General features: G+C 43.6%; 2 protein-coding genes across 4 annotated transcripts; one reads left to right on the top strand and one right to left on the bottom strand.

The window, feature by feature from the left end:
* Window positions 1–1,422: 1,422 nt before the first annotated feature.
* Window positions 1,423–4,746, top strand: LOC116321686 (cytochrome c oxidase subunit 5B, mitochondrial-like). The gene is made up of 4 exons (XM_031741599.2): window positions 1,423–1,576; window positions 4,051–4,121; window positions 4,268–4,367; window positions 4,497–4,746. Exons 1-4 carry the CDS (start codon window positions 1,480–1,482, stop codon window positions 4,607–4,609), a joined length of 381 nt encoding a protein of 126 aa, XP_031597459.1. The 5' UTR covers window positions 1,423–1,479; the 3' UTR covers window positions 4,610–4,746.
* Window positions 4,747–11,924: 7,178 nt separating this feature from the next.
* Window positions 11,925–35,748, bottom strand: npy8ar (neuropeptide Y receptor Y8a). Of its 3 annotated transcripts, none has more exons than XM_031741095.2 (5): window positions 35,549–35,748; window positions 19,793–20,327; window positions 18,112–18,353; window positions 15,436–15,582; window positions 11,925–15,218 (listed from the first exon to the last, which is right to left on the bottom strand). In XM_031741095.2, the coding sequence occupies exons 2-5, from the start codon at window positions 20,099–20,101 to the stop codon at window positions 14,768–14,770; spliced, it is 1,149 nt and encodes a 382-aa protein (XP_031596955.1). In that variant the 5' UTR covers window positions 20,102–20,327; window positions 35,549–35,748; the 3' UTR covers window positions 11,925–14,767. The 3 variants fall into 3 exon arrangements, with proteins under 3 accessions (XP_031596955.1, XP_039470436.1, XP_039470437.1); XM_039614502.1 differs by lacking the exon at window positions 35,549–35,748 and adding an exon at window positions 22,232–22,319; XM_039614503.1 differs by lacking the exon at window positions 35,549–35,748 and adding an exon at window positions 21,693–21,768.
* Between the last annotated feature and the right edge of the window lie 36,341 nt (window positions 35,749–72,089).

Genomic DNA, 72,089 nt, shown 5'->3' with positions numbered 1-72,089 from the left:
AAAAGGATACTACACCCTCCTCATAATCCACAAACACCCCCACCATCTCAGGGCCAGGCTGAAGATAGAGGGGGACTGAAGGGTCAGTAAGAGCTTTGTATTCATTTCCATTCCTCAATGCTACAGTCCAGAAACCATTATGAGGAGTCGCTGTGATTTTTCCCTTCCTGTTGATCGACTCTCTGGCCACTCCTAAAGTCCACTCAGTCTTTCCTTTAAGCTGAACCTTAAAGTAAAATCTGCCTGAAAAGAAACTCTGCTTTCCTAGAAGACCAGCACACTGAGAAAATCTCACTGGGTTGTCTGGAAGTTTCTTCTTCACATCACTACTGTGCACTTGTTTTCCATCATCACACCGGATGAGATTAGGATGTGCTCTATCAGGATCCAGAGTCACTGTCCGTTACCTATTGCACCTCCTCTCTGTATGCTGCCTCGTCATTCTTGTTGATGAGACCCACCACAGTCGTGTCATTGGCGAACTTGATGATGTGGTTCAAACTGTGTATTGCTGCACAGTCGTGAGTCAGCAGAGTGAACAGCAGTGGGCTGAGCACACAGCCCTGAGGGACTCCAGTGCTCAGTGTGTCTCTGAATGTAGGCAAAACAAAAGAGATGACTGTTGACTTAACGAGAGCACGGAGAGATCACTGTCCACTTAATATCAATAGATTGATGGATCCTCTGTGATGGTCATCATGAGCACCAAATTCCTTGGTGTCCACCAGGTGGAGAACCTCTCCTGGTCCCTCAACACAAGCTCCATAACTAAAATGGTCCAACAGCATCTCTACTTCCTGCAGAAGCTGAGAAAAGCCTAATCCCCACCATCCACTCTCACAATCTTGCACATTGCACTTTATGTAGTCCTGTGTTGATTGTCTGTTATATGTCACATGTAGCACCATGTACTGCAGTGGTACAGCACTGTGTACATGGTTGAAATGACAATAAAGCCATTTGACTTGTCTTGTCAAGCTGAACTATTGTCTGGTCTGACTGATGATGTGATTAGTTGTGTGTCTTATTTTGAAAGAAATATTCACACGTTACCATAGCGACCAGAGAGGAGGATGTTACTCTCAATGGTGTTGGCGCATTTCAGGAGGAAGCTGCTAATAAAGTTACACAATTACATACTGAATTCGCGTTTATTATTATATTTACAAAATACCACAGTTTTTGTCTTGGTCGTATCATTTTATTTTGTTGTATTTATTCGTGACACCTTTTACCCTTAAGGCTTTGTCGGGCTTTCTTTGTAGTGCAACCGGAGGCATGCACCTGAGGACAGGTGGGCTGTAACACACACGTCATATTATGAACCGTGATGCTGATGTAACTTCTCCTGAATCTGGAGATCCACAGGTGGCGCTAGTGCACCTCCAAGCTGCCAATAAAGAAAGAAGAAGAAGAAGAACTGTTCAGCAAATATGACGTCATCACAGATCGACCTAAGTGATCACCGAAGAAGGAGAAATGGCTGCAAGGTTACTGCTCCGCTCCGCCGTCAGAGCCGCGGCGGCCTGCCGCTCCGCCCGGACCCCCGCTCTGAGCCGCAGCATGGCAGCAGGAGGTGAGCTCGAGCCGGCACTGAATACCTTGAACCCGGCGGAAACAGGCGGTTTAGAGAGGGTCTAATCCGCGGGGAGGACGGAGAAAGCCGAGTGCTTCCTCTCCCGGTGACAGCGCCGCTCAGAAAAGACTTCATTCACAAAAGATATAAATGACGGATCGGCTCATTCTAAAACTTTTAAACGTTTAAACGGTCCAATCAGTAGATTTTAATAAACCCGAGTTCAGATCGGCACGCTTTAAAGGACGGAACACCGGAAATAGCCGCGGATAATTAGCTGTTAGCTGTTAATAGCTTAGCAGCGTTAGCAGTTTGTTAGCTTCGGGAGGTCAGAGTTCAATTTAACAGTTGACAGACCACGTGACTTTCGCGCATTGCTTTGTGGGTACCCGTGGCAACAAAATCAAAACACTGCATGAAGCGCTAATATTTCCAGCACCGGTAAACATTAATTCTGCGGTCTTAATCCCTACTTACATTTTATTTGCCCCAAAAACAGTAATGTACAAAACGACGGAGAACACGGCAGGCAAAAAAAAAAGGACGAGGGAAAAATTTTGTTGTGAAAGTTGTGAAAGGGCTAGACCCATACGAGCATACAGAGTGGAGTAAGGACGTTAGCGTGCTGCCCAACTTTCATCACGCACATATTTATTATTATATGGTCCTAAGTGTGACTGCATACACTCACAAGATGTTTATTAACTTCAGATCCCTGCAACAAGCCGAGGTCCAGTTTACTTTGGTGATTTGGACTATTCCATTTCACAGCTGTTGTTAAATTCTTTTCCTTTCTCCTGTACAGGCCAACGCAATCTATTTGTCGTTTCAGGTTGTAGTATTACACAACATTTTCAGATCTAATAGAAATAAAATGAGTGTTTCGTAATTCATTCAATTTATTGACTGTATTTATAACTGGCATTATTGTTTCATTGTATTATAGAATCTTACAAGAAAGAGGCAAAATTGTATTCCATTATGCTTTATTAGCTGCTTCGGTGAAAAGCAAATCAATAATGCAAAAAACCCCCCAAAAAACCCCAACATTGCAAAACAACATACTGGAAAACAGTTATTCATGACTTGATTGCTTCAATACAACCCTTGGGCACATATATGCGGGACGTTTCGTGGCTGTTTTGATATCGCTCTCTGTCTTAACCGATCAAATCTGGCTGTGGTAGCAGCTTTAAACTCGGTATGACCCAGGTTGATAGAGGGTGCCCAGTCTGGATCGCATTCCAGCATTTTGTAGGCTGGTTTTCCTACAAAACACAACAAACATTACCCCGCAAAGCCACAGTGAACAAAGCAGCATAGCGCAACGAATTCAATTCAAATCAATGTAAGACTTATTTGTAACCTACATCAACAATTATGTTATGATAAATTACGTAATAACTACAACAGAAGACTTACCTTTGTGGAAATGCTTGGAGCAGACTAACATGTGAGCTGGAGTGTTCTGAGACGTTATATTTGGTCTTCGAATGGCTGCAATCCAGGCCATCCGTCGGCTCTTTCTTTCTTCGGAAACATGGCTTGAACAATTTCTCTTCCACGACGTAATCCGATAAAAACAATCTCTTTACCCGTCGGCTTCCCGTGGCTGTCTTGCGACCGGCTATTGCAGTTAATAATACAACAGCTTCTTGCCATTTTTTGTGTTTCTTTTTATCGCTGTGTGACTGTTTTCATGTGAAAGCCTGCGTGCGCTAGTACCGCTTGCCACACGTTCCCAGAATCCTTTGCGGTTTTACCCCAGAATGACGTCACATTTTCAATCTCTATTATTAGTCAATTATTCAATTATACAAAACACTCGGTTAATCGATTACATTACTGGTTTCAGTTAGTAATAAATGTCTTCTCTGGTTATAATTATTTAATCTAATAGATTATTGATTGATCGTTTATTTGGGAAAAATCTGCTCTGTGATGATTTTTCCCAAATAAACGATCACTTTCACCTGAAGACAGAATCTCACATAAATGTGTCTAAATAAGAAATGTAAAGAAGACATGAACAGGACTGGCTTAAATTAAATGTTTAAAGAAGTCCCCAAAGTTTGATTCTGTTCATCTGGATGTTTCGTCACTCATCCAAGTGACTCCTTCAGTCTCAGCTGACTGCAGGTTTCCCCAGTCTTCTAAACAGTACATTTGCATAATGACTGAAACCACTGAAGGAACAGTCATTGACTGAGAACCTTCACAGACATTTAAACTTTGAGTTTTTCCTCATAAGTAAAGTATAATCTGAATTTTCTCCCTCAGCCTTGAATGGTTTTCTTGGCACGCTGTGAGGAACGTTTGATGCTTTATTTCTCATTTTTGTCAGTATCTTGTGAAACGATGACATAAACTTAAACACTTAAAAAAAAAAAAAAAAAAATCTGTATTATATTTTTTTAAACAAAGTATTGTTTTATGTGTATGGATGAAGATGAAGTCTGGTTTTGTGTTCACAGGGATTCCCACTGATGAAGAGCAGGCCACGGGGCTGGAGAAGGTCATCATGAAGGCCATGAAGCAGGGCGAGGTAAGATCGCTGAGGTCATTCAGCTCCGTTTGACCTGACAGGGTCTTTGGGGTATGCACATGAAAACGTATAAAGATAAACTCTGAGATGAAACTGATGTTGAATACCGTCATGCCCAACTCACCTGACTCCTCCCTTTCCTGTAGGACCCCTACAACATGATGAAGCCAAAGCACTACGCAGGTTCCAAAGCCGACCCCCACCTGGTTCCCTCCATCACCAACAAGAGGATTGTGGGATGCGTGTGTGAGTTGTTTTTTCCTGTGTTAAATTTGCCTCTGGGCTGAAAGGGGGCGGGGCTTATTCCTCATCGGGGAAACCAGAGCATGCATGTGACCTGCAGGTTAGGGTTCTCACCCAGTTTCCTGTGTGCAGGTGAGGAGGACAACACAGCCGTGGTCTGGTTCTGGCTCCATGAGGGCGAGGCCCAGCGCTGCCCATCCTGCGGCGCCCACTACAAGCTGGTTCCCCATGAGCTCCCCCACTGACCCATCTCCTCTTCCTCCTGTGGAGCAAGCGGCGCTGTCCGCTTCCCACCTTCTTCTACTTGACATACCTGCTGACCTCATCAGTTGTTGCTTACACGTTACATGTACTCGGGATCAGGCACGTTCGGGGAACAAAGAGTTTCTTCAGACATTTCCATTCAGTCAGTTTACACACATACTTGTACTGCACACGTTACACTCCTCCCACCTCCCGGGAGCAGCCAATAAACTTAACTTCCTGTCAGCCCGCTGTCTGTGTCATCTGTTCCACCTGAACGTGGAAGTGTAGCTGTGAATTTCTCACCCAGCATCAGAATAGCAAACTGAGGATGAAAGAATGAAGTGTATCTGTATTCACTGTCAGCTCTGAGTTTATTTATACAATTTTAAATATTAACAGACCTCTGTAGTTGTTTCTGTCTTGTCACATTAATGAATGTGCCAGATTACACATTACACAGATTATAGTGTGTGTTAGTGCTTTATTTTTGGACCACAGCTGCTGAATATATCAAGAAATGAAGAAAAAGGAAAAAAATGAAGATCAGAAAGTTATTGGTGCTAAATATGATGTACATAAAACCATAATACATCAGTGTTTTAACTTAGTTTATTCCAGTTCAGCTGGGTTTAGTGATTCAGTCTATTTTTTTTTTTTTTTTTTTTTCCCGCCTGTCCCGTTTGGTTCTTTTGCCATCAGAATTATTGTCTAAAGGCAAAGAAAGATGCCCAACGAATTTACTTTACCAAATGGACCATCCCGGCCTTGCCGTATTGGTCTATTTGATTCACCTTTGCTTTTATTGTTGATTTGATTTTATCTTCACTTGCTACACACGGGACAGACATGACGGGGAAAGAAAAGGGAGAAAGAAAGAGAGCGGGGAAGAGGAACGGTGATAAAGGGCAAAAAACAAAAACAGACACAAAATACATATATCAATCACCTGTTGAGAAAGAAAAAAGAGAAAACAAGCAAAAAAAGAGTAATATAATAAACAACATCGCGATAATTATGTGTATATAACAGTAAATACTAAATATTGAATATTATTGTGCAGCACGTAGGATCGACAGCGCACAGTGTTCTTTGAGGTAGGAGCCAAAAAGGGTGTAGTTTGTGTGTGTGAGCACCCATGTGTACACCTGTGAGCATGAACGCGCTTGTATTTAAAAGGTTCCTTCATGTAACAATCTGCTAGAGGGTGTGGGGAGCCACAGCCCCGTCCTCCAGGGCATGAAGCAGGTATGGAGGAGATCCAGGCTCCAGACATCCAGAGGCCCTCAGAGCACAAGAGACCAAGGAAGACCAACAGAGGGGCAGCCGTGCCACTATCCCAATAAGAGCTGAGGAGAGCCCCAGATGAGGGGCCACTCAGCAGCCCTGGAGCAGAAGCCAGGGGGGGTTGCAGTGACGTGCCCATGAGCTCCGCCGGCAGCCAGCTGTGCCAGAGTGACCGAGCCCCAAGCTGAGAGGCCGAGGGCACCCCACCCCCGAAGGGGCCCGAGCAAGCCGCAGGCTCCAGGCCCCGACAAGCAGCCACCAGGAATGAGCCGGTGCGTACCTGGACACCCATCCCCGGACACAAAGAACCACCAATGCACCGATGTCTGAGGGCGTCTGCCATTGGCAGGGGGAGTGGTGGGGGGAGATAGGTCTTCATACCTTGGAGGGCCTGAGATGTCCCTAGAGAGGTGACATCTGATACCCAACCTGACATATAGACACAGACAAACAGGCACACACAGATACAAACATCCATTCCCACCCTCATGCTCTCATATGCAATTGCTCAGCACTCACCAAACATGGAGACAGACATAAATAGACACTGTACACACAATCACACTTCCCAAGCGTACTCTAAGCCCCAGGTGTATAGAGTGTAATGTGACAAAATGTGGAAAAATTCAAGGGGGTGGAATACTTTTGCAAGCCACTGTACATCACATGAACTGGAGACCTCAGACAATGGAAGCCAGATCACAAACACTTTTACCAGAATCATTCAAAACTGCTCAGTCGATGGGATTAATGAAATTAATGAAATTTAACTGTAGATGAATAAGGTACAGATTATAGATGGATTATAGATTAAATATAGATTATAGATTGATTAAATATATTTGAAATGTAATCTCCAGATGCTGTAGTCACTGCTGAGCCTCTGGCAGCAGGGGGCACTTCTTGCTAACAGAATCTAAAGTGTTTCGTACATGATGCGATGAAGACACTGAGTCCTGTTCACAGCAGTGATGAAGTGGATTAAAGAGCCTGCTGGCGTGAGGCGAGGTCCGAGACGTCAGTGCAGACACGGGTGAGTCTTTTCACAGGACAGAAACCCATCAGATCTGCAATGATCGCTGTGGCAACAATATGATGAGAGTCTCCAGCTTCACCCTGATGCTGATGGAAAAAGTGCCAGGAGAGGAAAAGCAGGAAGATTCATCCTATCATATCATTCTGAACGATGTCCACCCAAACCAAATGATACAGGAACATAATTAATCTGCTTGCTTCAGACTGACTCTACGTGCATGCAATCACATTCATACAGCAGCGTGTATAATAGTGATGTGTCGGTCGCGAACGAAATGGCTCTTAGAGCCGGATCTTTGACGTGAACGACGCCAGCGGCTCCTTATCGCGAGCCGTGGGTTTTTTTCTTTCTCTCACCCTCTCTCGCTCTTTTTTTCCGCTTCACTCCGCATTTCGAGCCTTGTGCTTTGCGCTGGGCAGAGGGGGGAGGGGCGGTAGTTACACTCGCAGTAGCACAGGAACAGAGCCAGAGGGAGAGACAGAGAAAGACAGCCAGGGACAACAACGTCACATTAGAAAGGTATAGTAATCATCCACAACTATTTTCAGTTGCAGATGATAAAGGATTCAGAAAGTTTATTCATGCAGGTCTATTTGACAGAAAATGTGCATATTCTTTTCGTTTTCATATTTTAATTTATATTTAATTGTGTTGTGGTTTGCAGTGTTTTGTGTTGTTTCATTTTAAATTTGTTTAAAAGGAAAAAGCTGAAAATTTAAATAGTTAAAAGTTGAACTGTGACTAGTTGGTTTTTGTATTATATGATTTATTTATTACATTTTATGTGAAGTGAATAAACAAAAGTATATTTACGGTGGCCAAACTCCAAACTCCAAACTACAAAACACGTAAAAACTCCAAAACACGTACAAAAGACAACAGAAGTGCTCCAAGATGCTAGGCGCAGTGTTGAGCTTTTGTTACCTAGTGGCTACACAAGCCAGCAAGTACCAAAGACCTTATTTGGTGTGTGGTAGTAACAGGTAAATGAACATTTTTTTTTAAATTATTTGAATATATATGAGTGCTTGTGTATAAATACACAAACAATACACATATGCTTTCAATTGTGTAATTTAAGTGATCTAGGTAGCTCTGTTTTGGAAGTTCAGTTAACTCTAGGAATGCGTTTTGGAGTTTGTACATGCTTTGTCACTAGGGGCCACCACATATATTTATATATAAACATATATAAATAAAACCACTTTTTTTTTTTACATTAGTAATTCCTTTTGTGCATAATTTTATATTATTGTTAATAATAAATTAATTAAAGCAACAAAACAACTTGAAGAGCCGGTTCTTTTTAGTGAGCCGAGCCAAAAGAGCCGGTTCTCTAAAAAGAGCCGGAAATCCCATCACTAGTGTATAAACACGCTGTCTGAGGTCATATCAGTCCTCTAAAACTGCTGAATTATGTAAAACTTTCTATAGCAGAACTTTGTTAATGATGATCTCCATTTCCCTAAGAGCGACGCTGCTGTGTTGGTGTGTGTCAGCTCTTCCTCTTTTATTTTGGTGACAGGTTTTCCTTTTACTTCCTGTGTTTCTTTCCTGGATTCATGTCAACTGTCCTCCTGGTCCTCTTACTCGGTGCATGTATATCTGCTGTGAGTGTCCCTCTCCCTCGATGCTGTGCTCCCTCGCTCAGTGATTCTGGGTATTTTACTTGTCAATGAATTTTCATTTCATTTCCTAATGGATTAATGGATCAGAGGCGTGTCAGTCTCCTGATTGGAGTCTGAGAGGATGATACAAGTGAGATGAGGTCAAGAAGAGCACACAGATAACACCTGGAGCTGCCGGATGAACGTGGAGGAACACGTTAAATACCTGACGTGGTAGAGCCGACATGAATGTTGGTATTACAGCAGTTCCGCAGCGAGGAGCTCAGTTCAGGTGATCTCGTCCTCCATGTTGGCTCCTGAGACCTCAGGCAGATTTCAGGTGAAGCTTTAAATTTCACAGGAAACAGCAAAGGTCACAAAACTGAGGTCTGAGGAAGCAGCCAGACCTGTTTGAGTCAGAATGTCCAGTCTCACCTGCACTGAACGGACCAGCATCACAGAGGAGAAGGTCACAGGCGAAAGCAGGACGTCTGATGGTGCCAGCGATGCAGCGCTGGGGAGCCTCAAATGAGCTGAGCTCACACTGAGAGTTTGTGAAAGTTGCTGGTGGTGACACTCACTTGTGCTTCTTTTTCTAGTATGAACATTTTACAGAGGTTAAATTTAAGAGGTTAGGGTTCTTCACACTGACAGAAAGGAGACTGGTATGATCCAGTTCAGGTCTGAGTGAGCTGTATGTGGCGCATCATGTAGAGTAAGTTTGACATCCTCGTCTTGGATGGTCTGTTAGTACAGTGACCTCACAGCAGCCTTATTATTGGTCACATGATGTCATTAGAAATGCTCCAAATGGCTCCAACAGTGCAAACACGATCCAGAGGTCCAGTTCAGGTGAAGCTAGTAGACAGTTAGCAACTACGGCCACCTGTGTCACCATCAACCTGTCTGTGAAAGAAGCCACGCCCCTAATAATGCAAAACAAGTGAGTTATAAAAGCATTCTATCCCATACAGGTGTAAACATGTTTGTTTCTGCTGTAAAGTTTTAACATGGGAGTCTATGCGGACGGACTCACTGCTGCCTCTGCTGGATGTCAGAGGAACTGCAGTTTTGGAGCTTCATCCTGCAGGTCTGGTGTGCGTCTGAGGCGGTCACGGCACATTTATCTCAGGCACAAAGCTAAAGTCTTTACACACACACACACACACACACACACACACACACACACACACACACACACACACACACACACACAAGCCCGTTCAGCTATCTTAGTGAGGACCTTCATTGACATAATGGTTTCCCTAGCCCCTTACCCTAACCCTAACCATTAAAAATGAATGCCTAACCCTTACCCTAAACCTAACCATAACCTAATTGTATCCCTGAAACTAAAACCACATTTTGAGCCTCAAAAATGTCTTAAAATTTGTAAGGACTGGTGTGTGTGTGTCCTCACAAGTGACTGTTGGGTCTCACAAGTATAGTAGTATGCAGATTTCGGTCCTCACAAAGATAGCTAGACAGGAACACACACACACGTGTGGATTACAGTCAAAGGTGTTTGTGTGTGTGTGTGGGGGGGGGGTCTTGTCATGACCCAGCTTGTCCTTCTTGACCTCTGTTACACTCCTGGGAGCTGCACACGATGGAGATCTGCTTAGTTTCCAACTGTGTGTGCAACATTAGACACATAGAGCTGCTTCTCTCCTCCTGCCCGTGCAACCAAACAGCACCGTCTCCAATCATCTGCTGTTTCCTTGGTTACCTGTAATGGCGCACATGCACACACACACTCTCCTCGCTCTGGCGCTGCTGTAATACCAACATTCATGTGTGTGTGTGTCTGTCTCTGTGTGTATGTGTTTGTGAGTGTGTGTGAAAGTGTTTGTGTGTGTGCGTGCTCTTTCTTGTGGTGTTTGGAATCTTCCTGCTGTCTGTGCTGTTCACTTAAAAAAGGTTTAAGATCCAGGTGTTAAAGAGTTCTGCACAGCTCCCAGGACACAACTGTTGTTACTGACACCGGTGGCCATTATCTGAACTTCAGGTGAGCTCACCTGTGCGGGTTTCCTTCAGTGTCTGATGGCAGCAGCCTGACTGCACAGCAGTGAGCTGTGTGGGGATAAACGAGAGAGCTCTCTAGCCTCCAATGCCACCTCCTCAGCCTCCTGAAGGGGCCCGCTCAGCAGAGCCCTGGTTCATTTCTTCTCTCTGAGATCCACCGAGCCACCGAGCAGAGGTTTGAGCAGTCTGAAGGAGCTGTGCGCTTTGATTTCACTGCAGGTTTCAAGTTCAACTTAGATCAAAACATAAGAATGGTCACCAGTGTGGCCACAGTCTGGAACTTTACAGCTAATGACTTCATTATTTATCAGTCTTCAGATTACGCAGATATTTTTCTAACACTGTCTCTGAGAAAATCATTTATTAAAGTCAAGTTTTGAATTTATTTTTCTTGTGCACAGACTGCAGCTCAGCTTAAAAAAATAAGACATGAACATAAATATTACCTATAATTAGAATCATTCACACAACAGGCAATGCCCCTAACAATAAACACATTAAACAGGTGAGTTATAAAAAGCTTCCAACCATACAGCTGTTATGAAGGAGGAAATGATCTATATAGTTTGTGTATCAGACTGTAAACACTGCTGCCTCTGCTGGACATCAGAGGAACTGCATTGTTGTTCAGCCATAGAGACTGATGCCTGAGCAGTTAAAAGAGCAAATACTAAGAACTCTAACCTGTGAAAAGCCTCTTCAAACCACCGTTACCCCATCCAGTTCTGCCAGCCATCCACTCTCATTCCCTCTGGACCAATCATCTCTCAGCTGGAGAAACTCATATCCCACATGCAGCCAGCATTAAAGCCCCTGTCTCCTGGTGTCCTGATGGAGGTTCATATCAACCTTCACACACAGATGTTCTGGGTGCAGATCTTGTTGTTACTGTTAGGTTAGTGTTGCTATCGAGCAGCTCGCTTCCTCTTCCAAAATCCAGTCTGTGAAAATCTGAAAACTTCCATCTGGATTGTTATGTTGAGGAAAACCGCAGTTTTGAGAAATTCAGCATTTGCTTGAACTAATCCTGGAACAGGAAGAAGGTATATGAGCTGGGATCAAACCTTTCCTGTTTTTAAATTGGGCAGTCTGCCCTTCAAGACTCTTCTCATGCTCTTCTTGTAGTAATAATGGGATTTCCATGAAGCCCTTTAAGAAAAAGAACCACACTGAAAGCCATCCAAAGGTGCAGAAGAAAACGGTCTTGAAGGGAGATTGGCAAAAAGTTTTCTATGTTTTCTATGGGCAGGATCCCAAAAGAGTTTCTCGTCTGAGAAGGAAAGAACAACAAAGACACGTTTCAACTTTAAACTTAGTGTTTTTAATGAAAACATTCTGGACTACATTACCCAACAGCCCCACACAGACTACACCTTTCTCACTTTAATGGCATGAAGACGCTGACAGAGGGAACTCATCCCCAGTTCTACAAGAAAGAAGAGTTTGGTCCCATGTTTGGTCATTTTAACCAAAAACTAAATCATGAGTTTGAAACTGAAATGACTCCACAGAGAGAACAAACATCCGCAGCCAGATAGGTTTTATTTTTGAAAAAGGAGATTAGAAACTTGGTCTTTTAACATTTGTTATCATTCAGATGTGTGGAAAATTTATAGCTTATAAAATTGCTCAAATGTTGATCAAATTGAAAACCTGTACTGGAGAGAATCCCAAAACCAGGGCATTATTTTCCATCTGCAAAAGACAGGAGGAGATTTTAGAGATATAAGAAATAAAATTTATGCTTTAACAAAAAGGAAGAAAGACAGGGTTGGATAACTGTAAGTGTAATAGTCACTGTAACTATAACAGTATGTCTGACATGAACAGTAGAATAGTGTAAGAGTGTGTGAAGCTGCTACAAACTGAGTGTGAAACATTCCTACAGTTTCTTTTCATTCAGCACAAAATAAGGCTAAACGGCATCTTTCAAAACTTTATTTGAGATGCAGTCACTGAAATTAGGACAAAATCGGCTCAAGTATGTAAACGCTAACATTAGCACAGAGTCACTCACTCAGTGGATTTTATTAACAACTTCTGCAATAGTTAACCATATGACCATATAAACCTGCAACCATATTGTTTTCCACTGCATATAAGTCACTAATCTTCTCCTGTGAGCTGGAAAGCTGCAGCGTGAGTATTGTTATGAACAGTAATCGCAATAAAGAAAAGTGTACGCTGACAAGTGTTGAGATGTGGTCGGGTCTGTTGCGCATCGTTTACACTAACCTAACCTAACCCAACTCAACCAAACTCACTTCAACCCAACCCAACTCATCAATTCAACCTAACCCAACCCTACCCCACCTCACCGAACTCATCAACCCAACTCAACTGAACCTAACCTAACTTAACTCAACTAAACCCCAAACCGATAATACAAGGCATGTCTATACTACGAGATTAAATTGATTTCTGTGTTGAAAGGGTCCTCTTATGCTAATTATGAGTTCTGTATTATTAATCTTGAGCCGGTGTAGCTCAAACGAACCACTATTAATTAAACATTAGGCCTCGACGCTGCCCTTCACTTCATCCCCTGTAATGTAAACCAACTTTCATTTAATTTCTGCCCCCCTTTAGCAGAAGTGGGTGAAATGAGATGACCATTGAAGGACATCATCTCTGTCTGTGGCATCAAATACAGTTCCAAGAATAGAAAAAAAAAGATTAAACTGAACATTTAGAGCTGTGCACAGCCTGAGGTTTGGACTCTCAGTGATTATCTCTACATACTCTGAGCACAATATTTGAAATTTTGGTGATGTTTAAAATGAAAAAGATAATAAGAGAGAACAGGACAGATCTAATTTAATTGCTTTAAAACTGCCTGCAACAATGCTATGCTTGGCTGCTACACTGTGACAGAGCTCTGGTTTTATTTCTATGCTGTTCAAGATGCTGACACTTTACCTACTAGTTTTAAGTTTGATTCTTTAAGACAATACCAACTTTTACAGCTTTTACTCAGCTACTTAAAACTGACTCAAATGTTAACCCGATTACTAGGCGATTTTATACAACTGTCAGTAACAGTCGTCATTTCATTTCATCAAATCAACACCTGTGTGCAACACTAAACAATTTGCTTGTGTCTGAAAGTAAACTGAAGAACTGCAAAAGAATTTCGGCAGTAAATGTTGGCAGAGACAGCCAGAGATCTCACATTGGCTTCGGTAATAGAACCAATTTTTAAACTTGATTTTGTTAGCTTCCTTCAGTTTTTAGTACATTTTTCAGCAGCAGTAACAGTTTGTGTTAGCATACAGAAAGTTACAGCTGAAAACTCCTGCTGAGCTCTTTGCACAAAGAATCTTCAAAGCAGTGTAACCTGGTTCCACCAACATCCCCTGCTTCATTGCAGAGTGGGAGGGGCCACTGGTTCTGTCTGTAGAAGAATGTCAAGAACATATGGCGCTGCAGCTGCTGATGCTCTGTTAGGTGAGCTGAATTCAGTTCTCTCAACACCAAAGTCTTTGGTTGGACGATCTTTTGGTCAGCTAGTCAGTCTGTTGGTTGGACGGTCTTTTGAACAGCTGGTCGGTCTATTGGTCAGTCCATCTGTTGGTTGGACCATCTGTGGGTCAGCTTTTCGGTCTGTTGGGTGGACGGTCTGTGGGTCAGCTGCTCCGTCCATCGGTTGCTCTGTTGGTTGTATGGTCTTTTGGTTAGCTGTTTGTTCTGTCGGTCAGTCTGTTTGTGGACAGACCGTCCAACCAACAGAGTGACCGACAGAACCCACCACTGTGTCTATGACACTAGAATGTCGTTAGAATGTTGCCATTTTGGAATGCTGTAGAATGGCTGGTTGCAGCATTCAAACAACATTCGAGAAAAGCTAAAACTAATAGCCCTAGTTATAGTAACTAAGGGGCGTGTCTTACTGAAAAGTCTCTGCTACCAGCTCTCCTGCCTCCTCTCTCTTCTGTCACTCGGCAGAGTTACTTTAAACAAGGATTCCTGCTCGTGTTCGGGACTCAAAGCAGCATCGTTCAGCCTCTTCATTCATTCCTGTCACCAAACATTTGGTGACAGGTCAAATCAGCTGTTTATCTCTGGCAGTGAAGTGATGGAACCCAAGCCAAGTTGAAGCAGTATTTGACTTACGCAGTCATCCCAGACAGCTGTTAGCACACTGCCTCCAGCTGTGAACCGCTGATGAACCACCTGTCAGAAGACAGTGCTCATAGTCCTTGATTTTAGGTGGCAGCTGGTAATGTCTTGGCGAGTATTGCCGAACCGATCTCAGGTCTAGGTGAGGGGACGCACATCGAGCCCATCCTGTTGAGTGACGTTGCTTTGGTCATGCCCTCGCTGCCCACGGTGGATAGAGGGAAGCTCTCGTAGCTTTCTGTAGCCCGGTTGCCGCACTGGCAGCGCTGCAGCGTCAACTTCAGCTCCCTCTGGAAGTTGCTGTTGAGGAAGCCATAAACGATGGGGTTAATGCAGGTAGAGGCCATCGCTGTCAGGTGGCAGGCAGAGAACACTGTGTCGTGCTGACAGTCTGGGAGGGCCTGGTGGTGCCAATCAAACAGAGTGTTGAAGACATTCAGTGGCAGCCAGCACAGAGCAAAGGCTATGACGATGGCCAGCAGCATTACGTTTATCCTCTGGGCTCCTCGAGTCCTCCTGCTGCGCTCCAGCATGTCCCTGCACAACACAGCATGACATCCATCATCAGACAATCCACCAGGAAATGTCATAGCAAACCTCAGGCAGCATTAACTCACAGCGTAACCACACACAGTGTCCACACAGAGCTCTAATCTGACACGATAACACAAACATGCTGTCACACAGTGGACGGTTAAAGATGATGTGGATGAACCAAGTTATCACAGCGTGAGTGAACGCAAAGCTGTTTGACCTGCGACGTCTCAGGCGTAGAAAGATCCGGAGGTAGCAGAGGAGCACCAGCAGAAGGGGCAGGCAGTACTGGAAGATAAGCAGCGAGGTCGTGTAGGCGAGGCGATGCTTGTCTGACGGCCACAGCTCCATACAGATCAAATGATCCCTTAAACAAGACAGACATGGATAATGAAAACAGAAACACTTATTTAACTTTTAGAAGCACTGATTTAGGAAGTTGAAGATCTCATGTAACTCATGCACTAAGCAATATCCCAAAACATCTGTGCCTCAAAGTAATATCCCACTGAGCACAACTTTACTGAGGCTGGTGTCCAACCTCTGGTGACAGTTCTGAACATTATTTCACTCCTGACCCGTTAGATGGCATTTTCACCTGCTTGGCATTCCCAAGTGGAAGCTTGAAAACAGAAGAACTGTAAATGATCCTCATCTTACCTGTAAGTACTTTTCCAACAAACTGGTGGGTGTTAATCAGAACAGAGCTGTAGAAATGCTGAACTTATAAAAAACCTGTGGATTAAGTGGAGGAGATCCAGCGCTAATCTCAGAGGTATAAATATGTAACAGAATTTTCACTTAGAGATCTGAAACTAACAGGTGAAACTGCCCAGAGGTTCATGAGAGGAAGGCCCTGAAAAAGAGGCTTTCTTCTTTTTGTTGACTGAACCTCATATGAACCGCTTGCTTCTCTGGAACATACATGTTTGGGAATGTACTGAGGATGTACAGGGGTTTACTGGTACTACATTAGTAGCTTTTTTTGAATTTTTACCTGCTTGCACACCAGAATCAATAAAACCAGTTCCCTGCATATCTAAATTATACTCCACACTCTCACCTTAGAGCAAAGCTGTCTTTGTCTCAGTCTTGTTATCAGAGTCTGAATTCGGCAGGTCCACTCACCTTCTTGCATTAATGTTTTCAGGTTTTAGACGTGTTGATAAGCAGATACAGTGCTGTTCCCTGACTGTCTGAGCCAACAGAAATGCATCTTCCGTTTTCTTGTTAAATGAAGTAAATACAAACTCTTCAGCATCCAGATATGAACCCTGAAGTCTCAGACAGCGTCAGGCTCTGTGGATGAAACACTATCTGCGTCTCTATCACCAGGCACCAGAGCAGCATTTAAAGAAACTCCAACAAATGCTGGCATTCTTCCTCCACACAATCAGAACTGTAAATAAACACCTCCTTCAGCGACTCTGATGGCCCTGAACCGGTTCTAAAGACCTCGGTTGGTACAGGAACCTCAGAGGATAAAAGGTGTTTCTTAAAGTGTTCATTAAGTATTTCTGACAGGCTAATGTCCAAATGGTTGGATTGAGACACGTTCAGGTTCATTTCTTGTGCTGCAGCAGACTTTATTCCCCTGATGAGTTCTGCTGCTGAACTTCTTAGGGCTACGCTGCTTTTAGCTAAATGCAAAACAAGTGTTAAAAACCAGAAGATGATCTGTTTGACGTCAACTTATTTTTACTGACATGATGTCCATTTGGGTACAACACATATTCATATATCCCTCTCTAAATACCTCTCTTTGCAGCAGTCCCTCTGACTGACCACATCAGTACCTGTGAACCATAAATACCCCGTCCAGCTATAGGAGACCTCTCCTCGATATTTCAAAAGTCTTTTGCTCAGAAACTCTAATTCTTCACATTTTTTTCCATGCAATCTCACTGTTGTCACATATTTGAAGTAGACGATCCCACATCCTTTACACATCAGCTCATCCAGTATCGAGACACCTTTTCCTTCTCTTCTGAGTCTTTGTCTTCTTTTCCACTCTGCCACTCTTACACTCTTAATTGCCCCATGGTGCTAAACAAAAGTTATCTGAAACGTTAAAAGTTTTTCACACACAATGAGGCGAGAGCACTTTAATAAACAGACCATCTGAGTGGTTCTGGGTTTTTTATGTGGGTCCCCTTTAATGTGTGAGCGGTTTATTTTCTACATGGTTTTAGAACTAAAACTAGGAGTTGGAAGGAAATGTTTTAGGTTTGGTCTTTCATTATTTGGTCATTTTTCCGCACAATAAGCCTGAGGAACTACATGTTTGTTGAGGTCCACATGACACTGTCCCTGCCTTAATAAAAACCACAACAACCCCCAGAAACAGATAAAGATGAGGGCCTTGGTCACACAGATCTACAGACTTGTGAGCATCTCCATGGCAACCTCTGGTTGTGGGTGAAGAACTCCCCAACTGCTTGGCGAGCTGGCTGAGATGGGTCACATAGCTGTGAGTCTTCGGCAGATTTGTCTGCAAATGCTCCAAGCTGCAGTGAAACGTGCGTGAAGGTCAAAGGTCCTCATTTTCTTTTCAGTTTCACTGCGGCTCGGCATTTTCCATCTGCAGTGCAACAGCTTCCACCTGTGTACATCCAACCACACAACTGCAACAGCAAGCACCCTCCTGAAACCACTCACCAACCAGTCACAGAGTTCACATTGTCCTAGCAACCAGTGGTTGCTATGGCGTCACTGATGGGTGTTTTGGGCTGTGTGACTGAGGCTTAAACAAATACCGAACATTTATAAAAACAAACTCTGGGCTTTGAGAAAACCAGTTATGTGTCCTCATAGCTCAGCTCAGGTCGCTCCACAGTTCAAAATGAAACAGCATCTCTGGACTGAAGCTAAGACACACCTGTATACCAGATCTCACCTGAAGGGGTTGGCGGGGAGGCTGATGTTCTGGAATGGGTCATTGGTGAGGATGTTGAAGGAGAGGAAAGGCAGTGAAATGAAGCAGGCAACCAGCCATGTCAGCCCCACAGCCAGATAGGAGTGTCCAGCGGCAGGGGACCAGCCGGTGGGATGGAGGATCAGCTGATGACGCTCCAAAGCGATCAACACCAGGGAGAAGACCGACACTGTCACGGACATACACTGAACAAAGGGCGTCACCTGGACGGGCACGAAACACAGCAGAGGTCAAACTGAAGGTGTGGTTATCGAGCTGGCGGTACATTCTGAGAGCGCGGCCCCATGGTCATCACCAGCTCCACCTTCACGCTGTGACATCACACTTTTATCCATTCATCCAAATGTATTCAGTTTCCTCTGTTACATCAGCTGACAGCTTTATGATGACCTCACAGTGAGCAAATGAAGTCAAGTTTTTTTTTTCTCTTTTAAAATGTGAATGAACACACCTACAGGTGAGCAGGGCAGGCGGTACCTGGTCTGCAGGTAAAGTGCTGCTCAGCCTGCTGGGCACATGAAAGGCTGCCATGTATGGCTCTCACTTCAGTGTCAGCGTTGTTCTTCATCTCTGCTCCATCAGATCTGGTGCTGCTGAACTTTTAGATCTGTAACGTCAGCGGCTCTGAGTCGCTGCTGTTTGCTGTCTAATTTCAGATTTTTATTAAATGAGGCGACACAGACTTGTAATTAAAACCGATCTGTTATCTGTGAAGCCAGAGGCTGCTCAGGCTTTCAGGTGGTCGGTCACTCAGACTGAGAAGCATCACGTTCCTGTGTGGAGCAGACAACCACTAATCCCTCTGCTTCCACAGACATGCTTCCAGAGGAAGAACAAACACAGGCTTGTATCATCCTCTGGTCTCACCTGCGTACCTGACTCACCTGCATCACTAAGCAGAGGCAAGCTAGTGGTCTTCATTTACCAACACAACATGGGAGGATAAAAGGAGTATGCAATCCATGTTCAGGGTGGGCAGAGTCAGCACCCCCCCCCCCGGCTCCTTTTGACTTTTACATCTGTCTGACAATGCTGGATGACTCTTATTTTGAAAGTCAATGGAAAGTGCTGGCCAGTGAGCCTGGACCGTTCCTGTCTCAGGTGCCTCAGTGGTAGCTTATCAGGCCAGTGGCCCAGAGTGAGGTTCTGCCAATGTGAAGGTTATGATTTTTTATTTAACCAGGAAAAAACACACTTGAGATTTAAAATCACTTTTACAAGCATGTCCAGTGTTCTGAACACTCCTAATTCACTGTTCAGTGCAGTGCAGTCATAAGCTAGCAGCACTTACAGTAGTTAAAATAAAAGAAACAACCATAACTTAAAAACTCCATGTCAACAAAGAATGATTATCTTAGTAAAAGTAAGCATCTAGTGCCAGAAATGAAGCTGATAATATTCAGGCATTCAAGTCCTTTAAAGCTGCCTGAAGTGGAGCAGCTCCTTCAGATGCTCCTGCAGCTGACTCCAGGAGGAAGGAGCTGCAGACTCGGTGTGAAGCTGTGTTCAGGCTGACAACACAGCCCTGCAGACAGCTTCTCACTGGCGTCTCTTTATTGTCTTTGAAGGAAAAAGTGATGATTGAACACTGGTGAGTGCTGTTGTCCCATGAAGCAGCGGTGAGCGTGCGCGGTGCACTGACCTTGCACAGGGCCTCCCCCAGCACCCAGCGATCCATCAGCGTGTAGATGACGGTGACGGGCAGGCACACGATGCACATAAGGATGTCGGAGCACGACAGGTTGGCGATCAGGATGTTGGTGACGTTGCGCAACTCCTGTTGCCGGGCGATGATGAACACCAGACCTGCGTTGCCTAGCAACCCGATGGCAATGACAGCGCTGTACGCCACGATGAGGAATGTTGCCCCGCCTACCGAGGGCGGGCACTGAGAGGTGTCTGCCCAATTGGAGGCCTCCCAGACGTGGAGGAGGCCGCTGTCGTTGGACATGGCAGGGAGGGAGAGGAGAAGGAAGTAGGGAGCGGGCAACCCAGCGGCGGCGACTCAACTCCCACAATAAAGAGGATCAGAACACAATGAGGGGCGAGGAGGAAGAGGAGGAGGAGGAGGAGGAGGATAACGGCACCCAGCTACGTGCTGTGAGGAGTTGGATGATGGAGTCAAATATGGCGTCCTGTGTTTCTTTCCCCGGGGATCAGCTCTGCAGCAGCACTTTCTGCAAAGAACACAAAACAGCAGCGAGTAATAAGATGGAGGTGAGGAGCTCTCAGCGGACAGGCAGAGGAGGAGAAAGGTGAAGAGGAGGAGTGAATGAATACATCAGCACATGCTGCTATCTCATGCTGAGCTGCACTCCATCATCCAGAAACACTCGTTAGCGTACACTGCCAGTGTGGGTGTAATGGTACATTATGCAGCCCAGCCCACTGGGACACACTCGGCAGAAAAACCACTCTCTAACTATCTGACTGTCGGCGTTTGCTAAAACGTCGCAGCGTGAGGGCTGCACTTCAAACAGGAAGCCTAAAAACACTCCTCACAGCCCGACAGTCGCTCCGTATGCACAACTAGCAGAAACAAACCAAATCCCAGCTCAGCTCTCCAACAGTCAGACCTTCCAAATCATCAGACTGTAGTTTGCTCTCCCCATAACTCATGCAACCATTTAATTTAATTCAGTTTTATTTGTATTGCATCAAATCACAAGAAGAACCCTCCGGCAGAACGAGTCTCAGGGACGGGCAGCCATGTGCACTGACTGGCCAATAACAGCATAACTAAGGAAAGGATTCAGGGTCACCTGATCCAGCCCTAACTAAATGCTTTAGCAAAAAAGAAACTTAGCCTAATTTTAAAAATAGAGATAGTGTCTGTCTCCTGAATCCAAACTAGAAGCTGGTTCCACAGTAGAGGGGCAGGAAAGCTGAAGGCTCTGCCTCCCATTCTACTTTTAAATACTCTAGAAACAAAACTAACAGACTGAGAGTGAAGTGCTCTAATGGGGTGATACAGTACTATAAGGTCTTTAAGATAAGATGGGGCCTGATTATTTAAGACCTTGTATGTGAGGAGCAGGATTTTTAATTCAATTCCGGATTTAACAGGGAGCCAATGAAGGGAAGCCAATACAGGAGAAATATGCTCTCTCTTTCTAATCCCTGTCAGTACTCTTGCTACTGGATTAACTGAGGGATTTTCAGGGAGTTGTTTGGACATCCTGATATTAACGAATTACAGTAGTCCAGCCTAGAAGTAATAAATGCATGAACTAGTTTTTCAGTGTCAATCTGAGACAGGATATTTCTAATTTTAGAGATACTGATCAGATGACAGAAAACATTGATGAACCGCTCTGTTCTGCAGCTCCACAAAGCCCTCCTCATTCTGGAGCCGCTCAAGTGCACCCCCTGTGGAGCAGGGAGTCTAGAAAGGTGTCTGATGCTAACAATGATAAGATGAGATCGGCTGCTAGTGTGTTATACTCTGATATTTAAAGAATATCTCAGTTTGAACTGTCATGTATGATATATGTAATGTTCTTACACATGTGCACACAAACTATACACACACCCACACTCACCATCGTTTTAACGTCCTGTGTTCTCACTTATCTGCGACGTGCTGACTTAACGGTTTAATTAAGATACAGCTTTTAGAGCATCAGCTGCTGCAGGCGGCGCGCGTCCTCTGATCACATGCACATGGACACCATCAGCTGTCTGCCTCACCCACTCTTTCATTTCGCTCTCCACTGACAGCCTTCATCAGCCTGGAGGGACGGAGCTGCCACCAAATGAGACACACTCGCAGGTGTTTGTGCACAGCCACACACTGACTCACTCGCAGCATCCACCCGCTCGTCATAGCAGCCATCACACAGCTCCATATCTGCTGCTCCCTTGCTCCTGCACAAGAGCACTCAGAAATCCACACTGTTTTTAAAATATGCACACGTAAAGCTCCAACACAGGACAGCAGCTTGACAGATGTTGACAAGACAACAACACCAGTAACATCTGGAAACAATGCTTTTCCTCTGCTGTGCAGAAAACATCACAAAACATGACATGTTTATTACATCATCACCTGAGAACAAATTTTCTGTCGGTCATTATTCACCTGTCTCCAGGCAGGTGTTCCTTCATTCTGTCTAATGGCCAGCAGAAGGCGACTCGTCCAGCTCCAAAATGTAGTTGGTCATATAGAAAAGCCCAAAATAGCCCCAAGAGCTGAAAACATCCAACAAGTGGAACCCAGATCAATCAGTTCCTCTGACATCTGCAGGATGTCAGTTCAGCAGAGACAGTGCCCACAGGTCTCTGCAGATTCAATCTTTCATGCAGGAGATGATCAGAAAACCTGACAGGGTTGCTATTAATGTTCCAACAATGAATTTTGCAATGTCTTGACTTGACTCCGCCCACTGTCTGCTCAGCTGGTATGCTACTACATTCACTGTGTCCAAAACCAGCTACAGCTGTGGTTTGCCAGAAATAGAGAAAATCTTCATTTTATATCATTTTTTTGACTTTTACTGAAGAAAATTGTGTTGTTTCATCTCCGTGTGATGCATCTGGGTGAACATTACAGCCATGTGCTGAGCCAATTATGGTAAGATTAGCTAGTGAATGAGCTATGAAATGAGTCTCATTTCATTTTGATGGTACAAATATAATATGATTTACATTACTGATATTTTCATTTTTTGAAAAATAAATCCTCAGTGGTGAAATTTAACTCAGTTGTCTCAAATATTATATTTTAGTTAAAATTCAAGGTATACATTTCTATTTCATATCATTTATAACTTGTGACTGTCTAACAGACAAATATTAATATACAGTGACCACTGGCTGAAATCTTTAGTTATATTTAAGGGCAATATCCCAAAAGTAAACTAAAAAGATTTGATCCTTGTACTTTTCACATAAAATGGGAGTCAAACTGATGCAGTAAATATTCTTTTATTGATGAGAAAACTGGGCAATATAATGTATTTAAGATGTTGAAGATATCAGAGCATTAAACAGGCTGATGTTTGGGTAAAAGGGTCTAACACAAGAGACATGATACAGAAACATAACATCGTTGTACAATATTGTATTTTACATACACACTTTATGAATGTACAGCTTTTCACAGCTCTTTGAACCTTTTACTTGCATACTTTTCCCACTGAAACCAGCACAATCCCACTGGGATGAAAACAATATTTTAACTAAATATATGCTGGATAAATCAAAGCATTATCAAAGTTGTCTATGGTTCCCTTATTTTCCCTTCTTTCCCCGTCAGATCCTGTCCTGCAGGATAAACATCAGTCAGTGGTTCCCTGTATGCAGCTGTTATAGTTTGTGTTGGAGATACTTCTGCAAATACACGAAGCAAATATCTGGAAACTGTTTTAAATGTTTTCACCCGTCTCTCATGTACAGAGAACAGCTGTCTGTTCTCCCCCTGTTCTCCTCTCCATCTCTCAACTGCTGCTGGCTCCTTTTTCTCCTCCTCTTCCTCACACACTGCTGAATCTGTGCTGGTGTTTCATCAGGGGTGAAGAGCCTCTGTCCTGTCTCCTCTCACCTTCTGTCTCTCCTTACTCTGGACGTTTGCAGAAGAAAATCAGCCATGGCAGTTAATAACAAAAGCAGCAGTTTATCAAATATCTGTTAAGTTTTCTAATAGAGTCACATGGACATATTGTATGTATTTAAATCACACAATCATTCAAAGAGGGGGGAAAAAGAGAAAGGAGAAACAGGACATACAATCCTGCAGAAATGTTGGGCTTTATAACAGAAGTGACAGGCTCAAATTGTATGATATAAGCATGACAAACAGCACAGACACAGGAGGAGGACTTCTCCATTTGCTGCCTGTCTTATTATTAGTAGTTTATACAGGATGAGAGCTCATATAACCATAAACTTCAGCACAGCATGGTTGAGTCTGTTTCTACACCACAGCTCACGGGCCAGACGTTTGGTGAACCATCTGCTTGGTTTATCCTAAAACAATTTAGCCGAAGGTTAGCTAAATTGAACTTTTTAAGACTTTTCATTATGCTAAATTTGTTCTGCTGGACATTTTTAATGAGATAAAAAACCATTACTTACTTTTAAAAGTTTATTTCTGGACCGCTTCACTTCGGTCATCCGCCATTTTTCTCAAAAATTTTTCTTCAACCTTGATTCGCAATGAATCCTGGGATATGGTGGACCACGAAAGATACACCCGACCCATGCTTCAAATCTGGGGAAAAGGAGGACGCATTTCTGGGCCACATTTGGAGCAGCCTTCGAATTTGGACAGCCTGCTGTGACGTCACCTGCTGTGACGTAATCGGACTACAAATGTGACCTCCGAAGGATGCGGTCCTGAATTTGGATACAGCCTAAGGCTTCAGGTCACAGAGTCCAAAATCCGGTGACATTGTGGTGGCTGCATCCATGTTTCCCACACAGTCTGTCATGGATGTGAATAAATGGGCACCTCTCCCTGAGCCTGGTTCTGTCGGACGTTTCTTCCTGTTAAAAGGGAGGTTTTTTTAGATGTGGATGGGGAGAATCATGTGACTGTTGGAGTTTCTCTGTATTATTGTAGCATCTTTACCTCACAGTATTAATATTGTGATTTATATAAATATATATAAATGTAAATGAACTGAGTATAAATGAAGCTGAATTGAAATGAATCGCAGAACAGCCTGCTGAACTCTGTTTTCACCGTAAGAGTCCAGCAGTTTTTCAGTGCAAAAGCAGAGCTTAATGGCTCCAACTCTAAAAGGAAAAAGGGATTCAAAATAAAAGACTGCATCTCTCAGCTCTGGTTCAAATTTCCTTCAGCAACTGAAATCTGATTTTTCAGGCTTTATGATAAATTTCTGCCTCATTTCTGCCCATAAATGAAAGCGTGTTGGTTTGAGTGTCGACTTAAAACAACTCCTCCAACTCACTCGTCAGATGGCTGAACAATGTCTGAACTTCCTCCCTCCCACATCTTCCCATCTGTGACTGACAGCTCACTTTCTGCTGCCGACAGGCTGACGTTCACCCACTGCTTTGAACTCCTCTGTGAAACACTGTTAATGGGAACAGTGTGAGAGGCGGCTCTGTCGTATCCCACAGCACAGATTCAGAGCAGATTCTGCAGTAAAATTTCGACCTGATCGTCGTCTCCATCACACATGCCTTCATGTGACTATGAAGAGCTGGTCTACGAAGAAAAAAGAAGCCTGGTGGCTCTGGTTCTTCACTCCACACACAGGATCAAACATATTGGGTAACTCAGTCCAGAAAAAGGCACATGTGGGTTCATCTGGCTGCCGTTGGTACTTCAGCTACTTCAGCTGGACTCCTGCAGGCGTGAATCTGAAGGGGATCAAGTTTAGGACAGCCCGAGATGCTCATAGTGTGCACTGATTAAAGCGTGATGGAAGATCAGGGTGACATCATCGTGGTGAATTTAAGAAGGAGAACCCAGAATTCCACTCGAGCCATGCATGTGCTGTTTCTGAGCACATGCCTGAACCTTCGGTGAAGTTATGAAGTCTGGTGCATGACCAGAATCTGTGAGGACGTGGACGTGCTGCTGCTCTGCCCGCGACTGCCCATTCACCCCCGATGACCTCGCTGATCTTTGATATTTCATTTCTTCTTCCTTTTCTCTTTCCTCAGAACACATTACCTAAGCCGACCTCACCGAGCGGCGGCTGTGTAGAGAATCAGAGCTCTCAGACTCTTTGAGTAAATGTGCACAGTGTAATCTGTGGGCTGCAGAGGAAAGCTGTGCAGCAGGGTTGTTCCATCAGAAACTAATCACAGTCAGCTGATCTTGGTTTAATCAATGACGCATTATGTCCCCTTCACACTGTGAACATGTTCAGCCTTACAGACCCTTCAGGTACACTTGCATAGGTCCACATTTTGGGCTTTTTGCAGCATGTTTGAGCTCCATCAGTCCAGCAGATCTCCACATGAAACTCTGGGCTAAAAAACACATTAAAGCTTTGTGAGAAACTGACCCAGATCAGTTTTACTCCCTATGGGCTCAAAATGTGGTCATAAATATTTTGTACTTGTAAATCAGTTTTGTACTTGTAAATCAGGATTTGTATGTGTAAAAAGAATTTGTGTGTGCGTAAAAAAGATTTGTATGTGTAAAAAGATTTGTGTGTGGACTTAGCCAAAAAGCCCCTGCAAGTTACAAGTACAATTTTGACCTATTTTTCTTCCTGTCATCTGATTGGTCAATGTCATGTCAATCACAAATGTAACAATCCAATCAGAGAACAGATGGGTTTGGCTGTCGGAGGGCACTTTTTTGAACTGCAGGTCCTTGAAGGGTAATACAGTTTGAAGCTGGAGGATCTCTATATAAATATCCGATAGCAGCTAGGTCCCCTTACTTTCAGCAGCTGTTGAAAGGATAAAGTTGTGGTATGTCAGTGGTTAGAAATACCATTATTACTTTAGGCTATCGGATATTTATATAGAGATCCTCCAGCTTCAAACTGTATTACCCTTCAAGGACCTGCAGTTCAAAAAGTGCCCCTCCGACAGCCAAACCCATCTGTTCTCTGATTGATTGTTACATTTGTGATTGACATGACATTGACCAATCAGATGACAGGAAGAAAAAATAGGGTCAAAATTGTACTTGTAACTTGCAGGGGGTTTTGGCTAAGTCCACACACAAATCTTTTTTACACATACAAATCTTTTTTACGCACGCACAAATTCTTTTTACACATACAAATCCTGATTTACAAGTACAAAACTGATTTACAAGTACAAAATATTTATGACCACATTTTGAGCCCATACTACTCCCACTGCAGGAGTCACAGTCTAAAACTTGCTCTGTTTGTTATTGGAGTGATGATCTCTATAAAAACATCTGAAATGTGTTCATCACTTCCAAATGTTTCACGAAGTAAAGAAGTGGTGAGAATCAAAAGCACTGGAAAAAATATCCACGTTTTTTAGGGTTGACATTCTGTAAAATATTCAGAATGTGCATGACAGGTTTGGGTGACTGAGATTATTTATCTTCATGTTCTATGCCACTGGTTAGTACAGCTTACAGCCACGCCATGACCATAGTTCCACCAGAAGGTGCTGAGACACCAGCTAATCAGTAACATCCAATGAGAATCCTAGAATTTCTTTGGGACGGTGTGTTAGTACAGTAACCTAACATCAGCCATATTATTAGTCACATGATGTCTAACAGCACAATCACGGTCCAAAGGTCCAGTTCAGGTAAGGCTAGCAGACAGCTTGCAGCTACAGCACCTCTGTCACGATCCACCTGTCAGTCAGAGAGGCCACACCCCTCATAATCCAAACAGGTGAGTTACAAAAATATCTTCCTTGTACGGATATAATGAAGGTTTAAATTATCTTCAGAGACCAAACATGTTTGTTTTAACATTAAGTCTATGAGGACGGTCTCACTGCTGCCTCTGCTGGACGTCAGAGCAGGTTCTGGTTTGGTTTGTTGCTCTCATCATGGGAAAAAATACCGGAACAGTTGCAGAAGCTGCAGCTCACTGTGTGAGAGGGAATGTCACGCAGGAAGGAGGTCACCTGCAGCACAGCGTGGAGCCCGTCATGTTTGTGGTCTGTGCAGCAGAGGTGGAGCACACACACATTAACCCAACAACTTGAATGTGTGTGAGCTTCGAATGTCTTAGCACTGAGACGTTCGTGTTGGCTGGGAGCTCTCGGCGCTCTGCGGCTGCTTTCTGCTGGAAGAGCATGTTCTGGCTGCAAGGATATAAATAACTTGTGTTTCTCTGAGTGTGGAAGTGGGACAGCCACGCAGCAGAGCCATGAAATCTGAGCTGGATTAAACTATGAAGGTTTCCTTTGTGTGGATGCGGGCGAGGACGGCCATCACAGAGGTCACGTCCTGATGTTTGATATCAGTTCGATGTGGCAGATGATTCCAGAGGGCTGACGCTTCCGTCTTAGCGCCGGCTTCGTGCCATCGAGTTTGCATGTATGCAGACGGTGGTGCCTGCGGCCCGGCGAGCTGTCTGTCTCCGCCACGTCGCAGAGCTCAGATTGTTGGCGTGACCGGCCGGTCAGCGGGGGTGAAATGATCCTTCAGGTTTAATGTCTGTTAGGATTGAAAGTGTCTTTAAAGCTAAGAGAAAAAAATTTCTCACAATGAATATGAAGCTGGGAGGGGTGGTATAAATTCAAGGACACACAAAGAGGAGGAAATATCTGCTCACCACACTATTACAGACGGCGTACTCACACTTCCTGGTTATTCTTACATGTTTGATGAAGTCACAGATGGAAGTACAGTGAGGGCTAAAAGTATTGGAACAGTAAACCGATTACATGAAGAGCTGCAGACTTTCTTATTTGAAGAGTTTCAGTCAGGTTTCAGAGCTCATCACAGCACAGAAACAGCTTTAGTGAAGCTTACAAATGATCTTCTTATGGCCTCTGACAGTGGACTCATCTCTGTGCTTGTCCTGCTAGACCTCAGTGCAGCGTTCGATACTGTCGACTATAATATTCTATTAGAACGATTAGAGCATGCTGTAGGTGCTAGGACAATTCTATTTACATTATACATGCTTCCCTTAGGCCAGGGGTCAGCAACCTTTAACACCCAAAGAGCCGTTTGGACTCAGTTTCCATGGAAAAGAAAACACTGGGAGCCGCGAATACTTTTTGACATCTAAAATAAAGATAACACTGTTATTGTTTTTTTTACCTTTATGCTTTGTATAAACAACTAAATTGTGTTGGTTATGAAATCCATCAAGTGCTACAGAGAAAATAAAATTTTATTTATGGAATGAACACATTTTGAACTCTTAAAAAATATAACATAAAGGAAAGACCCAGGTGAAGGTCTCTTTTAAATGAATTAAAAACCTGAACTTCATCTGTGAGGAGTGAGCACTGTTTGTTGTTACCATAGTTCATGGAGGAGAATAGCTGCTCACATACGTATGTGGATCCGAAGCTCCATACTTGGCCTGCCTAGGGTTGAAAGTCTTGATGAACGCATGGCATTTTGGCGGGTATGGTTTATGCGAGTGTGACGCTTATTTTGAGCCATGAAAAATAATAACATAATTTTATTTTTATATTTCAAGATCACAATAATCTTCCAATTTAGAATTACAAGTTAAAAAAGAACTAACACAAATAAAATACACTTCAGTTAAATACTTATTTTTTTTTTCCAAACCACGTGGAGCCGCAGTATAAGGACTAAAGAGCCGCATGCGGTTCCGGAGCTGCAGGTTGCCGACCCCTGCCTTAGGCAGTATCATTAGAAGGCATAGCATACATTTCACTGCTATGCAGATGACACCCAACTTTATCTATCCATGAAGCCAGATAACACACACCAATTAGTTAAACTCCAGGAATGTCTTAAAGACATAAAGACCTGGATGACCTCTAACTTTCTGCTTCTAAATTTAGATAAAACTGAGGTTATTGTACTCGGCCCTGACAATCTTAGAAATATGGTATGTAATCAGATTCTTACTCTGGATGGCATTACCTTGGCCTCCAGTAATGCTGTGAGAAACCCTGGAGTCATTTTTGATTTTGATGCACATATTAAACAAATATGTAGGACTGCTTTCTTCTATCTGCGCAATCTCTCTAAAATTAGAAATATCCTGCCTCAGAGTGAAAAACTAGTTTTATGCAAGCTATGCATTTATTACTTCTACTGTAATTCACTGATATCAGGATGTCCTTAAAACTCTCTGAAAAGCCATCAGTTAATACAAAAAACTGCAGCAAGAGTACTGAAAGGGACTAGAAATAGATTTCTTTTTTCTTTTTCTTTGTCTTTCTATTTCTCCTATATTGCCTTCCCTTCATTGGTTCCCTGTTAAATCCAGGATTGAATTCAAAATCCTGCTCCTCACATACAAGGTCACAAATAATCAGGCCCCTTCTTATCTTAATGACCATATCACCCTATTAGAGCACTTTGCTCTCACACTGCAGGCCTACTTGTTGTTCCTAGAGTATTTAAAAGTAGAATGGGAGGGAGAGCCTTCAGTTTTCAGGCCCGTCTTCTGTGGAACCAGCTTCCAGTTTGGATTCGGGAGACAGACACCATCTCTACTTTTAAGATTAGGCTTAAAAGGCAGGTGACCCTGAATCCTTCCTTTAGTTATGCTGCAGTAGGTTTAGGTTGCTGGAGGATTCCCATAATGCATTCAGTATTTCTTCTTCAGTCACCTTTCTCACTCACTATGTGTTAATAGACCTCTCTGCATTGAATCATATCTGTTATTAATCTCTGTCTCTCTTCCACAGCATGTCTTTTATCCTGTTTTCCTTCTCTCACCCCAACCAGTTGCAGCAGATGGCCCCGCCCCTCCCTGAGCCTGGTTCTGGTGGAGGTTTCTTCTTTTTGAAGGGGAGTTTTTCCTTCCCACTGTCGCCAAAGTGCTTGCTCATAGGGGGTCATATGATTGTTGGGTTTTTCTCTGTATGTATTATTGTAGGGTCTACCTTACAATATAAAGCGCCTTGAGGCAACTGTTGCTATGATTTGGCGGTCTATAAATAAAACTGAATTGAACTGAATTGAGAGCTCTGCAGCACCAAATGGACGGATGGATGGACAGACAAGTGGAGGTTCCACATACAGGTGATGAGTAGGTGAACACGTCCTGCAGCCGGTGGGCCGTGCTCACACGGCTGAGAATCAGAACGGCACTCTGTTGGTAGTCCGCCCCAACAGAAGATTTCTAGTCAAGCCCATCTCCATCAGAGCCGGCGCCCATCAGTCCAGCCCCTCTAATGCTTTCATAACAGAACAATTCAGGAACAGGGACGCTAAAAGACACAAAGACAGCCCACTGCTTTCTCATTCACTGCTGTAATTACGTTTTGGGTTGGGCTGAGGGGTGGTGAGGGTGACCGTTACACCCCTAAAGGCAGCAGAAAGGTGCTAATCTGCTCACTTCCACCACCAGCTGGGAGATAAATACAATTAGCATGATGATGAAAATGATTCTAGAGATGCTCTCATCCCAAATGAACCATCCTACTCTCAATAGCTCAGCGTGCACACAGTGAGAGTGATCACTGAACAGAATCAACTTTTAGGGATTTACTTACCTGGATGATGCATCAAGATGTGATGATTCATCTTAATCACTTAGAAATTAAAAATAAATAATCAAATCAAACCCTGTTGGATAGTAGACACACCTCTTTCATGATGAAATCCACGCAGGTGTTTAGACTTTGAAAACCGTCTTTATTTTCTTCAGCTTCTCATTTTGGGATGACGGCGTGATTAACGAGCCCGATGGCATCCTGGGTACCAGGGGATGAGGGGCGGTATGATTAATGGTGTTTCCATCAATGTTCCACTGACTCACAGCATGTGGCTCAGCTCTCACAGACACCTCATGGTGAGGTGATCTACATCAGGTGTTATCCTGGACGCATAAATGCTCAGAAACCAAAGACAGATCCTCCAGAACCGGACAGAACACACCATTGGGGGTCTCATGGGGGCGGAGCAAAACCATTAGTGAGTGAATCAGGAGTGCAAGACATGTTTCACGTGTTTTTCACTGAAGATGTCTCTAAACAATTCTGTGTTTTATCGAAGCGATGTTGACGCCACCACGTCATCGTTCACCGAGATTTCACTGATGTAAAGATGGCCAGCTGAGAAACGATCAGACTTTTACTAACAAGAAAACGAGAAGGTCCACCAGCTGTGACAGCACCCCAACAAACTGACCGTGACAGCAAAGTCATGGAAGCTCACCTGTCACCGGTCACATGGCAGGATAACAGGAAGTCTGCTTTTCTGAAAATGTGACGAGAAGACGTTTTCACTTCCTGGATTTCACTTCCTGGTTTATACTTCCTGGTTTTGGTGAGTTTGGCGTCTTTGGTGTTTTGAGGCTTCTCGTTAGAGTTGTTTTTTTCTGTGATATTTCCTCTGAATCATGTTTCACAGTTGTCTTTTGTTGCTTCAACCTTCTGTCTGTATAATTATCTTCTCTAGTGTCTTGTTCACATTATCCCCGTCAGTCTCCAGAGGACATGCATTTGTAGTTTGGACTTTCTCCTCTGGACTTTCAAACAAGCCAGTGATAAGCCTCTAGTGTTCAAGTCCTCTCTACAACACATTTGAACCTGAACTCCAAAATAAAAGCAGAACAGACAAATCATCACAGCACATTCAGCTACTGAGACATTTCAACCAAGTAACCACAAATTTCCGCAGACCTCACAGAGCTGCAGGTCTGAGGAGCTCGGGGGGCTCAGATGTTCCTGAGCAGCCCTGAGTGACTCAGCAGTGAGCAGACTGTGGCTTCTAACAGATTTCATGCCTGTTTTCTTTGTGTCATCGGTGAGTGTCCGTAGGCCGGCGTAAAACACCAGTCCAGCGGGCCGAGCTGACGCTGATGTCAGCTGACAGGAGGATGTAACGCTCAGAGCACTGGCTGACGCTCAGGCTGCCGTGACTCTATCGTTGTGTGCAGAACAGATTCTTTCAGTTTATTTCTGGAGAATTCACTTCTGTGATAAACTCACTGCATCACTGTGATGTCACATCCTACCCTGTAGGGAAACAGTGGCACAGCCAGGGTTGGCTGTAGAGTCTGAGGCTTGAAGTGCATTATTGGATGAGTCTTTATTTTATTGTTAAAAACATTTACACACCGTCTGTCTTTCTTTTTGCTTTTCAATCCAAATCAAATCATTTGGTGAGCTCCAAACTCCTCATAGGGACAGGAGCAGGAAGTCCGAGACAGGAACAGGAAGTTCTGGAGATCAAGTGCAAACGCTTACTGCTGAGCTTCATGAGCTCAGGTGAAACCGGGCGACACACCACGTCCTGGACGTTTGTTTCCGCTGTGTCAGTCTGACGCCATGTCAGTTTAGAATCTGTGGCAGCGACAGAGCAGCTGAAGTTCCCAACATGGTGAACGCTCGCCGAGAGGACGGATGCAGCTCACTGGGACAAACAGGCGACCCACAGCTGTAAGGATAAAACTGCATTACTGCAAAACACACACACACACCTTACTGTTCAGGTTTCCAAGATCAGGACTCAAATACAGACATGGACCTTTCACTTAAACAGTCCAGAGAAGAGAAATCTGAAAACACAGAAGCTGAACTCAAAGAGCACATGCGGAGGATCCACAGGAGGACAGGACTATTCATACACACCAAGGGGCGATTGGGGGACGGGCGAACAGGAGACGAACGAGCCACTGCTGAACAGTAAGTACAAGTTCAACCTAGACATAGCAGACAAAAACTACCACAGTAAAATGGGAAAAACCAAGAAAACTAAAGTACTCAGACTCTGAACAGATGATCAGAAACTGAAATCATAAAACCCACAGACCATCACTACTGAGTGCTCAGTAACATCCACATAAAACCCTAGAATTTAATTCTGACATGGAGCTCCACCTTCTTGAATGCTCTGTTGGTACAGTACACTCACAGCAGTCATATTATTGGTCAGATGAAGTCATTAAAATTACTCCAAAATGCTCCAACAACACAAACACAGTCCAGAGATCCCATTAGCAGACAGCTAGCAGCTACAGCCGCCTGTGTCACCATCCACCTGTCAGTGAAAGAGGCCATGCCCCTACTGCTGTAGACTTGAATACAGTGTACAATACTGTGGTAGAGTGTATTACAAGTCCTCATTCACAGCGAGGAGTTTAACGGCAGTCAGTCCGCTGTTCTCCACCCGTCCATCCACTCGGCAGCCTCCCTCTGTCTGAGCCTCGCAGCTTCATCAGTCCAGCAGATCTACACATGAAACTTTCAGGCCTGAAACACTCGGTTCAGCTCTGTTAGAAACTGAACCCAGATCAGTTAAATACTCAGTTTGAGGACTGAACCTGGTGTCTGAACAAATGTGTGATCATCTGTCCGAGTCTAAATGACCTGCAGCACTTTGACCGGTTTCTGATCACTCACAGAGTGCATTCTGGGTAAACCTTCAGAGTCAGATCAGCAGGTGGGACAGGTGTCAGCTCTGGTGGGAGCAGGTCAACAGTCATTTAGAGTCCAGGATCACCTTCCAGCTGTGATTATTCTGGACTGTTCAGCTACTGAAACTACAAACTTGGAAAAGTGCAGAAAGAACGTCAACGAGTCCGAGCCAGCCAGAGCTTCACGCTCCCCGTCCCCCGCTCCTCTCGGAGTCTGCTTCCCTCACAGGCAGGACTTTACCACTCGCTTCCAGCAAGAAGACACAAACCTGACACCACCCTCCAGCTCCGCTCACCTGCAACACCTGAACCAAGGATGTTTCGACCCTCAGCTTCATGTAAATATGAAGTGAGGAGAGTGTGACTGTTTTTAAACTGAAATGTGGAAGAAAAGCAGAGTGAGGTAGGCGGTCATAGGCTCACAGGCGGTCACATGACTGTCGGGGTTTTCTCTCCCCTGCGGGGACTGCTGTTGTGATTTGGCATTGTATAAATAAAACTGAATGAATTGAAGTGTGCAGAACAAATGTGTGGATCAGTCTGGTCGCGGTTTCATTTCCTCACACGGGTGTGGCGTTCTCTCAAAATCAAACCGTGACATTGAACTGATGATTAAAATGATGCTGATTATGTTAACAAGATGAGGGAAGCACTCCACAGACATCAATGCCTTTAATGTGAAAGCACAAACACATTCTGCACACAAACACATAAAGTTGTCCTCATTAAGAGACAAAAAAGAGACGGAAGCCTATCAAAGTGTGGCATATTTACCAGTATAATATATAAATAAATATTGTTTGAGCCATTTAATATCCTCTCCAACTGACTGTTATGACGAGGATGCTGATGCCAGAAAATATTAAATACATTTTTAAATCTTATAAAATACACACCAAAGAACAAAGGCAGACATGAAGTGCAGGCACTGAATGTATGAAATGGGACTGAAGTAATGTTGTTTTACCTTCCCTTTAACCTTCTATTTTAAAATTTTATTCATTATGAAACATGTCTGTTTTGTACTGTAGTCACTGTTTGCTCACTATTTATTTATTTGTTTGTTTGTTTGTCTGTTTCCTCCTTCAGTGTGTGAACTACAGAGCTGTGACTACATAAACTTTATTCTTCATTTGTGTCACATTTTACAATGCGGTTATTTTCAGTGTGGTTTCTGGTGCCTGTAAAAGCATTTTAATCATTTTAATTAGTAATTTGTTGACGTCATGATTTTTTTTTTAAACTTTCGGTCTTCCATATTTTAACTTTTGAGATGAATTTCTGTCCGTGCACGTGAGCCATTATGTCTCACGCTTTGATTGGAAGGTGAACACACAGCGCATCTCTGGGTGCACGCGCGAAAAGCCAACACGTTCACATAACTCACATTTAAATGGACGCAGCTGCAGTCCTGCTCAGAGACACAACGGAGCGTCAAAGATCCTCACCTGAGCTGAGGTTACACCTGGAGCGCGGTACCCGTCAGTATTGCCTCTGTGCACGGCGCAGGGGCTGCTGCTTCCTGCAGCACACAGCAAGAACAGCTGCCGCCGTGTTTGGGAGGAGAAGAGCGGAAAAAAGGAGCAGTTATCCTTCTGCGGACAGGCGGCTGTGAGCTCCGCACGGAGAGGCGGCCGCTCGGAGAGTGAGCAGGAGGAGCTCCAACCAGTGTGGAGTCAGAAGTAGGGAGGGAGCAGTGACAGCAGAGCAGGTTTACCCAGGGCCGTAAACACGTTTAAGGAGGCCCGAGTCTCAGCATCCAAACACCAGGAGAGTAAGCTGAACATTCACATCATCCGTGCAGTCATTTCATGGATTAATCTCACATTTTACCAGCCTGACAAATACACAAACTTTATTCTGAAAAACTGGAACACATGATCTGCGGTTAATGCAGTTATGGCGTTAACGTCATTTTAACAAGACAGCACTAGTTTATATGTAACATAGGCAACCCCAAAATGTTTCTTATGATTAAAACTGTGTAATTCAACTTATTTGTTTAGAGGGACAAGCTATTTTCAACTATAAAGCCAACCTAGACTTTAACCATTTAACAGGCCATTATTCTGGTTCATGGCTTTGGACTTTCACAACAAAACCTGTGTAAACAAAACAAAACAAAACAAATACTATTGTTATTGTTATTATTCTTATTACTATAATTAATAATATTTAAAATGTAATTAAACAGAAATGTTCATTAATTCAAAGAAAGGCTAGATTTGACATTAATAGATGTTACAGATGTTTAAAAGCAACCACAAGGCATTAAAATAAATACAGGGATTAAGAATATACAGTTCATATGTTATAGAAGTTCATATGGATTGAAAACAAGTCCCCACCCCTAACGACTGCACCTTCCGAAAAAGTTACATCTGGGCTCACTTTTCTATTTCAAACAATCAACAGAAAATTTCACGGAGAGATTTTTATATGAGGCTTTTAAAACTGTGGGGTTAATTTTTAAGTAACATAAGCCGAGAGGCAGCAGCATGCACCCCTGCTCCCTCCATGTGGCCGCCATCTCAGCCACCATTTGGGCCAGCTCCTGTTCTGGCTGGCCCAGTCGTGATTCCGCCATGCCACCTCCTGGGATTCAGGAGTACAGAAAACGTGCCCTCCACCCTCTGGAAACATGGGACTACAGAGGTAGAAGCAGAATAAAACTCTATAATGAGTCAAAGTTTGACATTAAAAAGACATCCACAATGACCACATTTTAGCCCGTATGCAGATATCGTATGGACGTCAGCACTAGACTTTCAGTAGATGTTGAAAAAAGACATCACCTGGCGTTACAAAACAACTCCTTTAGTGGACCAAAATTGGACGTCCAAAAATGACATCAAAGATGTCACTCTGACGACACTTTGCACAGCAGGATAGATCACTCCTTTCCTTATTGAACTAAAATGAGCTGATTGTAGCAGGGAGAAAAATACCTGAAGGACCTCTGTAGCATGAGTGAGTAACAACATAACTGTAACTATAATGCGATTAATGAGTTTAGTACAGTAACACGTTACATTACAGCAATACTGAAAAAAGTGATTACAGCAAAGATTTACTGTATAGCAGTACAGTTGCAGCAACACACCTGCCAACTTAGTTGGCCATCATATGACCTGATCTGAGCCCTGTGGGCAGTCTGAGGGAATCAGCTGATTACCTGCAGGAACACAGGAAGTAACGACACCCAGCCCAGCTGGACCGGCTGAGGAAGATCCATCAAGAGGAAAGTGCAGCTCTGGGAAAACAAACCGTTTGAATTGGCTTGTATCTGACCTCCTGCAGGTTGCCACGGGAACATTGAGCTGTCAGGTAATTGGTCTGTTGAGGTTTTAAGGTTCACAGGCTCAACATTTCCTGTATGTATTTCATATTAAAGGTCCTGTCATTTATTGGCAAGGCTTTTATTGTGAAACATTTACAGGAAGTGGTGGTCAGATTATCTTTTGCTGGGTCTGCAACTGTTTCACCTGCAGAAGAAGCTCAGATATGGAAATGAGGCTCAGGTCATAAATTATCATTGATTCTTGTTGCTGTGGTTACATCGCTGTGGAAACAACACAGTAATGCCTCAGCATTTAAAAGGAAGCCTGAGTGAAGATTATGAAGCTTATTATATTAACAATAATCTGCATCTTTTTTTTCTACAGTCAATCTTTAAAACCCGTCAGGCATCCATGGCTGTTTTAAGCACAGTGCATTCTGTGTAACTCCTGGTGGTCCTGGTCCCAACCTCTGGACCTCTGGACCTCTGATATACCTGACATACCTGTTATACCTGTCTGTTAAACTATAAAGTAAAGTATCTGTACTTTGTTACTTCGCACCTTTTAATGGCTGCTAATACTGCTGAGGCTGTAAAATGCAGATTCTGAACCACGTGGTAACCTCATGGTGGGTTCATCATATTTTACAGCATCTGTGATCAAATATGAATCAAAAAATCAAAGATTTTTCAAACAATGATTTCATTTCTGTAAATAAGTCAGATAAAAAAAAGGAAATAATGAAGATGTGAAACAAACTAAATGTTTTATTTCTTTATTCAGATTACTTCGTGCACTGAGGCAGCTTTGGTGTTTTCTTCATGCTTTGCACTGATGGTGGAGTCAGGAGCATCTCCGAGCTCTGCAGTCTGTGAGTGCTCCCACTGAGAGCTGCAGATTAATGAAAGAGAAGAAGAATGGGACCTCCCACTGACGATCAGGAGGAATTTCTCTGTGAAAATATAAAGGATGTTTTTCTGCAGAGAGCACAGAGAGAAAACCAGGCTCCACCTCCCCCTCCACGAGGAGAAAGACTCTAAAGTGATGGAGCATTGCACAGAGAGCGTCAGAGAGCAGGAGAAATGCAGGACAGGTAAGGGTTAGGGTTAGACACTCACAGAAAGTCCAGCACGCTGACAGGTGCAGAGACTGAGCACCTGTATGAGGCTAAATATCCAGTCATTTTTGATACTACTCATCTCTCTGATATGATTTCGCATAATCCCCCCCACCCCCCACCCCTGTGCCCCCAGGCTCGCTGTTTCCTGTCTTCGTTTCCCTCTCCTGCCCTCAATGGATTGCAGGTGTTAAACGAAGTGGCGGTGGATTTCCCACCTGAGTCCCGGCCTAGAGGCAACAGCTGTCCAGTACATTCATTAAATACAAAGAATAAGAAGCACAGTGGCTAATGCATGTGGGCATTTCCGTCCTCTGCAGGTACACCATCAGTGTTTTCATAAAAAGCCTGTTATGCTCGGCTCATGTAAACCCAAATCAGGTACCAGCGTGAGAAACTCAACTCACAACGACAGGAGACAGGACTGCTGCCCGGCTTCGCTCTGACTGGCTCAGAGACCTTTACTGTCATATCGAGTTTGAAAGTCTCTGAAAAAAAACGAGCAGGGGTCAGAGTGTTCCTCCACTTCTCCAGGGCACTAATGAATTGTTGTTTGATTTCTGACCTTCAGCATCAATCAGCATCCAAACCTTGAGCCAAAAACAAGGATACAGTCCAAACTGTGCACCATAATTACTTTCACACCGCTCAGCCTGCCCTTCTTCTTGTTCCTCCACCCTGAATCCTTCCTCTGCTGGGAGGAACGATTCATTTTTCTTCTGTCCACAGCATTTTGACTGGATATCATCCATCAGCTCCATCAAAGCTGCCCTTTTTTCTGTGGTGTTGCTCAGTAACCCAAACTGAAGTTCAATCAAACTCAGACTTCTGTGCTTGAGGTTCCTTAAACTTCCCTGTGGTCACATCCATCCTACTTCTCCTCCTCCTCCTCCTCTGTTTTCCACCTGAAAGCTCTTCAGAGATGTGATTGGGGCCTGGAGCAGTGTTTCTGTGGTCCATTCTGTGATATTCTTCATGCCAGAACACACACGTTCTGGTGAATTTTTTAAAAGGACACCACTTCATTTTAAACGAGTGGTAGGAAAATCAAAATAATTAAACTGGAGCCAAGCAGCCAGGGGTCTGCAGTGAGCTGGGATCTGTGTGGCTGTTGGAACGATGTCAGCTGGGCAGTGACTTCAGGACACTTATGCTGAGCTGAGGGAGGAACAAGGGTTAAAAACACTCTGATGTGCATCAGAAAGCAAAGTGATTGCACCAGGTCGGTGGGCCGGCTCACAGCAGTTAAAGTCCTGCTGCCTGCAGCTCTCACAAGTTTGTTAAAGCTGCTGATTGTGATGCACAGGAGGGAAATCAGCCTACCGCCATCTGACATTAGGAGGAAATAGCGTTTACTTTCTCTGAGGGGGCAGGACTTATGTCTGTACATGGAGGGGAGCTGATGAAACAGCCCCGTCTGGACTCCACATTGTTAATTATTTACCTCCTGCTGTGGTAATACAGCTGAACTCCCTCCTCCTGTAGTCTCTACACTCTACCCTGATGCTTTTCAGAGAATATCTGAGTTCATTCAGCTTGAACCAACCAACCAAACAACCCATCAATGAACCGACCAACAGATTCAATTCAATTCAATTTAATTTTATTTATATAGCGCCAAATCACAACAAAAGTCGCCTCAAGGTGCTTTATATTGTACAGTAGATCGCACAATAATAGATACAGAGAAAAACCCAACAATCATATGACCCCCTATGAGCAAGCACTTTGGCGACAGTGGGAAGGGAAAACTCCCTTTTAACAGTAAGAAACCTCCGGCAGAACCAGGCTCAGGGAGGGGCGGGGCCATCTGCTGCGACCGGTTGGGGTGAGAGAAGGAAAACAGGATAAAGACATGCTGTGGAAGAGAGACAGAGATTAATAACAGATATGATTCGATGCAGAGAGGTCTATTAACACATAGTGAGTGAGAAAGGTGACTGGAAAGGAAAAACTCAATGCATCATGGGAATCCCCGGCAGCCTACGTCTATTGCAGCATAACTAAGGGAGGATTCAGGGTCACCTGGTCCAGCCCTAACTATTTACTTTAGCAAAAAGGAAAGTTTTAAGCCTAATCTTGAAAGTAGAGATAGTGTCTGTCTCCCGAATCCAAACTGGAAGCTGGTTCCACAGAAGAGGGGCCTGAAAACTGAAGGCTCTGCCTCCCATTCTACTTTTAAATACTCTAGGAACAGCAAGTAGGCCTGCACAGCGAGAGCGAAGTGCTCTAATAGGGTGATATGGTACTACAAGGTCATTAAGATAAGATGGGGCCTGATTATTTAAGACCTTGTATGTGAGGAGCAGGATTTTGAATTCAATTCTGGATTTAACAGGAAGCCAATGAAGGGAAGACAAAACAGGAGAAATATGCTCTCTCTTTCTAGTCCCTGTCAGTACTCTTGCTGCAGCATTTTGGATTAGCTGAAGGCTTTTCAGGGAGTTTTTAGGACATCCTGATAATAATGAATTACAGTAGTCCAGCCTGGAAGTAATAAATGCATGAACTAGTTTTTCAGCATCACTCTGAGACAGGATATTTCTAATTTTAGAGATGTTGCGCAAAATGGAAGAAAGCAGTCTTACATATTTGTTTAATATGTGCGTTGAAGGACATGTCCTGGTCAAAAAATGACTCAAGGTTCCTCACAGCATTACTGGAGGCCAAGGTAATGCCATCCAGAGTAAGGATCTGGTTAGATACCATATTTCTAAGATTTTCAGGGCCGAGTACAATAACCTCAGTTTTATCTGAATTAAGAAGCAGAAAGTTAGCGGCCATCCAGGTCTTTATGTCTTTAAGACATTCCTGCAGTTTAACTAATTGGTGTGTGTTACCTGGCTTCATGGATAGATAGAGCTGCGTGTCATCTGCATAGCAGTGAAAATGTATGCTATGCCTTCTAATGATACTGCCTAAGGGAAGCATGTATAATGTAAATAGAATTGGTCCTAGCACTGAACTCTGTCGAACTCCATAATTGACCTTAGTGTGTGAAGAGGACTCTCCATTTACATGAACAAATTGGAGTCTATTAGATAGATATGATACAAACCACTGCAGCACAGTACCTGTAATACCTACAGCATGTTCTAATCGCTCTAATAGGATATTATGGTCAACAGTATCGAACGCAGCACTGAGGTGTAGCAGGACAAGCACAGAGATGAGTCCACTGTCAGAGGCCATAAGAAGATCATTTGTAACCTTCACTAAAGCTGTTTCTGTGCTGTGATGAGCTCTGAAACCTGACTGAAACTCTTCAAATAAGCCATTCCTCTGCAGATGATCTGTTAGCTGTTTGACAACTACTCTTTCAAGGATGTTTGATATGAAAGGAAGGTTGGAGATTGGCCTATAATTAGCTAAGACAGCTGGGTCTAGAGATGGCTTTTTGAGTAAAGGTTTAACTACAGCCAGCTTGAAGGCCTGTGGTACATAGCCGATTATTAGAGATAGGTTGATCATATTTAAGATTGAAGAATTAATTAATGGCAGGACTTCTTTGAGCAGTTTTGTAGGAATGGGGTCTAAAAGACACGTTGATGGTTTGGAGGAAGTAATTATTGAAGTTAACTCAGAAAGATCAATTGGAGAAAAAGAGTCTAACTTAACATCAATGGTACTAAAAGTAGCTGTAGATAATATTACATCTGTTAGATGATTATTGGTAATTTTTTCTCTAATGATAAAAATTTTATTTGTGAAGAAGTTCATGAAGTCATTACTAGTTAACGTTAAAGGGATTGTTGGCTCAGTAGAGCTCTGACTTTTTGTCAGCCTGGCTACAGTGCTGAAGAGAAACCTGGGGTTGTTCTTATTTTCTTCAATCAGTGACGAATAGTAAGATGTTCTGGCTTTATGGAGGGCTTTCTTATAAATCAGCAAACTATTTCTCCAGGCTAAATGATGATCCTCTAAATTTGTGACACGCCATTTCCTCTCCAGCTTACGAGTTATCTGCTTTAGGCTACGTGTTTGAGAATTATACCACGGAGTCAGGGACTTCTGATTTGAGGCCTTAGTTTTCACAGGAGCTACAGTATCCAGAGTCGTACGTAGTGAGGAGGTAAAATTATTAACAAGATAATCGACCTCTGTTGGAGTAGCGTTCAGATAGCTGCTCTGCTCTGTGTTGGTACAGGGCATTGAAGATGATAACAGTGGGTGGATTATATTCTTAAACTTAGTTACAGCACTTTCAGAAAGACATCTACTGTGATAAAGTCTACTCTCCACTGCTGTGTAATCAATTATTGTAAATGTAAATGTTATCAGGAAATGATCAGACAGCAGAGGGTTTTCAGGAAACACTGTTAAATGTTCAGTTTCTATGCCATACGTTAAAACAAGATCTAGAGTGTGATTAAAGTGGTGGGTGGGTTCTTTTACATTTTGAGAGAAGCCAATTGAGTCTAATAACAGATTAAATGCGATGTTGAGGCTGTCATTTTTAGCATCTACATGGATGTTAAAATCACCCACAATAATTATTTTATCTGAGCTGAGCACTAAATCAGATAAAAAGTCTGAGAAATCAGAGAGAAACTCTGTGTAAGGCCCAGGTGGACGATAGACGATAACAAGTAAGACTGGTTTCTGAGTTTTACAGCTGGGGTGGACGAGGCTAAGCATCAGGCTTTCAAATGAATTAAAAGTCTGTCTTGGTCTTTTGTTAATTAATAGGCTGGTGTGAAAAATTGCTGCCACACCGCCCCTCGGCCTGTGCTTCGAGGTTTCTGGTAGTTAGAATGACTCGGGGTGTTGATTCATTTAAACTAACATACTCATCCTGCTGCAACCAGGTTTCTGTAAGGCAGAGTAAATCGATTTGTTGATCAATTATTAAGTCATGTACTAACAGAGACTTGGGGGAGAGAGACCTAATATTTAATAATCCACATTTCACTGTTTTACTCTTTGGTTCAGATGTGGATACTGTATTGTTCTCTCTTTTTGATTTTTTATGTTTAAATTGTTTATTGCTGGTTTTTAGTTTGTTTTTTGTCTGTTTGGGAGCTGACACAGTCTCAATGGAGATGGGTTTTTGGGGAGGGGTAGCAGGAGGAGAGAAGCTGCAGAGAGGCGTGTAAGACTGCAACTCTGCTTCCTGGTCCCAACTCTGGATAGTCATATTTTGAGGTCGACCGACCGACCGACCGATTGATCGATCAATCAATCCACTACGTTTTGTTGGTTGGTTTTGGTTGTTACACAGACAGCTCTGGTGACATCATGACCCACGAGTCATGTGTGGAGCAAGATCACCTCCACAGACATGCATGTAGACTCTGGGAGCTGCTGTGACATCACCACAACCTCGCCTCAGAGAAGGATGAGCAGAACATGAAGAGGTGGAACTGCTGTGTGAACTCAGCTTGAAGAAACCGGTGTGGGTGTCCCTGAGATCTCCTGAAGACAAATCCTTCAGTGTTTCACACGGAGCATAGATGATTCCCCGAGAGCAGAAACACTCATACGATGGCAAGAGATGATTGAGGTTTCAGGAAGTGTGATGTGTGATGAATGCAGGGTGCACGCACACGCACACACACACCTACGCGCACACACACACACACACACACACACACACACACACACACACACACACACACACACACACACACACACAGGTGAAGGAATGGATGATTGAAGGTGATAAAGATCCTCTGACCATGGAGGCTAGTCACAGAAACACCTGCTGCAGGTGAAAGAAATCTGCTGCTAACATGAACTTATGGAAGATTTGAATTTAAACAAAACTACAGTCTCATCTGTCACTGTGGTAAAGCAGAAAATTTGGCAGCGAGCTGCTGGTCGTTCTCTGGATGGAGAAGGTTACCTGCACATTCACGCCCTTTGTTCTACATCTTCATTGAAAAAGCAGCTGTTCTTCAGAACAGGGTCCTGCTGACCCACACGCTGCCACAACATCTGCATAACATCCTCATCCAGCTGTGCAGACACTTCCAGCTGCTCACGACTGCCGTTCAGGCAGCTTCCCTCTGCACTCAGGTAAGCTAACACAGTGCAAAATGTTTTGGATGGAGAAGCAGTGACGGAGGTCTGACGGAGAAGCAGGATTACCCTCCTGAGCTCACAGCTGTGGTTACTCATCACCTCTCTGGCTACGAACACACAAAGACATGATCAGGTGTTTGAGAGGGCTGGACGCGTCCACAGGTAACAGGCACCCAGCCTCCTCAGCTCCTCTAGGGCACACTGAGGTGTTCCCAAACCCGCTGAAAGACCTCGTCATGGATCACATCGTGAACCAAGGCTAAAGCACCTCAACCACTTCCTTTTGATGTTGAGGATCTTCTTCCCCATTTCTTGTTTCCACATTCCAAGTTTGGACTTTAGAGAACATCCAGGCAGCATCTGCAGGAGAGACAGCTGAGATTTCAACTGCCTGATCATGTGACCTCTGCTGAATACATCCATATCTTTGACCCCCAGCAGTCTCTCAGGGGTCACATGGTGGTGCTGGAGGTGCTGTGTTTGGTCAGTGAGGGTGGACAGGTGTGAGACAGTCCAGATAAAATGAGAAGTGGTGTTAAAGGTCTGAGAGTCAAGGACAAAAATACCTCAAAGCAGTGAGTGAGCGTCGAGTTTAATGTAAGAGCCACAAGTGCAGAATTTATGATGTTATATTCAGTGTTGGGAAGGTTACTTTTAAAATTTATTCCACTACAGATTACAGAATGCATGGCCCAAAATGTATTTTGTAATGAGAGTAACTTATTCTGAATACTTTGGATTACTAGATATATATTTTCATGTTCTTTATAACTGTAAAAACAAATGTACTATTGTTGTGTGATTTATAACTATTACTGAAGGTTACTCGCCATACCAATACCAACTAGATTTTAAATCTTAATATATCTTAATATAAAATGAGTAACAGTAGGGTGGGCATTAGGTAAGGCTCTCATACAGAAGACTATTTCCAGTAATATGTTTTCTTTTTATCTATTAATAATCATGTGGAGCTGCACATGATTATTTGCAGCTAGCAGGTTGTTAATGCTATCCATCAAGTCTAAAAACAGCATGTTAATACGTGGAGATCCTGAAGGCTGCTCCAAAAATGATCAGATTATAATTTAAATATTTGTTCAGTTCTCTTCCAAACCCCAGCTGTCTATTGTAAGTTTTGAGTTTTTACTCAAATAAAAATAAAGGCATTGTAACATCTCACTTGTTTGTTTTTATTCAGGCCCACATGTGTACTCTGTTTATTAAGAGATTAAGCTTGTGTTTCTGTGATGTAGTGATCGTGGTTAACTGTATGAAACTTATGAACAGACATTATGAAACAGATGATACATAAAAGCTAATTTTGCCAAAGTGCTTAAGATGCTTTTTTAAATGATCTTTTCTTTTTTCTTAAAGAAATCTACTACAATATGTGTAATTTTTTAATGTCATGTGTAATTTCCATTGCAATCACACTTAAATTAAGAGGGTAAAAACAGTAAAGATTCTAGAGCTGTGATGTCATGAAGTACACTGTACAATTGCGCTGCGTTCTCCAGACTCCCGTGTGAATTTACGAAGTTGGGACTAGCTAGAACGCGAGAACGGACTCGCGTACTTGAGCACTGAGAAACGGCCTAACAGTCTGCAATCTAACCTCAGCTAACATCAGCTAACATTGTTAGCTTGGTGGTGAGTAGCCTTCATTAATAGTAATAAAAATCACACAGCAATAGTACATCGAAGATACTGAAGTATCATCCATCCCATTCTTCTTATGAAGTGGTGTCAGAATTTCCAAGTAAGAAATGCATTCCTGCCCGTGCACTGCTGGCTCTGGGTCCATAGTGTAACTGACGCCACCAAGATGAACAGGACGCTTACATTAGAGCCTCTTATTGTGTGTTTTGTTTAGATTTCCGGCAATCCAAATCAGAGAAACTGTATTAATCCCAGATGGAAATCGAGTTTTTAAAAAAATAATTAAAAAACGAGCCACACTCAACCCTGGGCTGCCTGTTCTCAGCCATGGGATACATGATTACGTGCTCACCCAACTGAGCTAAACCAGCACCGGACTGCTTTAACCATCAAAATTGGAGTAATAGTGTATTCTATTTATTTCAACAAAGTAACTGTATTCTGTTTACCATCCATTTAAACGGTAACTGTAACGGAATACAGTTACTCAGATTTTGTATTTTAAATACTTAATGCCGGTACATGTATTCCGTTACTCCCCAACACTGTTTATATTAAAGATTATGGAAGAACACAGAGACCTCCTTACAGGATTTATAAAAACTTCGAGGACTGGAAGCTCTTTGATCAGTCCAGCCTGTCAGGTGAAGCAGGTGAGTTGCAGGCATGAGAGTTAAATATAACATGATTCTTGAGGCGGCTGCTGTTGTGATTTGGTGCTGTATAAATAAACTGAATTTAATTGAATTGAACTCTGACTGTGAGCATTAAACTGATCTAAGTTCAGTTTCTAACAGAGCTGAACCGAGTGTTTCAGGCCTGAAAGTTTGATGTGGAGATCTGCTGGACTGATGAAGCTGTGAGGCTCAGACAAAGGGAGGTTGCCAGGTGGATGGACGGGTGGGGAACGACTAAAGCTCAGTGAACTGAATGAAACCAGCAGGTTTCCATGAACTGTCCAGTTAGTTAACAGTGATGCTATGATGCAGCAGAAAGACAGAATCTTCAGCTGAAGAGTCACATCTCTATCTATAACTACGACTCCTATTCTTCTACGGAGAATAAAATATGTCTCTGGCTTTTGTGAACTCAGACAGTAAAGTTTTGCAGATGATGGAGGAAACCTCGAAATGGCTGCTGGCATCCTCGTACAGAACTCACACTGACGAATATTTATGATGCAGACTGCTGAGCTGATTATGAAACTTTTAATGAGGACTGATGGGACAGCTGCACTGAATCAGTCTGCAGATAAAATCAAGCAGCTTTAATAGAAACTTCAGAGATTTTTACCTGTAAACCAATTTCCTGTGCTGCCCCGTGTGCGCCCCAGGACTGCAGAGATCCGATGTAATAATCTCTCATTAGAAAAACAAATAGAAGCCTCCTGACGGCCTTCATCACGTCTACTTCGCTCTGCTGTTCCTCATTCCCACTGATAATCAAATCCTTTTTGGTAGTTGTATCTGCTGATCAGTACTGACACTGATGTATGTAATAAATGTGCTCATATAATAAGCTATTATTTCCTAATGCAGCAGTGTGACGCTGTCTGTCCCCAGCCTGTGAGTGATGCCCCTGTAGGCCTCCCCAGACCGTGTGGTTATTCTGGAGGCAGCTGAGATGTTAGCACTGAGGCCTCAGGAGGGTCGCAGAAACCAGTGACTGGTGGGTTTGTCCATGAATGAATGTGCTGTGACCCAAAACTCAGGCCCAAAGTCACAGCCCACCACTTCAAGGCAAAAACATTCAGTTTTTAAGGTGCTACAGATGAGTACTAACCTAAACCAAGAAAATTCCTTGGTGTGATAATACATCACAATATATCCTGGATTCCCCACATTACTTGTATTAAAGTCTCTGGTAATTCTCTACAAGGTTAAGAATCACATAAATCAAACTTCATTATATACTCTTTATTATTCTATTATACTCCCGTACAGGACATAATGTGTGGAAGTTCGGGGAAACATGTGCGGGGAAACACACGCCCATCCAATATACATTCTGCAAAAAAGAGCAATAAGGATTATAAATAAAACCACTTCAAGAGAACCAACTAATCCACTTTTTATTAAATTTAATATTCTCAAATTTAAAGATTTGTTTGACTTCAGAACTGCATAAAAAATGTACAAAGCAGCAAATAAATCTTTGCCCCATAGCATTCAGAACTTGTTCCAAATAACACCAAATACTCATGACCTGAGAGGAATCCATATGTTCAACAAGCCAGTACTACGGACTAATGTAAAATATCACAGCATTACAGTCACAGGAGTTAGTGTGTAGAACACCTGTACAGATGAAGTTAAGAAAAGTACATCAATACAAAAATTCACACGATGGTTTAAAAACAATAAACTGCATGAATATAGTAAATGTTCCTCTCAGTGATTGAACTGTCTCATTGTGTTCTATTGAAGCCTTGTCCTTATTTTTATGGATTATGGCAAGAGTAATCCAAGCTTAAAGTATTCATTAAGGTATTTGTCACATAGATATAATATAAACTGAGAGATTAAGCGGTGTTAACCATAGGGAGCTTAGTTTATGTAAAAAAGTAGTTAGTTGTTGTTTTGGTTTACAAGCTTAAATTTTTGATGCATTCTCAATCATCCAGGTAAGTAAATCAAAAGAATTTGATTCTGTTCATCTGGACGTAGCGTTTTCAGTGGGACCACAATTCACGGATCACATTAACTTGGTGGACTGACACATTAAATTCACCAGGGAGGATATGAAAAGTGGCAGGTTAGCCTTCTTAGACTGTGAGAGTTCCATCAGTAATGGGGAACATCTAAAAGTTGATGTGTACCGGAAACCTACGCATACAGATCAGTATTTAAGGTTTGACTCTCATCATCCACTGGAGCATAAATTGGGTGTCATCAGGACGCTACAACATAGAGCCAACATCATCCCCACAGACACAGCGGCCATGGAAGCAGAAGAACATCACATCAACAAGGCCCTGAGTAAATGTGATTATCCCAGCTGGACATGTCGTCAAAGCTGGGAAGGCGCCTAAAGAAAGCTCCAGCCGATCCAGGACAGAAGTACAACCGCTGCCTAAGCCAAAGCCTGAAGTGATCCCGTATGTGTCAGGAGTAGTCACGCTGCGCCAAAAATTGGTCCACTCCAAGGATCAGGTCCCCCGACACAAAGGCAGTAACATGGTGTACGCTGTTAAGTGCCAGGAGGATTGCCATGACTTATACATCGGGGAAACCAAACAACCTCTGGCGAAGCGGATGGCACAACACAGAAGAGCTACCTCGTCAGGCCAGGACTCTGCAGTCTATTTACACCTACATAATTGAAAGAGTGGACACTCTTTCAATGATGAGGATGTACACATCCTGGACAGGGAGGAACACTGGTTTGAGCCCAGAGTCAAGGAAGCCATTTACATGAAGAGGGAAAGACCATCATTGAATCAAGGAGGGGGCCTAAGGGTACATCTTTCGCCATCTTACAATGTTGTGATTGCAGCCATTCCCCAACCCTCTGTGAATGGTACTCATGGCCATTGATCAGTGGTCTTTGATCAGCGGTTGTTGATCAATGGTCATAAGAATTTCTCCCACTGAAAACGCTACGTCCAGATGAACAGAATCAACTTTTAGAGACAAGCTTAATTTTTTTATGTGTGTATTGCATATGAGTATAGACTTGTATATAGTTAAACATGTATTGATTATATCCGTGAATCGCTACCTTATCATGGTGGAGGGGTTTGTGTGTCCTAGGGATCCCAGGGCTATGTTGTCCAGGGGCTTCTGCCCTCTGGTAGGATCTCCTATGGCAAATTGGTCCTGGGTGAGGGACCAGACAAAGAGCGATTCAGAACACCCCTATGAGCAGAACACCAAGGGAACAGTTCACCCTGCTTGGGATTGGATTACCGGAGCCCTGCCCTGGAGTAAGGCCTGGGGAGAGTGCCCAAGGGCGAGCGTCTGGTGGCCAGGCCTTAGTCCATTGGGCCCGACCGGGCATAGCCCGAAAAAGAGACATGGCCCCATCCTCTTTCAGGCCCACCACCCACAGGAGACGGCATAGGGGTCAGGTGCATTGTGTGCTGGACGGCTGCCAGGAGGCCCTGGATGACTGATCCGCAACTACCAAGAGTGGCAATTGGGACATGGAATGTCACCTCTCTTGTGGGGAAGGAGCTTGAGTTAGTGCGTGAGGTTGAGAGGTACCAGCTAGATATAGTCTGGCTCAACTCAACGCACCGCTTGGGCTCTGGAACCCTCTCCTGGAGAGGGGCTGGACTCTGTCTCAGTCTGGGGTTGCCCTTGGTGAGAGGCAGCGGGCTGGGGTGGGTATCATAGTATCCCCTTGGCTTGCTGCCTGTACGTTGGGGTTTCTGGATGAGAGGGTTTGTATCCTTCCACTTCGGGTCGGGGTACAGGTTCTGACTGTTGTCTATGCATATGTGCCGAGTGGCGGTTTAGAGTACTCAGCCTTCTTGGAGTCCCTTGGTGGGGTGCTGGAGGGTGCTCCACCTGGGAACTCTGTTGTGCTACTGGGAGACTTCAATGCTCATGTGGGCAATGACAGTGATACCTGGAGGGGCGTGATTGGGAGGAACAGCCTCCTGGATCTGAACCCAAGCAGTGTTTTATTGTTGGACTTCTCTGCAAACCACAGTTTGGACTAGAGATGGCACGATACCACTTTTTTATGTCCGATACCGATACCAATATCATAAATTTGGATATCTGCCGATACCGATATTAATCCGATATAGTGTGTTTTTTAATCAATAAAACTGTTTTTTATTGATTTGCTGCATTTTGTATAAGTTCATACTCAAGTTTAAATAAACAACAACACTAAAGCTATTCTGTTATACCTGTATGTAAAAAATACACTGCACCCAAAATATTTCATAGTTCAGCAACACTGATCAATCTAATAAACTTAAACCTGCTCCATCCTCCCTATTCTGGTATTTTAAAGAGTACTTAGCAGAAATATTAAGCAACCTAACTAATAGGGTTGCAAACTCCCAGCAAAAAAAATAGGGAACCACCCCCCACCCTCCACCTCATGATGCTTAATCGACATAATCAACTTTAATTTGATGCAGTGTGAAAAAAATGCACAGAAATAAATTATTTTTCAAGAATAATTAAATAGATTCAACATCTTTCTTCTACAGAATTGCAGACTGCACAGATGGTACCTTCCCAAAGGAAAAAGTACTATAGCTTACTAGGGTATATTAGAAATTTAACAGTTACTATATACAGTAATGGACTTCTATACATTTTACATCAGATTAAAACTTTGGGTGTAAGATTCAGATAATTATTTATTAAAAGCTAGACATTTTAAATGAGAATAAGAAAGAAAAGTCTTTGTGCCCCCTTTTCCCTGTTCATGCCATATCGGCCCCCCTGGCTAAACTTTGCTAGATCCGCCCCTGCACAGTTACCGGCCGTCAGCTACGTAGAAAAGGATCCTGGTGTAGAAAGTAATATTAAATAAATTCTAACAACAGCTTATCAAGCTTAAACGCGCCGCTGTTGTTCAGCTGCTGTTTTCCTCCTTGTGGAGCAAAGTGGGCCAAAAACAAACAAGAGAGACGGACTCGACAGAAAAGCCGATCAGCTGATCATTAAGGAGTTTCATGAAGTAGCAGCAGCAGAGGGAGAGAGAAGAGGCAGTCGCTCCATATATCGGTGGTTAAGCTTAACGCAGGTACGCTTTACAAACATTCAGAGATGAACTTACACACTTGCTTTACTTCTCTCTGGGATAACTTCCTCGGAGATGAATTGCTGGATTGCTAGCGAGGCTACAAATACACACAGCCGCTCTATCACGTGAGCACACTGCTCTGACTGCTACGGTTATGAGCCGAGTTACGCCGTGTCGCAAGTTTTGTGAGGTGCTTTTTTGATATTTAATGGATCGGATTACATTTTTTATTTCTCGCCGATATCCGATCCAGTAATTTACGTCAGTATCGGACCGATACCGATACCTAATATCGGATTGGTCCATCTCTAGTTTGGACATAACGAACACTAGAGCTGGGCGATATGACCCAAAATTCATATCTCGATATTTTTTAGCTGGATGGCGATATAAGATATATATCTCGATATTTTTTTAAAGCCATAAAGTAAGAACAAAAAGAGAGTTCTTAGTCAAAGCTGTGTCCCAGATGTCACACAGGCACTTTTATTAACATACAGCATAGATGTACATGAATTATGAGCATTTATTAAATAATGATGCTCTATAAATAAAAGAAAACTATGTTGTTTTGTGCATAACAAAGAGCAAATTGTGCAGTCAAAATGTAAACTAAAAGACGCTGAGCATAATAACAAAGACAGATTTCACAGCTGCTCTGTTCCCAACTTCTACTGCGTAACTGACAGCCTGGAGTTTGAAATCCGCTTCGTAACCATGTCCCTGAACAGGTGCCATTTGTGGTCCTTATACACACACACAATACGGTAATATTACGTTGAAGCACAGTACGTATCACTCCGCGAGGCTCCTCGGTAGCCGTAATGCTCCGACAATCCATCAAGCGGTGCAGCTGCGTAGCTTACCAAAGTCGAACTAAAACATTTTTTGACAGATTGCTGAGCGCTGTGTATCACATAAAATCGGTTCGCGGTCATCAAGCACAACCAGAATTCATACAAAAGGCGCGCTGTCAACTTTTGAGAAAATGAAAGGATTTCAGGCCGTGCATGGTGTTAGCGTGGCTAGCTCGTTAGCGTGGTTAGCTCGTTAACACGTTGACGCCGTCCAGCCCCACGCACGGGGCGATGCGCAGTAACTCATTAACGGAGGCGAGGTCGAGTAACGTTGCGTAAAGACAAAAGTGGACGAAAGAGAGGCAAACTTGCGGCTCCGCAACTATAATTATAACGTAACAGACTATATCGATATAAAGGATATTGTCACATCTTATATCTCGTATAAAAATATATCGATATTTTTAAAAATCTCGATATATTGCCCAGCTCTAACGAACACCATGTTCGAACATAAGAGTGTCCATAAGTGCACGTGGGACCAGGACGCTCTAGGCCGCAGGTCGATGATCGATTTTGTAATTGTATCACCAGACCTGCGGCCATATGTTCTGGATACTCGGGTAAAGAGAGGGGCTGAGTTGTCAACTGATCAACACCTGGTTGTGAGTTGGATCAGGTGGCAGGAGTGGAGAAACCTGGTGTGCCTAAACGTATAATGAGGGTGCACTGGGAACACCTGGCAGAGGCCCCACTCTGTGACATCTTCAACGCACACCTCCGGCAGAGCTTCAACAGCAGGGAGGGAGAGCGACTAGGTAAACGGAGTTCAAATTGACCATGTTCAGCACCTCCATTGCCGAAGCCGCTGCATTGAGCTGTGGCTGCAAGGTGGTTGGTGCCCGACGTGGTGGTGACCCCCAAACCAAATGGTGTAAATGAGAGGTGAAGGGAGGCTGTTAAACAATTCCTTGGTGGCAGAGCCCCTGGGGTGGATGAGGTCTACCCTGAGTTCCTGAAGGCTCTGGATGTTGTAGGGCTGTCCTGGTTGACACGCCTCTACAATGTTGCATGGAGATCAGGGGCGGTACCTCTGGATTGGCAGATTGGGGTGGTGGTTCCCATCTTCAAGAAAGGGGACCGGAGGGTCTGTTCCAACTATAGGGGAAATCACACTCCTCAGCCTCCCCAGGAAAGTCTATGCCAGGCTGTTGGAAAAGAGATTCCGTGCGTTAGAACCTCAGATATAGGAGGAACAATGCGGTTTTCGTCCTGGTCGTGGAATAGCTGGACCAACTCTATATCCTCTCAAGGATACTTGAGGATGCATGGGAGTTTGCTCAGCCAGTCTACATGTGTTTTGTGGACTTGGAGAAGGCATTCGACCGTGTCCCTCAGAGTGGTCCTGTGGGAGGTGCTCTGGGAGTATGGGGTGTTTGGCCCATTGCTACGGACCATTCAATTCTTAAACCATTGCAAGAGCTTGGTCCGCATAGGGGTCCGTCGTGGTGAAGAGAGAGCTGAGTGTAAAAGCGAAGCTCTCAATTTTTCGGTCGATCTACATCCCTATCCTCAACTATGGTCACGAGCTGTGGGTAGTGACCCAAAGAAAGAGATTGCTGATACAAGCGGCAGAAATGAGCATTCTCCGAAGGGTGGCTGGCCTCTACCTGTAGCTCAGGCGGTAGAGCAGGTCATCTACTGATCGGAAGGTTGGTGGTTCCATTCCTGGCTTCCCCTAGTCTGCATGCCAAATATCCTTGGGCAAGATACTAACCCCAAATTGCTCTCCGATGCATCCATCGGAGTATGAGTGTGTGTGAATGTTACTTAGAAAGCACCTAGAAAAATGTGCTTGTGCGAATGGGTGTGAATGGGTGAATGCACAAGTTGTGTAAAGCGCTTTGAGTGCTCAGAAGAGTAGAAAAGCGCTATATAAGAACCAGTCCATTTACCATTTACCATTTACCCTAGAGATAGGTTGAGAAGTTCAGCCATGCGGGAGGGGCTCAGAGTAGAGCCGCTGCTCCTTCACATCGAAAGAAGCCAGGACATACTGGAGACATTATATCGCTCAGCTGGCCTGGAAACACCTTGGTGTTCCCCGGAAGCTGGAGGAGGTGGCTGGGGAGAGAGAGGTCTGGTGACCCATCTCTGGAAAAGTGGAACAAGATGGATGGATGGACGATGGATTGTTGGATGGATGGATGAATGGATGGATGGATTATATAATGTCAAATTTTGAATATTGATATGTAAATAATAGAATATGAAATGAATCTGTAGCAACAGAAAAAGTGTAAACTTCATCCTACTCCTTTTTGAACATGAACATTGTATAGACATAGAGATATTCCTGAAACTTAATGTTTTTAAGCTTTTTTATTGTTATTTATTGTTATTTCACTTATATTTGCATGTTCGAAATAAATTATTCTATCTATCTATCTATCTATCTATCTATCTACTCCCAATCAGAAAACCTCAGACTTCAACCAATAAACAGGATCTAAAGCGTTTTCAGAAGGGCGGACCGATCACGTTTGACTCCAGAATGGTCACCGTCCACTCTCAGATTGATACCTAATGAATCAGACTCTCAGGTAACGTGTTTGTGAATCTGCTGTTGATCAGGCTCATTGTGATAGATAGATAAACACTCAAGACATCAGCGATTAATAGTCAGAGATGAAGCAGGTCAGCCTGCACTCCATCACGGTGAACGGGTCCTGGGTCCTCATCATCTCCTCCTGGGTTGCTATGACAGCAGCGTATCAGCTGATGCTAAGAGTGCTGTGTATTACTCAGGCTGATGCTGACAGAGAACATGTTTGTGTTCCTGAACAGGCGGCGATGCTTCGTCCTGATAACTGACGTGACGCCTCGCCCAGTCTGACCCCAGCCGGCCGGCCAAGAGTCCATCAACATCATTTTATGCTTTAACCTCTTCATTCATCAGCCCTCACTCTGATCTCTGACCTCCAGCAGCTAACCAATCAGCACATTCTGCTTCTTGACCTGACCTTGCTTCTCTGTCCTCAATAAAGAGGCCAGAAACCCATTCATCAGCCTTCTGATAGAGATGAAGAAAGAGAGACAACATCATGAGGGGTGTGGAGAAGAACGGGAAACAGGAAACAGGAATCAGAGGTGATCAACATGAGGACAAATAGGAATTTTGAAAGATAACTCATCTCCAGAGACATCAGAAACAGAAAGCAGAGGCTCAGATGATCCAAGAATAATCTAGAGATCACAACAGAAACCAAAAACTCAGCCGACCATCACCACACACTGGAAGCAGAGGAAGAGCAGTGAGGCCAAAAAGGAAACACTTTAAAGAGGAAGTGTCATAAACATGAATCCAAAAACCCACGACCACGACACCCATCTCTCAGTCACCGAGCTTTGATCTTCCTCTTCAAAAAACACTTTATTAACACAGCAGCTAAGTCCCAGTGTGACTGAGCAGAGATCGTAGCACTCACACTCAAACACACAGAGACACTCACTCACTCACTCACTCACTCACACACACACACACACACACACACACACACACACACACACACACACAAGTTTACAAACTCATGAGCTGAGAGGGTACAAGATGACAACTTTGGAATTCTACTAGAAACAGTCGATCATGTTTGTTTGTCAAAGCCGAATCCAGGGCAAACTACGCTAAATTAGCGTTTTTAGCTAACAGCTACAATAAGCATAAAAGTTACTGTACGGCAGTGTTGGGACTAACGTTATTAAGTAACAGCGTTACAGTAACTACGTTATTATTGTGGTAACGAGCACGGTAACTAGTTATTATGCCAAAACCAGGAGCGTTACTCGTTACTGGGATTTAGATAGGCTCGTTACTCGTTGCCGTGTGGTGGATATCGCGGAGCTTCCACAGATTCAATAACATTAGCAAGTGGTGGAGGCCAGCAGGTGGATGAAGGAAAAGGGAGGCAAGAGGAGAGACCGAGCGCCGCCCGGTCCGCGTGTCAGCTGAACTGAACTTCAGGTAAGAAGTTATGACCTGCAGTCTATCTGAGTCAGATATAAACCAAGTTTAGGTGGAGTTTATTTTCGGTATGCTGACATTTTCGTACTGCGTGCTAGCTAGCATGACGGAGTTTCTATACAGCTGGGTGGGTGCTATGTTACTGATGTTGAACTTTATTTTGTTCATACGGTTAATTATTAGAGTTGCCAACCGTCCCGTAAAAAACAGAATCGTCTGATATTCAGAGAAAATATTACGCGTTTCGTACTGAGGTGAAAAGGAACACAGTTTGTCCCGGACTTCAGCTACAATGAAAAAGACACAAAGCTGAAGCTGCACAGCTGCCTCTTCTTCTCTCATTCTCTCCTCTCCTGTTTCTACTTCAATCACGAAACTGATCAATGATCAGCTGATCGGCTTTTCTCTCTTGTTTATTTATCGCCCACTTTGCGCCAGAAAGAGGAAACCAGCGGATGTCGCGTTAAACAACAGCAGCACGTTTAAGCTTGATCAGCTGTTGTTAGAATTTATTTAATATTAATTTCTAGTATCAGCTGATGTTTGCTGGAGCCACAGCTGTAAAGCTGCTGGTCATGATATCGGTTTGGATATGTGGTGAGAGGAAACATGCAGATGAAACCAGGAGATGTCCTTACTGAATCATCAGAGCTGAACAGGTGATGGAGAAACAGGTTTACCTTTTAGGTGACATGAATGAGTTGAAGGAAGTTATGAACTGTTTCTGAGAGACAAATAACACCAGGATCCTTTTCACGTAGCTGACAGCTGGTAACTGTGCAGGGGCGGGTCTAGCAAAGTGTTGCCAGGGGCCAGGTAGGGCATTAACAGGAAAGGGGGAACAAGGAAATACTTTTCTTTATTATTCTCATTTAAAATGTCTCGCTTTTAAAAAAAATAATTATCTGAGTCTTACAACAAACGATTGATAGATTGATCCATATATACCATCAGAACAGTGTACATCACTGTCACAACAGTGTTTATTTTCATTCAAAGGCTTTATGATTTTTCCTATAATGGTGAGCCGGTCTCTAATCAAAATGCCCGGGACGATTGTTTTGTCCCAGTCCAGCTCTGTATGCAGCTCATCTGCAGTCTGGTGTTACCTACATCTTCCTATTCAGAAGGCAGAATTTCCAAGTTCTGAGTACAATCAAAAGCACCACGACTGCAGTTTTGTGTTGGATGTAAAAAGCAGGCTAGAATCATGGCGGCGGTCAACGACGGTCCAGGCGTGGGATTTCTCTCTTGGAAATGTGCACATTATTTTTTCCTTTCTGTTGGTAGGTGGCACAGTGCACTTGTGCCAAGTAAGCAAGATAGAAGACTGGCAGTCTTGCTGGGTATCCAGTTACGGAAGCAACACATTAACAAGAGAATTCTGAGTAAAACCAAAGTTACTTTCCCTAGTAACTAGTTACTTTGAAAGTAACGAGTAACTTGAAGTAACTGAGTTACTTTTTTAGAGAAGTAACTAGTAATGTAACTAAGTTACTAATTTAAAGTAACTTACCCAACACTGCTGTACGGCTATCATTTGTTAACATGACGCTTGTTCTTATACATGTAATATATTTATTACCAACCTGAGAGTTTATCCGCTGGTCATTCGACATGACGAATGACTTCTGAAGTCTTAATTCAGCTCAAGAAAAAGGCTAAAATGACGCTGTAGATTCCCGTCAGTAACACTTTCAGTCCGCTAGTAAAACGTAGTTCTATTAATCTGCGCTCATTACTCTTGAACCGGAACCGGATGTAAGTCCCAAAAAACTGAATTTTGGAACTGAAATTGAATGGTGAGAAGCGAATCTGAAATTATTCGAGAGCTAAATTTTTAAAGGATAAAATACAGTTTCAAAGCAAATGAATTCATTTTCAAAAATAAAATTCAATTTCAATTTAGTGATGATCATTTTCAAACCAATAAACTGAATTTCAAATTAGGCTAATTCATATTCAGTTTTTAAAAGCATTTATTCAAGTTACAATTCAGATTCAATCCGAGCAATTCAAATTCATATTTAACTTATTCAAATTCAGTTTCTGATGGCACAGATTTCTGCCCATAGATTTGGAGCAGAGTAAACCATCTATAGGTATGAAAACGTCCTGAGTCTCATTCACGCTGTCACCCTTCGACCTCATTGTTGGCTTTTCTGAGTTGCAGTCTTACACGCCTCTCTGCAGCCTTTCTCCTCCTGCTATCCCCTGTAGTATCAGGTAAATGTTAAGAGGTAGGAACGTTTCTGCTGGGTTGTTGTTGTGGGGGATGAAAAATAATAAAGGACACCCATTGGAGTAATGGCGGCGTCTCGTGTGTCTGTGAGTTATGCCTCCAGTCAAATAGCATCCAAAACCTCAAATAACGGAACATGGTGTCAGAAGACAACTGGAAACGTTAGTTGGGCATAAGTGGAAGGTTTCGGCGTCGGTGCCAGGTTAAAGGTCAGCCACAGAGGAGCTGCTTGCGAACAGAGGCGTGACGTCATGAGTCAGTTTCAAGTCACCCCGCCGGAGAAGTTCACTTTTAGGTCCGGACGACTGGACCAAATGGATAAAGCGTTTTGACAGATTTCGCATCGCGTCTGGATTGGAGACGCATAGCGGGCGAAAATCAAGTGAACGCCCTCATCTACACTATGGGCGAGGAGGCAGAGGACATATTGGTATCCCTGCACCTGACTCCCGAAGAGGCGAGCGATTATGAGACCGTTAAAAGGAGGTTGGATGCTCACTTCGTAGCCCGCAGAAACATCATATTTGAGCGAGCGAAGTTTAACCAGCGCCAACAAGAGACGGGTGAGTCAGTCGACAGCTTCCATACTGCACTGCATTGTCTGGCAGAACATTGTGGATACGGGACTTTGCATGACGAAATGGTGCGAGACAGATTTGTCGTAGGTCTGAAAGACAAACGATTGTCAGAACAGCTACAAATGGATCCAGAACTAACGCTAGAGAAAGCGCTTAACAGAGCCCGACAAAGTGAGCTTGTAAAGAAGCAACAAGAGATGCTAAACACTAACTTTAAAATGGATATTACCAACTCACAACTGAACCGCGTCCATGCTAAACGGCAAGAAGGGGCACGTCCCAGGCAGCTGACACCGCTACATAAACAAACCACTGCCAAAACACAGAAAGAAAAAAAGACACAATGCAGAAGATGTGGAGACATAAAAGGTCACAATCTTCAACAATGCCCCGCGAGAGAAGCTGCATGTAATTACTGTAAGAAAAAAGGACATTTTGCCAGGATGTGCAGAAACAAAAAACTGTGTGAGATCAATGCTGCAACAGTTTCAGAGAACAGCGATACTGATGATGAGGTCGCTTTCTTGGGTTCCCTCTCTGCGGAAACCAAAGAGAGTCCATGGGTAACAGAGATAAATGTGGACAAATGCAACACACTCTTTAAAATCGACACCGGAGCAGATGTCACAGCAGTCCCAGAGACTTTCTACACACAGCATCAGTTGGGGAGATTGGATAAGCCCAAGAGGGTTCTGCAGGGCCCAGGAGGAACACGTCTGAAGGTAAAAGGCATGTTCACAGCCACTCTCAGCAAGAACAACCACAAAACCAAAGAAGACATTTATGTCGTACAGGGTTTATGCACACCACTGCTGAGTGGGCATGCTGCAGTGGCACTACAGCTGGTTGCCAGAGTGAATCATATTAGCTTAGACTCTATTGATGCTGTCAAACAAGAATTCCCCAAGCTTTTCAGCGGCTTAGGCAAAATGGAAGGGAGTACAATATTGTTCTGAAACCAGGGGCACAGCCGTTTCCTCTCGACCCCTAGGCGAATCTCTCTTCCACTCTTACCAAAGGTTAAAGAAGAGCTGAACCGGATGGAGCAGCAGGGTGTCATTTTCAAGGTGGAGGAGCCGACTGATTGGTGCTTGGCGCCTATGGTGGTGGTTCCTAAGCGCACAGGCAAGGTGAGAATTTGCAGCGATCTCACTGAACTAAACAAATATGTCATGAGAGAGAAACATCCACTCCTTCAGTCGAACACACTCTAGGACAGCTTGCAGGAGCAAAAGTGTTTTCAAAGCTGGATGCCAATGCAGGATTTTGGCAGATTCCCTTATCCAGGGACTCTTCTTTGCTCACGACCTTTATTACACCCTTTGGTCGGTATTGTTATAACCGTCTGTGCTTTGGAATCTCATCAGCCCCAGAACACTTCCAGAAACGGATGGCACGCATTCTTGAGGGCTTAGAAGGAGTCCTCTGCCAGATGGATGATGTGCTCATCTGGGGGACGTCACAGGCAGAGCATGATGAGAGACTGCGAAAAGCACTGGTTCGACTGCAGGAGGCTGGAGTAACATTGAACGACAAGTGTGAGTTCTCCAAGAACAGGATAAAGTTCCTGGGGCAGGTCATTGAGGCATCGGGGGTTAGCGCAGATCCTGACAAGGTGCATGCCGTGAGTTCCATGGATGAGCCCAGCAACATAAGTGAGGTGAGACGCTTCCTGGGCATGGTGAATCACCTAGGAAAGTTTCTTCCTCACCTGGCGGAAAAACGCGCCCCTAAGAGATCTGCTGAAGAAGTCCAACCTGTGGTCATGGGGGCCACAGCAGCAGCAGGCTTTTGACGGCATCAAAAAAGAACTGACAACACCCCCAGGGCTTGCTCTGTATGATCCAAATGCTGAAACGTGCGTATCAGCTGATTCATCTTCGTATGGCTTGGGAGCAGTGCTTCTCCAGCGGCACGCTGATTTAGGGTGGAAACCAGTAGCATACGCTTCAAGAGCTCTCAGCGCGACAGAGCAGCGATATGCTCAAATTGAGAAAGAGGCCCTCGCTTCAACATGGGCCTGTGAGAGGTTTGCAGAGTTCTTAATTGGGAAAACATTCCACATTGAAACTGACCACAAACCTCTGGTCTCGTTGCTTGGCTCCAAGGGCCTGGATGAGCTTCCACCTCGTATACAACGTCTACGCATGCGATTGATGAGGTTCTCTTATACCATATCTCATGTTCCTGGTAGAGACATTGCAACAGCAGATGTACTGTCCAGAGCTCCTGTAGGTGACACAACTGAGGGTTTGCCGGAGGAAGAAATCAACTTGTATGTGGAGTCCGTCATAGCAAGTCTGCCAGCCACAGAGCCACGACTCAGAGAAATCCAGACACATCAGGACAGTGACAGCATTCTAAACCAGCTGAAGAAGTTCTGTGTGGAAGGATGGCCAGATAAGTATTCCATTGAAAGGGTTTTCCGGCCTTATCTGCCATTTTCAGGTGACCTCACAGTCCACAATGGTTTGCTTCTTTATGGGAGCAGAATAGTGATTCCCACATCACTCAGAGCAGACATTCTGTCTAAACTACATGAGGGACACCTAGGAATAACGAAATGCAGAGAGAGAGAGCTAAACAATCTGTTTGGTGGCCAGGCCTGAGCAGTGAGCTGATAAAAGTGATTGAGACCTGTGACACTTGCTGCCGTGAGCGGACTAAACACAAAGAAACCATGCTACCTACAGAGTTCCCACAAAGACCGTGGGCCATGGTTGGAACTGATCTGTTCCAGATAGAGAATAAACAGTACCTGGTCATTGTGGATTACTTTTCCAGATTCTTGAAGTTGCCAAACTGACATCTACAACATCAGAGGCAGTGATCGAGCACTGTAAATCAATCTTTGCGTCATGGCATACCAGAGCAGGTTCGCTCTGATAATGGGCCTCAGTTTTCGTCTGATTCCTTCAAAAGATTTGCGCAAGAATGGGGTTTTAGCCATGAGACATCCAGTCCCCACTTCCCTCAGAGCAACGGGAGGCCGAGAGGGCAGTCAGGACCATCAAAAGTCTTCTTAAAAGTCTGGCGATCCCTATCTCGCCCTTATGGCATACAGGCCACTCCATTGGCAAATGGCTACAGCCCGACTGAGCTTCTCATGGGTAGGAGGATAAGGACAACTGTTCCTGTCATCCCATCACAGCTAAATCCAAGAGGTACGAACACAGACAAACTCAAAGCTATAGAACAATCGTACAGACAAAAACAAAGGCAAAACTACAACCGCAGACACAGAGCACATGATATGCTACAGCTCAATCCTGGAGACAAAGTGTGGGTCTCAGACATGGATACTAGAGGGACAGTCGTGTCCATGGCAGGCTCACCGAGGTCCTACATCGTAGAGACAGCAAAGGTGCGCTGAGAAGAAACCGTTACCATCTTACACGGACACCTGGTGCACCGGAGATTTCTGTCGATCCACCAGAGACTTCACCTGAGAACTCTGTTCCAGCGGCACAGAGTGTGTCGGTTCCAGACACTATCCGCAGGAGGCCAGCCAGCAGACTCCTGAAGCTGGGAGCCAAATCCCACCCAGGTCTAGGAGGCCTCCAGCATATCTGAAAGACTATGTTTGCTCATAGGGCTAGGAACTGAGTGAGCTATGGGGCAGAATAATCCCCACACTCAGGTAGAGGGTTGGGTAGTCTACCCCATCCCTCATAGAGACAATGTGAAATAAAGCAAATGGTTGCACTGTTTAAACAGGTTGTTTATAGCTGCACCAAATAGTTCAGAAATGTGCACTTATGCTTAGTGTTCAGAGTTGTATACTTTGAGAGGTTATTTTTGGACATTCTGAGTAGTCTGGGTTTGAAACCAAACGAGTTCAGTAAACAAGTTGTTACCAGATAAAACACATGGAAATAGTATACTTTAAAGTACGCGGGTCTAATCTGTTTTCTTAGTTATATCCCAGCATCACATCCTATTTAGTAGGGGGGATGTAGTATCAGGTAAATGTTAAGAGGTAGGAACGTTTCTGCTGGGTTGTTGTTGTGGGGGGATGAAAATAATAAAGGACACCCATTGGAGTAATGGCGGCGTCTCGTGTGTCTGTGAGTTATGCCTCCAGTCAAATAGCATCCAAAACCTCAAATAACGGAACATCCCCCTAAAACCCCACCCCTTTAGAGACTGTTTCAGCACCCAAACAGACAACAAACAAACTAAAAATTAGCAAAAAATGAATTAACCTCCTACGACCTGGCGTCCACATATGTGGACATCATATTTTGGGTTGTCTAGACCACAACACAAAATTTTGCTCTACATTATACTGCCACCTTTCTATCGAAATTTAAAACAAATGTATAGATATGTGGATATCAGGCCCTTGTAGGGCAAAATTACATTCATCAGGTCCCAATCAGCTCAAGTAGCAAAGGGAAATTAAGTATTAATTAATCAAGTATCCTGAACAGCACCAAAGAGTAAAACAGTGAAATGTGAGATTATTAAATATTAGATCTCTCTCTTCCATGTCTCTGTTAGTACACAAATTAATTGTTAATCAACAAATCGATTTACTCTGCCTTACAGAAGCCCGGTTACAGCAGGATGATTATGTTAGTTTAAATGAATCAACACCCCAGAGTTATTCTAATCATCAGAAACCTTGAGGCACAGGCAGAGGGGGCGGTGTGGCAGCAAACTTCCACACCAGTCTATTAATCAACCAAAGACCAAGACGGACTTTTAATTCATTTGAAAGCCTGATGCTTAGCCTTGTCCACCCCAGCTGCAAAACTCAGTCTTGTTTGTTATCATCTATCATCCACCTGGGCCTTACACTGAGTTTCTGTCTGATTTATCTGATTTCTTTTTTTTCTGACTTTTTATGTGATTTAGTGCTCAGCTCAGATAAAATAATTATTGTGGGTGATTTTAACATCCATGTAGATGCTAAAAATGACAGCCTCAACATCGCATTTAATCTGTTATTAGACTCGATTGGCTTCTCTCAAAATGTAAAAGAACCCACCACCACTTTAATCACACTCTAGATCTTGTTTTAACGTATGGCATAGAAACTGAACATTTAACAGTGTTTCCTGAAAATCCTCTGCTGTCTGATCATTTCCTGATAACATTTACATTTACAATAATTGATTACACAGCAGTGGAGAGTAGACTTCATCACAGTAGATGTTTTTTCTGAAAGCGCTGTAACTAAGTTTAAGAATATAATCCACCCACTGTTATCATCTTCAATGCCCTGTACCAACATAGAGCAGAGCAGCTACCTGAACGCTACTCCAACAGAGGTCGATTATCTTGTCAATAATTTTACCTCCTCACTACGTATGACTCTGGATACTGTAGCTCCTGTGAAAAAGAGCCTTAAATCAGAAGTACTTGACTCCGTGGTATAACTCTCAAATGTGCACCTTAAAACCGATAACTCGTAAGCTGGAGAGGAAATGGCATATTGCAAATTTAGAGGATCACCATGTAGCCTGGAGAAATAGTTTGCTGCTTTATAAGAAAGCCTTCTGGAAAGCTAGAACATCGTACTACTCATCACTGATTGAAGAAAATAAGAACAACCCCAGGTTTCTCTTCAGCACTGTAGCCAGGCTGACAAAAAGAGCTCTGTTGAGCAGTGTTGGGTAAGTTACTTTGAAAAAGCAATTAGTTATAGTTAGCAACTGACTTAAAATATTATAAAAGTAACTAATTACTAGGAAAAGTAATCACTGAGTTGCTTAAAAAAAAAGTTTAACCCTCTGGGGTCCAGGGTAAGTTTTGTAAACAACAAAGTTATTTGCATCTCTTTATCTAAAAATGCAGCCAAGGCATTTTTTTTCTAACAATTTCAAGCTATCTACAGAACAATCAGGTGTTCTGCATCAGATAAGATGCCACACAAATTATTTATGCCACTCAAAAAAATAATTTCTGTCCACTAGAAGATAAAGGAGAACATCTCAAGCCTGATACCTGCAGGCCTGACAGCAGGAGGTGTATCACTCGTCCTGTTTTCCACTTGGAGACAGCGTTTACGCGGTAATCTGCCTTTAGTGGCTTTTTGGCAGCAACTGTGACTTTCAGCAGTCGCCTCATTGTTCTGACACACACAACAAAACTATCGACTACACTGCACAACATACCAACGACAAAACACACAATCTACACACTCCAAACACGCTAAACATAACAACTCTCTCACATCTCAAACTCGATCTCTCTTTCTCTTTTGTTCTCTCCCCGCCATCACTAAAACTTCCATTACTATCATTACTCTGTTTTTACGTGGCCTATCAACACAATTTAAAAACTGGTATATAGTTTGAAGTCCCCACTGTTAACACAAAAATTAAGATTCAGGGTTGCCTTGGGTTGTTGCTATGTCATCTTAAATTGGTCATGTGATTGGTTTACCATGGCTATTCTTCCTCAGCCAATCAGCAGCACCTGTACAATTGTTTTGCCCCCCCTACCTCTCAGTAAGCTGTCTGTGTTGAAAAATAGTAAGGTGTCCGCACTGCATTTTCTTGTTAGTAACGGTAACAGCGTTGTAACAATAGAAATAGTCATTCATTAGATTACTAATTACTGAAAAAAGTAATGGCTTTAGTAATGGTGTTATTTTTAACACTGTTATTCCCATCACTGCTGTTGAGCCAACCATTCCTTTAACATTAACTAGTAATGACTTCATGAACTTCTTCACAAATAAAATTTTAACCATTAGAGAAAAAATTACTCATAATTATCTAACAGATGTAACTTTATCTACAGCTACTTTCAGTACCATTGATATTCATTTAGTATTTTTCTCCAATTGATCTTTCTGAGTTAACTTCAGTAATTACTTCCTCCAAACCATCAACATGTCTTTTAGACCCCAGTCCTACAAGACTGCGCAGAAGTCCTGCTATTAATTAATGCTTCAATCTTTAATATGATCAACCTGTCTCCAATAATGTATGCTATGTACCACAGGCCTTCAAGCTGGCAGTAGTTAAACCGTTACTTAAAAAGCCATCTCTAGACCCAGCAGTCTTAGCTGAGGCCAATCTCCAACCTTACTTTTATCTGAAAAGTTCTTGAAAGAGTAGTTGTCAAACAGCTAACAGATCATCTGCAGAGGAATGGCTTACTTGAAGAGTTTCAGTCAGGTTTCAGAGCTCATCACAGCACAGAAACAGCTTTAGTGAAGGTTACAAATGATCTTCTTATGGCCTCTGACAGTGGACTCATCTCTGTGCTTGTCCTGCTAGACCTCAGTGCTGCGTTCGATACTGTCGACTATAATATTCTATTAGAACGATTAGAGCACGCTGTAGGTATTACAGGTGCTGCACTGCAGTGGTATCATATCTATCCAATAGACTCCAATTTGTTCATGCAAATGAAGAGTATTCTTCACATGCTGAGGTTAATTATGGAGTTCCACAGGGTTCAGTGCTAGGACCAATTATGTTTACATTATACATGCAGTATCATCAGAAGACATAGCATACATTTTCACTGCTACACAGATTCTTACACTAGATGGCATTACCTTGGCCTCCAGTAACACTGTAAGGAACCTTGGAGTCATATTTGACCAGGATCTGTCCTTCAATGCACATATTATACAAATATATATGACTGCTTTCTTTCATTTGCGCAATATCTCTAAAATTGGAAATATCGTGTCTCAGAGTGATGCTGAAAAACTAGTTCAGGCATTTATTACTCTTAGGCTGTACTACTGTAAACTGTTATCATCAGGATGTCTTAAAAACTCCCTGAAAAGTTTCATGCCCTGGGTTTCGGCAATCAGGGCTCTGTTATTCTCTCCTTCCCAATTGGAGGTCCACCCCTGGGTGGTGACCTCCAACCTGAAGCCTGCCCTTCTCCCCTGCAGCTCATTACTGGCAATCTAATGCAGCAGTCTTTAGGAGCAGCATGCACCTCCACTCTTTCACCAGATCCTCTGCCCTACATCGTCAGTAAATCAGCTCTGCATCCCTTGTGTTTTCCCTGAGTTATTTCCATAGTAACTTTGTGCTATGTTAGCAGTAACCGACTTCCTGGCTCATCTTCCACACTCTCTCCGTGCTGACCTGGTTACCTCCATCGTTACTCCACTCGCTTCTCCCGGCTGCTCGCCAGTGAGGACATCAGCTGCTTTCTACCTGCGCAAACAGAAGATCACACTCACCTGCTTGCCTTCCTGTTCACTATCACTGACCCGCTTGGAAGCATGATCCTCCCTCGGCTCCCCGACACCCCAGGCCTTGTCTGGCTCCCCCTGCAGTGCCGCTCACCATTGTCTCAAGTAAGCCATTCACATATTCCACAGAACAGCCACGTCCCATCATTGGCATCGCATATCACTGACTTCTCTCTCCCATTTCAGACCCACCTCTCCGTGAGACTCTCCCCATTCACTGTCTATTGTCACTTATAAATAAATTCACTTTTGCATCAAACTATTCCGAGTTCAGTGTCTGCTTTTGGGTCCATTCCTGTGATGCCCATGACAAAAATTGTTCAGTTAATCCAAAATGCTGCAGCAAGACTACTCACAGGCACTAGAAAGAGAGAGCATGTGTCTCCTACTGGCTTCCCTTCATTGGCTTCCTGTTAAATCCAGAATTAAATTAAAAATCCTGCTCCTCGCATACAAGGTCTTAAATAATCGGGTCCCATCTTATCTTAATGGCCTCATAGTACCATATCACCCTATTAGAGCACTTGCTCTCAGACTGTAGCTTACTTGTTGTTCCTAGAGTATTAAACAGTATAATGGGAGGGAGAGCCTTTAGCTTTCTGGCCCCTCTACTGTGGAACCAGCTTCTAATTTGGATTCAGGAGACAGACACTCTTTCTACTTTTAAAATTAGGCTTCAACGTTTCTTTTTTGCTAAAGCATATAGTTAGGGCTGGATCAGGTGACCCTGAATCCTCCCTTAGTTATACTGCAATAGGTGTAGGCTGCTGGGGGATTCCCATGATGCATTGGGTATCTCTTCTTCAGTCAGTTCTTCTTTCTCACTCACTGTGTTAATAGACTTCTCTGCATTGAATCATACTTGTTATTAATCTCTGCCTCTCTTCCACTGTGTGTCTTTGTCCTGTCTTCCACCCCTCTGCAGATGGCCGCCCCTCCCTGAGCCTGGCTCTGCTGGAGTTTTCTTCCTTTTAAAAGAGAGTTTTTCTTTCCCACTGTCGCCAAAGTGCTGGCTCATAGGGGGTCATATGATTGTTGAGTTTTTCTCTGTATGTATTATTTTAGGGTCTTTACCTCACAATATAATGTGTTTGGAGGTGACCGCTGATTTGACTTTGTGCTATATGAATAAGCTTGACCCATGGTTAGCAGCACAAGGGCTGGATCAAAAGGAGACAAGGTTTTCAGAGGAGTCAACATGAGAAGACAGAAAAGGAGGCTTCAGGAGGAAATGAGGAGTGAGGATTAATTTTCAGAAAGGGCGAAGATGACCTAAACATGAAATCAAAAGTAAGAACAAGACAAGCACAAATGTTTCTATGATTCATCCATGGCTCAGAATAAGCTGGGGCTCATTTTTATCTATTATTTATGAATAAGTTTTTTCTGGAAACAAAAACAGACTCCTCCCAGACTCCCATGAAAACAGGAGGCAGGTATGTCCTCCATCACACACCTGTGCACTTTTTGACAGCCACCTGCAGTGACACCCATGCTCACACAAACAGAATGTCATCACCATTACAGAAAATGCCATCGCCAATCAATGTTTGCCACCTCATGCTGATCAGTGTGCCGTGGTTCCACACTGATGAATGACTCACAGTTGCTTTCACACCACCCGCAGTCACGCCAACAAAGATTTGCTTTTTCCTCGAGCTTGATCCCCGCAGTCTGCCAGCAAACTAAAGCTGACATCAAAAATACAAGAAGCGGGCGAGCAACTGGCCATTTGTGATAATGTCAAGGACGGTTTGAAAAGGTACATAACTGATAATGTCAGGGCTGTCTGAAGGTAAAAGCTTGTCTGAGAGAGATAACCATGACTCAGAGAGAAGAGGATGATGGGAGTTTGAGTAACTGCAGTGGTTTCATGAACGGTTCCTGTTGACCCAAACAGACGGCTCAATAAACATATCATTGACCAGCTGGCAGGATTAGTATGAGGAAAGGACGGCAGCTCTGAGGGCACTCAAAACCAACTGTGCAGGAGTGAAAAAAATGATAGAATGATAGAATGCCAGCACCAGCTGCTGGTCCAGGTTATTCTTCCTCAAAACACAGAGGAAGTGCAGCCGCTGCTGGGCCTTCACCACCAGGGCGAACGTGTTGTGGGTCCAGGTAAGATCAGTGGAGATGTGCGTGCTCAGAAACCTGAAGGTGGAGACAGATTCCACCCGTACATCATTTATAATGAAAGGGGAGTGGACCTGTCTGTGTCTCCTGAAGTCCATTATGAGTTCTTTGGATTTAAGGATCAGCTTCAGGTTATTTTGTGAGCACCAGCGGGACAAGTTCTCAAGCTCCGCCCTGTATGCTGTCTCATCTACATCAGAGATGAGCCCAACCACGTGTCATGGGCATACTCAATGATGACATTGGTTGCGTGGGTTGGTGTACAGTCATAGGTGTACATAGTGTACAGCAAGGGCTGTATAGCCTTGCAGGGATCCAGTACTGAGTGACATTGGGGGAGAGAAGAGGAACCAAGTTGGACTGATTGAGGCCGGTTGGTGAGGTGCTGTTTATCATATGTTACCTAGGGATGGGTACCGGTATCCGGTTCTGACATAAACGGTAGTAACCAGACTGAAAAGCAGCGCACATTTCGGTGCTTTATTTCGGTGCTTTATTTCGGTGCTTTTTTTTCCTGAGCTGTCATACACTTTGGATTCTAGCCAAACATTTTACCTTTCAGAGGATAGTAGGCGGGCCCAGGTACATCCGTTCTTTTAAAGCAGAGCTTCAGATTAAAAATGCCCAAGGCGAAGCGGTCAAAGTCTGGCTGTACTTCACAGCAAAAGATGCAAACTCAGCAGCCTGCAACAAGTGCTTTAAGGTGATACTGTGCAAAGGAGGTAACACCTCGAATCCGATGAAACACCTGGCGACGCATAGCGTTTTTTTAAAAGCCGAGAAATGCGCCGTATTTGATAGCTTGCTGCGAGACCTCACACCGTGCACATCTACTGTGGGTGTGGTGCCTGTTATCGGACCCGGAGTTAGCAACATCCCCCAAGAACCCGAAGAGGAGAGTCCTGGCCCCTAGCCCTGTCAGCGTAGCAGAAATGATGACGGATGATGATGGCAGCAGCAGCCGTCCTTCTCTGCGTGAGTAGCTTCATGTTGTTCGTGTGTAATTTACGTGGAGTACGCTAACCACGTTATTAAATTAATGCATGTAAGGTGAACTAGCAAACACCGTCGTAGTTACATGCAGCTGTCTTCTTGTTTGATGGCAGATACTCCCTTCACCCTGGCCAAAAAGGCTAAAATGACCAAAGAAAAAGTGGGAAACAGCTAAACATGAGAGGTTTTTGGACAAAGTTGGTGTTTTTTTTCCCATTGTTTAAGCACTGCTTCCAGCCAAGAGTGATACCACATATCCCCTATAGCTGCAGAAAAGGCTAACATTGTTATCTTTTTACAAAAAAAACAGCTAAACATGAGAGGTTTTTGGACAAAGTGTGTGTTCTTCATTCTTTAAGCACTGGTTCAAGCACCGTTTAAGCACCGGCACCGTTTCAAAAGTACCGGTTTGGCACCGGTATCGGATAAAACCTAAACGATACCCATCCCTAATGTTACCACTTAAAGACTGGATATGCCACCTGCTGTGAATGTTTTAATGCAGTACAGTTGTTATTATTATCACCTGTCACATCTTGTTTATGACAGTTAAAATAAATAACATTCATATAAGAAATAAAATTGTCTTGTGTAAACTGTATATGGTGTCAAATAGGCGTATACTACTGTACTTTAATGTCGGTCATAAAGGTGGTACTTTAAGAGCCTTATATTATATGAGGTGGTACTCATTGTGAAAAGTTTGAGAACTGACTTAAAATATGATTCAGTATATGATCTAGTATAAGATCCAGTATATGATTCTGAAATGTCCACACCAATTTTCAGAACTTAATATTTCACTTCAAACGAGGCTCAGCTCTTCATCAGACATCTGCTGATCCTTCCTGAGATGGAGGCTCTCCAGCCTCTGCTGTGTGCACGCTTTGATTAATATTACAGATCCATCCAGCTGCTTGAGGCCACAATAGAATTGCCACTTTAATGACATCCTTATCCGCGCTGGCATCCCCGACTGTTAAAGCGAGACACTCTCCACACTTTCAAGTGACAGAGCTCGCTCTCTGAATATGACGGACTAGAAGGCTGCAGTCCATCTCTGAAAACAAGTCTGAGAAAAGCCGTTTGAGCTGGAGACGGGCAAAAAATGGAAGCAGCTCCTCACAGGTGGTCCGCTGGTGGCTCCTGCTGAATTACACGAGCCACCAGAGACGATCCAGAAATACCTTCCCGGAAAATTATTTCTCTGAGGTGTTGAAGGGATAAGGGACTCATCATAAAGGCATGTA

Source organism: Oreochromis aureus, linkage group 7 (genome assembly GCF_013358895.1).
Source record: "Oreochromis aureus strain Israel breed Guangdong linkage group 7, ZZ_aureus, whole genome shotgun sequence".
Classification (NCBI taxonomy): domain Eukaryota; kingdom Metazoa; phylum Chordata; class Actinopteri; order Cichliformes; family Cichlidae; genus Oreochromis; species Oreochromis aureus.
The sequence above is the reverse complement of the archived record's forward strand: the minus strand, read 5'-3'. Positions and strand labels throughout refer to the sequence as shown.

Excerpts from the sequence above, each read along its gene's own strand:
- LOC116321686 (XM_031741599.2), top strand. The coding sequence starts at position 1,480 with ATGGCTGCAAGGTTACTGCTCCGCTCCGCCGTCAGAGCCGCGGCGGCC. Across the intron at positions 4,122-4,267 it reads AGGCCATGAAGCAGGGCGAG|GACCCCTACAACATGATGAA; the intron begins GTAAGATCGCTG and ends CCTTTCCTGTAG. Across the intron at positions 4,368-4,496 it reads GAGGATTGTGGGATGCGTGT|GTGAGGAGGACAACACAGCC; the intron begins GTGAGTTGTTTT and ends TCCTGTGTGCAG.
- npy8ar (XM_031741095.2), bottom strand. The coding sequence starts at position 20,101 with ATGTCCAACGACAGCGGCCTCCTCCACGTCTGGGAGGCCTCCAATTGG. Across the intron at positions 18,354-19,792 it reads TGGGGGAGGCCCTGTGCAAG|GTGACGCCCTTTGTTCAGTG; the intron begins GTCAGTGCACCG and ends GTGCCCGTCCAG. Across the intron at positions 15,219-15,435 it reads CTACGCCTGAGACGTCGCAG|GGACATGCTGGAGCGCAGCA; the intron begins GTCAAACAGCTT and ends TGTGTTGTGCAG.